Raw genomic sequence first — 72,089 nt, forward strand, 5'->3', positions numbered from 1 at the left:
ATTTTATTAATTGGGGATACATTCTGTATATGTTCCAGAAGATTCAATGCTGGTAAAAGACTGGCAAAAAGGAAACTACAGGATATGAGCCCTTTCTTTCCTAAGCCCAGGACACTCCAGCTCTTAGGTATGTAGCTCTGGTGTAAATAAGAACAAAAGGTTTACTGTTATGTATTTGTTGTGTTCACTGTTAGTAGGCCTGAGCTTGAAGCACGCTTCCGTTACTCTCCAGGATCCTGATGCCTGCATTCTGATTGGCCATTCTCTTAGATCCACCTGTATCAAAATTTTCTGAGTAGCAGCATTTATGTAGTATTAATTTAATTGTTTATCGTGTAAAAATTGTAACCTGGAATTGTTGTTTTAAAATGATTGTTAGCTGCCCTGAGTCCGCTTGTGGAGAGGGCGGGATAGAAATCTAAGGTAAATAAACAAATAAATTAGAACTGGCCACCAGACTGATCTTGTACCATGTTCCCAATGAAGACAGACTGATCTGGTGCTGTCATGTAGACCAGTTCTGGCGACAAAGGCTAGAATGTGAGCATCCCACAGGCATGGACTATGAGCCTCCAGTGGCTCCTCTTGTTCTGGTCTCCTGCCCTTCTGTTCCAGCAGAGCCTGCCCTCTCTGAGGAAAATGTGTTGCCAGCCAGCTGCAGTGACTTCTCTGGACACTGTTCCTCCCAATGGGGTGAATCCTGCAGCTGAGTGGGAGCCAACTGCAGAACTCAGACCCTACTAGTGGATGAGAGTTCAGCCCTGCTACTTAAAAGACTATGTCTGCCCTTAGGCAGCCTTGACTTAGGGGGGGAGGGGTGTTATGTATTTGCTGTGTTCACTGTTAGTAGGCCTGAGCTTGAAGCATTCCATTACTATCCAGGATAGGGCTGTCAATCCCTCGGTCCGGGTGGGGAATCTCCCACCTGGGAGGTTCTCAACCCACCGGCCCACATTGGGCCAGTGGGGGGAATCTCCCCCCCCGCGTCGCTGGCATGATGACATCACCCGGAAGTGATGTCACCAAAATGGCAGCACCCGTGCGGGGCCGCTCTAGGCGTTTCCAGGAAAACTCTATGGTTTTCCTGGACGCTCTGGCCATTTGGGAGATAAAACTCTATGGTACAACCGACCCTTTAGTGAACTTTGGCTTCTGGCCTCTCCTGGTTTGTGGGTGGCTGAGTCTCAAGGATAGTTGCCCATGGGAAGGTCCTCCTTTGTTCCTGCAAGGCCTGAATTTGATTCCCTCCTCTGGACCCTTCTCCTTCAATCTTCTGGGGCCCTCTGCTGCTGTGTTGGGAGGAAGGATTTTTTGTATACTCCCAGGAAATATCTAGGCATGGTAGCCCCCCCCCCACCCAAAAAAAGGTTGTTGAGTGGATGTGGAGGTTCCCAGTCTGCTAGAAACATCTTGGGAGGCCTCTGTGACTTTTTATTTGATCTTCAGTGCTGTCAAGACCTCTCAAGAACATTCTTTGGTTTGTGGCCAGTATACAGCTATCTGTGCCCTTTGGCGTTCTGTTCCTTCCTTAGGAGCAAAAGGGTTGGGAGATGCTGCAGACTGCCTATTATCACTGCTCTGACCAAGTAAACTGAACTTCACTCACCCATAGAAGATAAATTGCCTCAGCCTATTTGATCGATTGCTATATGACTATTTTTCCCTACTATAACGTAAAGTAAAGTACTATAAATTAGATCCCCCCAATTAATTATTTTGATTAATCTATCTAATCAATCAAATTAGTTTGCTTGGAATAATTTGTAGCTGATTAATTGGATTTATTTATATTTATATTGGTTGATTATGAATTGATGAATTTAGAGATTATTGGGGTTATTGGATTACTTAGTTTCCTTTTTGCTTGATTGTTAGTATTTATTAGTAGAGTTGGTGGCTGATAGGCAGTCGGTCAGCGTGGGCTGGATTTGCGATTTTAGTGTACTATTCAGCCTAGTATATATTAGTGGGTTGTGAGGGTTAGTTCTACCTACTGCTGCCATCATCAGATGCTCAGTGGACCCTATCTTGGGTCAATAACATCTGGCAGGGGAGGCCATGTCAGGGTCAGGGATACCAATAATAGAGGGGTGGCGAGAGAGAAGGAGACAAAGATATGGCAATTTTCTGTGTCTTTACTTCCTTCATCCCATCCTGAGAGATGCTGGTTGTGGGGCTAGGAAAATATACCCTTCTCTGAAGCTGGTGTTGTGTAATGCCAAGTCTATCAATAATAAAATTGCTGTTTTCTGGGATTACCTGGTGGAGCAAAATGTAGACCTGGCATGTGTGACTGAGACCTGAGTGAAGAAGGGTGAGGCCATCATCAGGGCCAGATCTACATATTTTTTTTTGGGGGGGGGGGGAGTAAAAAATGGCACCCCCTTATATTTTTCCTTTATACTGTATATAAATTTTTGACCAATGTTTGTAATATAGATATATAATAAACAACTCATTTAAACAATGTAATAAATTGTGTCGACTTCTATGAATAGTTAATAACACTTTTACATAATCTTATCCATCATTAGCTAAGCATTCCTCCTATAATTCCATTTTTTGTAGGGATTTAAGGGAGTTCATAGTGAGACATGAATGTTAGATATTAGGAAGACAGACTTTAAGGAACTCAGAGGCATGAGGAGAGTTATTCCCTGGCAAAAAAATACTGAAGGGTGAGGAGCAAGTGAAAGGTGGGCTGTCCTAAAATAAGAGCTATTGAAAGCTCAAGCTGTCAGTATTCCAGTAAGACAAATGTGGTAGGGAACTCACTATGATGGGGAAAATTTAAAACTCCAACAAAATTTAAACTCCAACAAAGGAAGCCCACTATCCAAATAAATAGATTCATATTATTTATTCTAGAAAAATAAAATTTATTGGTTGGCCAGGGCTGGCCGGTGCGGGTCAAGCTGGCAAAACCTCCCTCTTGCTTTTACAAAAGCAAAGTAGGTCTATCAGAAACTGGCACACTTGTCTTTTATTTAGAAGTCACCCAATGCTCTCCCTCTATTTCACTGGCGATGGAGCTCCCATTTCTAAAATGGGAAGAGTGACCTGTCCTAGGGATTGCAAATGAAACTGCTATATAATGTTATACACCACCCAATAAAGACATAAGATGAAAATGAACACAGGTCATTGGCCCCCTTGGAGACAGTCACACTGTCAGAGATATCATATTCATTCCAGAGGGCAGCCATGTCTCAGCAAAAACAGAAAGGAGTCTCATTGAATCTTAAAGAATGACAGATTTACAAGGCAATTCTGAACAGTAACAACATTATAAATCCACTTAAATTAATGGGTTTTAGAACACTATAACTTCGTTGAAGACTGCACAAGCCTTTGTAGACTACAGTTCACTTTGTCAGCTGCATGTTGTGTGTCCTCAGCTGGTGGATAATATGCATATATATCAAGTTCTGGACTTTTGATTGAAAGGAAAAACCCTTCAGAAGCTTACAATCAAGTATTTTGGTTTCATAACTTAGAGTGCCAACCTAAAAAAGGAGGGAAGATGATTTTGGCGAATGCAATGAGCTTCCTCCACTTTTGTGGGAAAAACATCAGCATCAGTAGAGCTACTCTTACAAAGCAATTTCATTGAATAAATGTTGTGTAGGGCTTAGAGCAGGCTTGTTGAACTCATGAGGGCTGGATCTGACATAAATGTCATTTTTTTTGGCCAGGTCATGTGTGCCATAAAATGTAACATAAAGCACTGGAGATATAAACTTTCTGTTCTCCAGGACAGAACTGAAACCTAGTTTTCCTGTCTCATTACTAATGCCTGCTGTTACTTCACGGGGAAAGCCCAAGCTGCCATGAAGGCCCTGGAAAGGACCCAGGCCGCGGACTATAAGACGCTTAAGGCAGCCATCTTGGATCACCTGGAGATCACACCCGAGGCCCACTGCCAGAAGCTCCGCTTGTTGCTGCCGACGGCAACAGTCTGGCCCTGCTCGGCAATTGAGACCCTCAAGGACTCCGCCACCCGTTGACTTAGCCCCACCACCGATGACGGGTGGCACATTGTGGAGCTGGTGGTGGTGGAGCAGCTGCTGCAGGTGTTGCCACCCCGCACCCGCCATTGGGTGGCTTGCTGTAAGCCAACCCGCCTGAGCGAGATCCAGGAGCTCTGGAAAAACATCCAGGCTGCCGATCACAGAGACCTACCCCCCCCCCCCAGATGGAGGGCAACAAGCCCGGGAAAGGCGTACCCCAACCCAGGAGATGGACCGCCACGGGAGGGACTCCAGAAAAGCCCCTGGGGTCACTCGACTGGGGTGGCCACCCACGACATCCGCCAGCTTTCTCCGTGCCCGGATAGTGGGGGCCCTGGGGAGTCTGGCAATACCAGGGCCGGAACCATGGCCAGGTGGCCGCAAAGGCAATAAGGAGGATGCCTGTCACCGGAGGGCTGACGCCCAGCGGGAGACATTGGGCTCTGCTTCACCTGCAGCCAGTGGGGGCATCTCAAACAAGAGTGTCCCCTGATGGAATGCGATGCTGGGTGGGAAGAGACCCTGCAAACCGCGGAGGTGGGGGCTCGGCCCCCGCCCTGGACTATTCCTGTGGCCCTTGGAGGATGGCAGCTGCAGGCCATGGTAGATAATGGCAGCTTGCTATCCATGATTTGGGCTCACCTGGTATCCACTCCACTGCCCGTCGTTTGCACCGCCTCCATCAAGTGCATCCATGGACATGTAGAAGGTGCCCTGTGGTGTCCATTTCCCTGAAGTACTTGGGCTGCTATTGGAGTGTGCCAGTAGCCAAGGTGGCCCGCCTACCCTATGCAATCCTGCTTGGGCGGGACGCCCCGTGCTTTGGGGATGTCGTGGAGACAGGGTCGGCCTGACAATGCCGACTATGATGCCATGGCTCTGGCCATGGAGGCAGATAAGACGGACCTAGGTGAGGGCCCATCTACTGCAGACCCTCCCGCGGCCAGTGAAAAGGAGGCGTGGCCAGTGGACCCACAATTTGTGGAGGCCCAAGCAGAAGACAAGGAGCTGGAGGTGCTACAATGGCATGAAGCAGTCCAGGACGGGATAATCATGGATGAGCAAAGGAGCCGGCGCCTGCCTCGAATCATCCAGGAGGAAGGGGTATGGTTCCGAGAGGTAAAGGGACGGTTAGGCCTCGGTAAACAGCTGTTAGTCCCCCACCGCTACAGGCAGGAAGTCCTTCACGATCACCAGTGGGCAGGCCACCAGGGGCTGAAGAACACTATGATCCGGGTCTTGGCCCACTTCTTTTGGCCTTTCGTGGCCTGGGAGGTCCAGGCCTACTGTCGTTCCTGCGACGTCTGCCAGTGCCTAACATCTTGAGCAGAACCACAGGCCCTGTTAGCCCCCTTACCTGTAGTAGGCACCCCTTTTGAGCAGGTGGCCATGGATTTTGTGGGGCCCCTGTCCTGCACATCCCGGGGGGCCCACTATATATTGGTCCTGATGGACTATGCCACCCGCTACCTGGAGGCCATCCCCTGCCTACCATGAACAGAGCTGGCGTGACCAGGGCCCTGATGCATTTCTTCTCCCACGTAGGGCTGCCCCAAGAGATATGCACAAACTGGGGCATGCCCTTCACAGCGGGCCTTATGAGGCAGATGTGTCAGATGCTGCACATCAAACAACTATTCACCTCCATCCACCACCCCCAAACTGATGGGTTGGTGGAGCAAAGGAACCAGACCTTGAAGGCCATGTTGAGGAAGATGGCATATGACCACCCCACAGCCTGGGATCCCTATTTGGACCCACCGGTCTTTGCCATCCGAGAGACCCCCCAAGCATCTCAGGTATTCCCTGTTAGAACTGCTGTATGGGAGGCAACCCCGAGGGATCCTAGGCCTGCTGGGGGAGCAATGGGTGCAAGGTAGGGAGGGACCAGAAGAGGTCCTGGAGGAGTATGTTAGGCAGCTACGAGAACGACTAAAGGGTGTATGGCGGGAGGTCCGGGGCAACCTTGCACAGGCCCAAGAAGTCTAGCAGAGGCGGTACGACAGGGCGGCTAAGGTCTGAGGTTTTCACGTGGGGGACAGCATCCTGGTGCATAGGGGGGTGATGGACCAGAATCAGGGAGACCCTTGGCGAGGACCCTTCCAAGTTACCTGAGTCCTGGGACCCCTTACGTATGATGTGCAATGTGGGCCCCGTCCCCACCCAAAAAGTCCATCCACGTGAACAACCTAAAGGCGTGGGTACAGCGAGAGCCAGCGGCCAGCAGGGGCTCCTGTCAGAAGACCCGAGTGACTTACGGGATGGGTTCCTACCCTGGACTGTTAAGATGGGTTCCTACCTTGGACCCGGCATTTGGCGCCTCGCTCACACCAGGACAACAGCAGGCTCTGCGAGCGGTCCTGGCCGAGTACCCTTCTGTGTTCTCCAACAGGCCAGGCTTGACCACCCTGATCAACCCCCCCAGGCCAGGTGGCTCGGGCCCGCTGGAGGCCAGTGCCTCAGAAATGCTGGGACGTCATCGCCCGGGAAGTGGAGGAGATGCGTCACCTCGACATCATCGAACCATCTCAGAGTGAGTGGCGCAGCCCGGTGGTCCTGGTGCCGAAACCCGATGGCAGCGTGTGTTTCTGTGTGGACTATCGGGAGGTGAACAAAATGGCCAAATTCAACGCCTACCCAATGCCCCAGGCGTACATCCTCATCGACCAACGGGGGGAAGCCCAGTACCTCTCCACCCTGGACCTCAGCAAGGGCTATTGGCAGGTACCCACAGGGAGAAGACAGTAAGGGAAGCTGAGAAGAAGAAAGTTGATTCCTTTGAAATATGGTGTTGGAGGTGGGTTTCGTGGATACCATGGGCTGCCAAAAAGACAAATAAGTGGGCTCTAGAACTCTCCATAGAAGCTAAAATGACCACACTGAAGCTATTGTAGTTTAATCTCATTATGAGAAGCCAAAACTCACTGGAAAAGACAGTAATACTAGGAAAAGGTGAAGACAGCAGGAAAAGGAACATGAGATTGATTGATTTAATAAAGGAAGCCTTTGGTTTCCAAGATCTGAGCAAAGTTGTTAAGGATAGGATGTTTCGGAGAAGGAATAAATTTCTTTTCATTGTCCTGTCTCAACATTCCAATGGCCCATCTAGGTGTGATCAATGCGCAGACATGTCAGAACATGGATCATCTTTATTGAACTCCAGAAATAATCAGCAGCTATTTATTCACTGTGGTCTGACACATCAGGTATGACCAGGGGTCATTTTGCAAAAAATAGATGGTGGAACTCATTAGCATATGCCACCCCCCTCAGCCAAAAGCAAGCCGATGCAAGAAAGGAGAGCTCTGGGCGAGCGAGGCCTGCTTGGGCTGGCTAGAGTTCACCTGGGGCTCTCCTGGGCTGCACCCCCCCTCCCAGCCAAAAGGCCTGTAAGCCACTTTTGCCCAAAATCACATAAGAAATGGAGAAAGGGTAGTGTGGGCCTCACCAGGGGTTAATGAGGGCTGCTGGGGGCGTGGCAAAACCCCTGGTGGCTGCCTGGCTGCCTGATCTTCTAATCTAGGGATTATTATGCAGCTGCACCTACTATTCAATGAACAAGATAGGTGGGGAGGAAGAGAGGGAACCCTCAGAAAGGTTCAGGAGCTGTGCTTCTGTGAGCTCCTGCTGAATCTGAGGCCTGGGTATGACAATTCACGTTGAATCTTACATAACTCGTGGCGGAAAAAAAAATGGATTCCTCCTTTCTCTCATTCTTGCTACCTACAATACTATACAGTTGGAGGAAGAGGAGCAATAAAACAATAAACAGATTATCCCAGGCTCATTGGGAGCTGGAAAAAGACTCCTATGCTAATCAATAAGAGGCTATTCACAGGACCACCTGACTTAGAGTACCCAGAAACTACACATCCTATGGTTCCTTAGCATTTGAAGGTACAGAACTATTTTCCTACTTCATATGCTAGCTATCTGTCCTGCAAAGGCAGCACAGAGGTCATTAATTCATAGAGTTATTGTAAGTTGAAAGCACTTAACACATGCATATGTGCATCTTGCCTTAACACCAAAATAGGGTATGTGCAGTACTGAATTCCCCCTTCTGTGTCTGCTTCCTGTAATCGATTCATTTATTTAGACATACCCTGCTTTTCTCCCCAATGAACACCTACACTAACTAACACTGTTCTTCCCTCTTCTGTTTTACCTTCACAATACAGAGAGTGACCAGTTCAAAGTCACCCAGCAAGCTGCCTTGGCAGAATGGGGATTCAGTCCTGGTTCTCCAGCATCCTGGTCCAACACTCTTACCACTACACTATGTGGGGACTGATTTCACAGCTAGTATATTATATTTGCAAGGCACAGCTGATGTCTTCCTACAAGATGGAGTGCAAAGAGAGCCATGTACATCAGAACACACTACACCTGTCGTTTAATTTTAATTAAGCACACACAACCCACTACTGTATTCGTTTTCTATGCTGCCTCTTCCCACATCACTCTTTCATCAAGGGCCTTTGTAGCAAGCTTTGCTGCAGGGAATGGACAGGATAAATCATGCCAAGCTTCGTGACCTAGCTTAAACCACCCACTTGCTACTTGTTTGCCAACAACAGTAATCATGTGCAGCATCATGTAACAAACCTGTTCTGCAGCTTTAGTCAAGTACCGACATCCCACTTCCCTCCACCAGACTATAAACACCTGAAATTGCACCTTGCATAATTACACAGCTTAATTTATAGGCATGCTCCTTTCCTAATTACTTCAGAAAAGAAGTTGAAATCAGGAGTGGTGCTTTTCAAAAAAAATAAAAGATTGCTTCTGATTACTTGGTGAGTATGCAGCTTGAAGGGGGACAGCAGAATCAAAACACTGATCACCTTTGAGTGGAGGCTTTGATCTATTGACCTCAGTTATTTGTTTTTTGAATGGTAATATAGCAATGGAGCACCAGCTATTTTTTCCCCTGTAAAGTTGTGAAGACTTATGGCCATAGAAAGATTCTCAAAAGAGGCCAAATATTTTGGCAACTGTCCTTTTTATGAGTACTTGGAGGACTGACAACCAAGATGAAATGTAGCAGTTAACAATAAATATATTTTTTATATTTGCTTCTGTGAGGTACAACCATGAGGCTGAATGAAATTGGATGGCAAATGGTTGCACAGACTATCAAGATATGTAACCTATTAATAAATGTTTAAGTTACTTCCTTTGTAACCCCTCCTCTTTCATTGAGTCTCAGTTAGAACATTTACGTCTTGTCTCTAGAGACCAGCTCAGAGCAGCTAACAATTAAAACAGCTTTTTAAAAGCCATTAAAGTACAGCCATTAAAAAACCAAAAGTCATTAAAAACAAACTGAAAATTTGGGATTGATTACTCTTAGGAATTTAGGACCAAATATTGAAAACTGCATGCCAAATGGCTGGAGCCAACTCTAAGGTTTGTCTCTGATTCTTAACCCATTTGTGATACTAAAACTACTAAATACTAAACTATTGCTTTGACCTGATCTCCCATCCTAGAAAATTTGCCACCTCCTAGATTTGCTGATATGCAGTGAATTTTGGGAAAGTGATCAGAATTCCAGCTGATTTTCTTTCCCTTCTCTGCACCAGGTTGGGCTATGGAGAAAAGAAGATGAACAAGCTTTCTCCTCCCCCTTTTGTAATAGGGAGTTCAGAAGCATTGCTTATGTCTTTACCCAGCTTAGAGGGAAGGGAAGAATACAAAGCAGTCTCTCCTGTCCTTTTTGCCAATTCACAGCACAGTTATTTTATGGGAGGGGGGGTAGTAGTAGTAGTAGACCTTTATTGGCATTGATATAAGAGTACAGTATACTTTAAAACTGACAGTAACACTATAAAATATAGTAAAACCTTAGAAAAACCAGCAGAAGTTAAATGACATAAACTCGCTGTGGGCTACGCATGAGTAAAAGCCTCTCTGATTTGGATCGCAACCTGTAAAAAGCAAGCCACGTGAGTGGTGACAAAGTTGTGTTTCCCGTGGAGTAAAAAGCGAACTTTAGCATTGACAGAGAGGCCTTGATGGTCAAAGAGCAGAGCAACTAAGTATCTTGCTCGTGGACTGCTATAGAAAGGGCAGTCCAAAAGAACATGAGAGACCGTTTCGATGACTCCTTGGCTACAAGGGCATCGTCTAAGATTGCGGGGGATTCTGTGGTATCTTCCGGAGAGGATGGCCGATGGTAGTGCATTAAATCTGGCCAGCATGAAAGCTCTTCTTTGGTGAGGATCAGTTAAAAAGAGGAAATAGGGAGCTAAAAACCCAGGAGTCAGGGATAAACCCAAATAGCTTGGGGAGCAGGTTTTCCGAGCTGCCTCAGACGTTGCAACTGGATATCTAGTAATCTGCATTTGATGAATTGGAATACCACAGGAGCAGAGGATAGATAAAATGCATCCAAGGAAATTCCTATGGATGTAATTTTCTTTTGGATCAGGGTCAACCATTTGGATGCATGATGGGGAGTGGGGGTATTGATGCATCTGAATTGATGCCTGGCTGATCCCATGATCAGCCGTGATATGGCTTCTGACCAATAGGCCACTGGAAATTTGTTCAGCAGCTGTTTGAGTTGCTTGATACAATTCAACATATCCCTGATGATTTCACAGTCTGATCACGTCAAACAAGGATGTTCCATTGCTGCCCTGACTTGGATAGCCCAGGCAAACCTGATTTCATCAGGTCTTGGAAGCTAAGCAGGGTCGATTCTGGTTAGTACTTGGGTAGGAGACTTCCTTGAATTGCGAAGTCAGGAGGACAGGCGCAGGCTTTGTTCAGCCCCCTTTCTGAATATCCTCCAGGCGCCCGGTAGGGATAAGTCACCAGAAGTTGCCATGACTTCCACACAAATAGAAAAAAGAGCAGCAAGGTAAAAAAAAAAAGGTATGTTGAATTGCGAAGCAGGTTTGCAGAGAAATTGTTAGCATCTATTGTCCCCAGTTTGAGTCTAATGCTCTAATCACTATATCAGGCATTGCCAATTTTTTGGGGCACTAGGCACCAGCCCCCAGATTTAGGCACTAAATTAATACTTCAGTTTTTGGGATTTTGTATTTTTATTATTGTCATCTCTCTCTCTCTCTCACTCAGATATAGACAAACTGGACTGTGTCCAGAGGAGGGCAACAAAGATGGTGTGTGTGGGGGGACTGGAGACCAAGTTCTATGAGGAAAGGTTGAAGGAGCTGGGTATGTTTAGCTTGGAAAGGGGATGATTGAGAGGTGATATGATCACCATTTTCAAGTACTTTGAAGGGCTGATATATAGAGGATGGTGCGGAGTTGTTTTCTGTTGCCCCAGAAGGTTGGACCAGAACCAATGGGTTGAAATTAAATCAAAAGAGTTTTTGACTAAACTTTAGGAAGATCTTCCTGACAGAGTGGTTCCTCAGTGGAACAGGCTTCCTTTGGAGGTGGTGGGCTCTCCTTCTTTGGAGGTTTTAAAGCAGAGGCTAGATGGCCATTTGAGAGCAATGCTGATTCTGTGAACTTAGGCAGACCATGAGAAGAAGGGCAGGGCGAGGTGCTTGTGAATTTCCTGCATTGTGCAGGGGGTTGGACTAGATGACTCCAAAAGTCTCTTCCAACTGTATGATTCTATGATTTTCAATTGTGGGCCAGTCTGCAGATATCTAAAACCATAGATTGAGTCCACACTGACAGAAAGGTGACTTCCTCCCAAACTGGGGGGATGCCCCAGGTTTGCAGAAAAATCTGGAAACTGTAAAAAATTACATGGGAAGATTTAAGTCACCTCCAAACAAGAGTGTTGTCTGTGCATGCATGGTCAATGCACCTACCTTTGCAGTTTTTGATTAAACTTGTGGGGCTGGGAACAGCAGTGACAGTGGAGTGGGGGGAGAGACAGCAGTATGCCTGGCAATGATGTTGGGGGAGGTGGGCCTGTGGCAAGGAAGCTGGCAGCCACAGCTTTTTTTTTTTAAAATTTTTATTGTTATATATTCCAACACCAATCCACCTCTGTGAGAGTCCCAGGCCATAGATACATTATAATATTCCATAAATTTATAACTATTAACATTTCATCCAAATACAACTCCATCACTCTATTTAAACATCTTATCCATTCATTTTCTTATTAACCAACCAATCGTCTTAAATTGTTTAAACTTTTCCAAATATCTCACCATCTTCCTAAACCACCCCTCCTCCTGTTCCCTAACCTTTAATCCGTTCATTCTTCGTATTTTCATCGTTAAATACTCCAAAATAATTATATAATTCATTTTATCCCCCCAGTGATTAATTGTCAATTCCTCAGCTTCTTTCCAATTCCTTGCTATCACTTGTCTTGCTGCTACTAACATCAAATTAATCCATTTACTATCCTCTTTTGATCTTAATCCCACACCATCCAAATTAATAATTGCCATTGCTTTAGATATACTTATTTTCCATCCCATAATCTTTGTCATCTCTATGCCAACCTGCAACCAGAATTTTTTCACTAAGGGACAATCCCACCACATGTGACTGAAAGTTCCAATTTCTCCACATTTCCTCCAACAATTTTTACTCCCTGATTTAGAGATATAATACATCTTAATGGGTGTATAATACCATTTCTGTATCATCTTCAATCCCTGCTCCTGCACTAACCTAGATGTTGTAACAAAGGGAGGTAATCTAAACATCCTCTCCCAATCTTCATTTAAAATTTTATTTCCAATATCTGTTTCCCAATGTTCCTTCAAAAATTCTCTCGGGGATTTCCCTGTACCTGTCAAGTCTGCTGTATTTTTGGGAATATATTTTCTAACTCTGGTTCAGAAGCAAGGGATTCTGGGTCCATACTGAACACCGAATGCTGCTAGCTAACTCTCCTTCCCCCCCCTCCTCCTAGCTATGCCTTTGTTGGGTAGTTTACTTTGAAATGCTGATATGGGAATGAGATGTTGGAGCCTTCTCAGACCAAAAGGGCTGTGGGAGTACAGAGCGCCGCGGCTTTGGTGTGAGAATGAGAGATTAACATCCTAGTGTGAAAACCTGTTGTTTAGTGTACCCCGCCCGTAGGAATCCTTTGATCTACACCTTAAAAATGCTTGGTTCATGTTTGGTACCTTAGTCCTTCAATTGTTATCATGGTCTACTTTTCGGCTTTCAATAAACTAGAAGCTTGTTTTCAACCAAGGACTCGTTATTGAATCCAGCTGACTTGACAGTACCTAATAAAATCTTATACAATTTTGAAACTATTTTTTGACTTATCTTCGCTATACTCTTTCACCAAGTTTTCAAAGGGAGTATTAATTCTTTTACCAATATTTTTAAGTTCTTCCTCCTTCAGCAATGAGGAGATTTGACTTTTTAACAACCAATTAATATTATTCAAAAATTATACTCCTCTTTCTTCACCCCATCAGTACCCCAAACCTCTTTCAATTCTCGAATCGTAATCCTCTTCAGTTTATCTCCTACTTCCTTTGACAGCGATCCCCTTAATGGAGCAAATTTATCATAATACCACATTTTAGTAATAGATGATATCTCCGGAGCGAGTTCTTTTTTCCACTTCCCCCATACCCTACTGGGCCCCATAAAGGTTGATAATTTATCACCTACCTTCTTCCTCCTTTTCGTTCTCTCAAATAAACTTTCCTTTCCTCCTACTACCTCTAAATTTTCCTTTTCTATCCCGTTCAGCTCTTCTCCTAATTCTCCCTCCAACCAAATCATTAAGTGCCTTAATTGATATGCATCATAATAGTAAATTATATTGGGAATCCCCCATCCCCCATCTTTAATACCATAATATCTATACCTATTAGCTGTCCTTGGTTTCTTTGATGCAAAAACAAATCTATCTATATCTCCTTGCCATCTCTTCAGTACGTATTCTGGTATATGCCAAGGCAATACATAAAATAAATAAGTCAACCTAGGAACTAGAAACATTTTAACCATAGCATTCCTTGTACTAATTGACTCTTTCCTCTTCCTCCAGTCTCTCATTTTAACTTGAATTCCACTCCAGATTCTTTTATAATTATACTCAAATATTTTTTTAATATTCCTAGGAATATTAACCCCTAAATATTTCACCATTTTATTTGCTATGGGAATACCCAAAATTTTTGAAGCTGCTAATTGTAACCCTGGTTTTACATTAACACACATCATCGAAGATTTTGAAAAATTCACTTTTAACCCTGACACTTCCTCAAATTCCTGTAGTATCTTTTTTAAAGGTGCCACTGCGGGCTCCACATCCTTAATTGTCACCATCATGTCATCTGCATACATTGTTAAGAGATTCCCATCTATTTTCCCTTTCCCTGGAACTTCAAAGCCTATAATTCTTTTGTCCTTTTTTAATTTATTCACTAACGGTTCCAATGCTAAAATAAATAACATAGGGGATAAAGGGCATCCCTGCTTCGTACCACTCATTACCTGAACATAACCCTCTACTGATCCACCAACTCCTATCAACGCCTTAGATTTAGAATATATTGCCTCAATCATATTTTGAAATTTCTCCCCAATCCTATACTTTTGAAATATGATCTTCATGTATGTCCAATCCACAGAATCAAAGGCCTTATAAATATCCAACGCCAAAAGCGTAAGCGGCAAATCCTTATTTTTAGCTAAATAAACCATACCCATCACCTTCCTAACTGCTTCTACTAAATACTTTTGAGGCATAAACCCAAATTGCTCTTTCCCTATCAATTGTGCTATACATTTTTTAAGTCTCATTGCCATAACCTTTGCAAATATTCGATAATCCATATTGGTAATTGAAATTGGCCTATAAGAATCCCTTAAAGTCTGATCTTTCCCAGGTTTCGGAATTAACACCAATCTCGACTCCGACCATGTAGACGGTGTAGGAGATCCATCCAAAATTCCTTGAAACAATTCAGTCACATGAGGCACCAATATATCCTTAAAATGCTTATAAAATACCTCATTAAAACCATCCAGTCCAGGTGCAGATTGCATATTCATAGAATCTATAGCCACCTTAACTTCTTCTTCCATTATATCCTTATCTAATTCTTTCCTACTATCTTCACTTAATTCTAAAAATTCCAACCCCTCACAGAATTTTTCTATATCTTCCTTTTTAATCCCTTTGTTTGCGTACAATTTATTATAAAATTCTATAAAATTCTCCAGTATCATTTTAGGTTCAGTTTCCAAAAACCCTATATCGTTCCTGATTGCCTTAATATTTTTCCTAACCTGAAAATTCTTAATTTTATTTGCTAAAATTCTTCCTCCTTTCCCTTCAAACTCATAATACTTCTGTCTGTTATACCATAATTTTAACGTAGTCCTATTAACATCCAATACATTCAACTCTTCCCTTTTCCTAACTACTTGTTCTTTATCCTCCTTCTTCTTAGATTTCCTAAATTTCTCCTCCAATACTCTAACTTCTTCTTCTACTTCTTTAATTTTCCTATCTTTACCTTTCTTCAATCTCACCAAATTCTGTATACACACACCTCTAATAGTGGCTTTCATTGCTTCCCATATTATTGTTAATGAAGTATCTGATTTCCTATTCTCCTCAAAATATCTTTCCATTGCATTTTTAATATTACACTTACTTTCTTCATCTGCCACTAACCATGGATTAAATTTCCAATTATAAGATCTATTACAATGACCTATTTGCAAAAAGGCTGAAACAGGGGCATGATCAGTAATCTTAATCATCCCAATCTCCATATCTTTAACCCAATTCCTCATTTCTTGAGAGACTAGGATTCCATCCAATCTTGAATAAGTTCCATGCACGGCAGAGTAAAAAGAATACACATCATCATTAGGAAACATTTCCATCCATAATTCTAGCAGACCAAATTTCCCGCACACTCTTTTAAATTTCTCTGCCTTTCTTTTTTTAACATTGCCTTTCCCCTGCAAATCAATATTAAAATCCCCCCCTATTATTTTAGTATAGGGTGAAAATTTTTCAAACTTCTGCAAAAATCTATACAATACATTCAACTGATGCACATTAGGGAGGTACAAAGAAGCTAAAGCCACCGGCTCACCCTCCAAATGACCCTGTACAAAAATAAACCTTCCATCCTTATCTCTCATTACCTTATCTGCAACAAAATCTATTTTAGAATTAAATACTATTCCCACCCCTCTGCTCTTCGAGGAGCCTGGAGCAATAAATTTCTTACCTTTCCCAAATCCAGGGAAATTCATCTCTCTTTCCCCCCCATTATATACCTCCTGCAAAAACAGCACATCTGCTTTTAATTCTTGAATATATCTCCCAACTCTTGCCCGTTTCACTGGATTTCCTAGCAGTGGCGTATGGAGGGGGGGGGGCGGGGGGAGCGGTCCGCCCCAGGTCTTGGGGTCCCCGCATTGGCAAGGGGGGCCCCCAAACAATGGCCGTGACGCCGTGTTTGCTGCGCTGCGCGGGGGGGGGGAGAAAAAGAATGGAGGCGCGGCGCCCGACAGCGACGGGGAGCGCGCGCGCACATCGGGGCTCCTCGTGCCCTTCCCTTCCCCCTCCCCTTCCCCCCCTCCGTCTCACGCAAAGGCGGCGGCGCGTCGCTTTTTCTCCTCCCTCGCATCGCCTCAGAAGGCGCGCGTGCGCAGGCAGGCACCAGCCTCCTTCTCGGGCATCGGGCGGGACGCCGTGTTTGCTGCGCTGCGAGGGGGGGGAGAGAAAGAATGGAGGCACGGCGCCCGACAGCGACGGGGAGCGCGCGCGCACATCGGGGCTCCTCGTGCCCTTCCCTTCTCCCTCCCCTTTCCCCCCCCTCTCCGTCTCACGCAAAGGCGGCGGCGTGTCGCTTTTTCTCCTCCCTCCCTCGCAGGCACCACCAGCCTCCTTCTCGGGCATCGGGCGGGACGCGCCTCCTCAGCGCCCGCGCGCGCCCCCGGGGCCCGAGGCGCCGTTGCCTTTCACTATTGGGGTCCAGGTCCAGATCCTCCACCTTTGTGCACTTGGTTCTTCTTGCTGAGGATGTGATCTGCACAGCTCTGTCCCCTGTGCAATGCCACTCTGGGCAGCTTTGGAGTTTCCCAAGGGCATCAGACCTGGAAACATGCAGCCTTTTATCTAGGCAGAGCTCTTTGCAGACCCTGATGGAAATTACTGCCAAAGTAGCCACTTGTTTTCACAGATATTTTCTGAGCAGTTGTTCAGGGCTATGTGAGCAGATATGAAGATCTGGATCCAGGATTTGGCTGACTGCCACGTCAGTAGTAAAAGTACATCAGATGGATTACATAATGTACGTGCCATCAAGTCACAACTTATTTATGGAGACCCCAGCAAGGGGCTTTCAAGAAAAGTGGGAAGCACAGGTAGTTTACCATTGCCTTCCTCTGCTGAGCTTTCCAAGGTGGTCTCCCATCCAAGTACTGGCCCTGCTTAGCTTCTGAGATCTGATGAAACCAGGCTATACCATGCCGCCTTCCTCCACCGTACAGATTGCAACAGCATAAATCATTTGGACATTATTCAGACCTGTCGCACATCTCCCTGCCCCGCCCCCCCCCCCCCCCCCCAAATCCCTTGACATCTTCTATCTTGGCAGAATTCTAAGTGAGGAATAATCTGAAATGGTGCAGCAGTAGCATGCAGAGTCCAACAGTCTCTGCCTTGGATGCAGTAATTACAGCTTAACTCTATAACAGGGATACTTGTGGTGGCTTGGAAGCCACATGTGATTTTTTGGCATGCCACATGATGCTCAGCAGAGCCACGTGAGTTTTTTTTCATGGGACCAGGAAAGGACGCAAAAGGCCGAGGCTACTAATAGGAATTGTGATGAGCATAACTATCTGCGATTGGGCGCTTCCTCCTCTGGATTTATTGTGTTTGTTCCTGGTGTGATCCAGCAGAGGAAGCCCTGCTGATCCCACCCTTTGCTAGCTGAGGGCATGTGCCCCTTTCCTTTTGCCACCACACTGGAAAATGTAGCAATGCTAGTTTTATGAAGGGGGGAAGTTGCTATACCAAGTCTGGCTTTCCTTCCCTGTTTGAATATTCATGACTTGAGCAATCTGTACTAGCCAGACTCTCTCCTCGCCCTTCCCTCTCACCCTCTTCCTGACGCGAGGTAGTTGTTCTGCACGATGCTATATTTAAACGTAGAACCATTTTAGCAATTTGACTTTAAAAAATTGTATATTAAACCAGAAAGCTCAAGGCAGGCAGAAGGCTGTGTCAGGTAGCACATGTGGGGGTGGGAGCAGCGAAAACAACACCCCCATCCCTCCCCCTCCAGACAGTGTCCTTGCAAAGTGGCAGGGGTGGGTGGAGTGGGGGGAGGGAGGGAGGAAAGATGGCATTAAAAAATCAGAGAATCTTGTACCCAAGAAAAAACAGAGGCATTAGGGCTTTCTTACAAGGACCCCCAGAGCCCCATGGTGTAGAGTGGTAAAGCTGCAGTACTGCAGTCAGAACCCTCTGCTCATGACTTGAGTTCAATCCCAGTGGAAGCTGGTTCAGGTAGCCGGCTCAGGTTGACTCAGTCTTCCATCCTTCTGAGGTTGGTAAAATGAGTACCCAGCTTGCTGGGGGGGGGGGGGGAAGTGTAGATGACTGGGAAGGCAATGGCAAACCACCCCGTAAAAAGTCTTCTGTGAAAACGTTGTGAAAGCAACGTCACCACAGAGTCGGAAACGACTGGTGCTTGCACAGGGGACTACCTTTACTTTTTTTTTTTCTTTACCAGGACCCCCAGACGACTTTGGAATGACAGGACTGCTTTCAAAGCAAAACAGGCCTAGCAAGCCCAAGCTTTCATTTCCAATGAGATGGGGATTTCTGGGTGTGTTCAAAGTTTCATCTCAGTGTGTTCTGGCTGATGATTCCATTGCCTCTTTGGAAAGAGAAGGAAGGCCACGGTTGCCAGTCTTCAGTGTAACCTGGAGATTTCCCTAGAATTACAACAGGCAACAGAGATTGGTTCCACTGGAGAAAATGGCTGGTTTGGAGGGTGGGCTGCATGCCATCATGGTGTTTCCCCACCTCAAACTTTGCTCTCCCCAAGCTCCACTTCTAAATCTCCATGAAGTTTTAAGACAGGAGGTGGCAACCCTAGGAAACCCTTCAGCAATCTAAAGCTTGCTGTCAGTCACCCCAGCGAGGTCCTTCCAGAGTACAGCATGCCCTGCTCATCTCCATTTTAAGAAAAAATGACAAATTGCAGGAAGTGTGAGGGAGTCTCCCTGACGTTTGTTTCTTCAGTGTCATACAAGAGACTGTGAATCCTCCATACTTTGGGACCTGCAATCTTTGGTGTACCTAACTGTGTTTAATGCAGGCTTAGTACATATATATGTATGTGCTGTCAATTGATTTATGGTGTCCCCAGAGGGGGGGATATCAAGGCAAATGAGAAGCAGAAGTGGATTTGCCATGGCTTTCCTCTGCTGCGCCTTTCCTAGTGGTCTCCCATCCAAGTATCAACGCTGCTTAGCTTCCAAGCAGCCCCGTAGCCAACCAGGGACCCACGGGGCCTGCCCCCCTGACAGGGTTTTTTTGGGGGGTGCTCACCCCCCATTCTTCCCCCTCCTGCATGATTTAAATCATGCAGGAGAGGCACCCAGGAGCAGCCACTGCCCCTCCCATGCCATTTATAGGGCCCACAAATCAGCTGATTGGTGGACTCACCAGCCTCCTGCATGATTTGAAAGGCCCCTCTTTAGATGGCCCCCTCCCTCCTGGCCCCTATCTACAGAGCTTCCAAGACTTGGCAAGATTGGGCTATGCCATGGACTTATGGTGACCCCAGCAAGAGGCTTTTGAAGCAAGTGAGAAGCAGAGGAGGTTTGCCATTGCCTTCCTCTGCAGCCTTCCTTGGTGGTCTCCCATCCAAATACCAGCCCTGCTTACCTTCTGTGATCCAACAAGATCAGGCTATATACCATACCATCTTTCCTCCTTTCATAGGGACACCTGATGGTTCACCTCAGTTCCTGTTTGCTGGTTGGAAACAGGAACCTGTATGTGCTTTTTTTAGAGTGCAGATTTGAACCTGAGTCTCTGAGATCTCGCTCTGACATCCTAACTGCTACACCACACTGGCTTTTTGCACAAGTGTTGCATGGGACTGGCCCAGGCAACTGCACAGACATTGTTGGTGCCTTCCCCGCTGGTAGGCATGCTGCTTCAGCCATCTTGGTAGGCAGAACCAGACACCCATCTCCCGCTGATGCTCTCTGACAAGCTGCTAAACACCCCACAGAGAAAGAAACACTTCTCATTTACAACTATGCAAATTTGTTTCTTTTCTGATATGCAAATGAGGGAAGTCACATCACTTCCTGTTTCCAGCAGGGCTCCCTCGCAAGTGGTGGCCATCTTGCGGAAGTGACATCACTGGAAGTGACATCATATCCTGTTTCTGGAGGCGTGCACACACACACATAGGGGGGCCCACATAAATCTTGGGCCCCGGGCCCCCAAAGCCCTAGCTACGCCACTGTTTCCTAGCCCTCTAACATTAAGAGTTGTACATATAACATTAACATTTTTTATCATATTATACCTAACCATAGCTCTTCCCCATATCTCTTCTGTTCTCTACCAGCCTGGAATTCTAAACCCCAACAACCCTTAACCAGCCCCACCTGATGTTGCTTATCTACCCTCCACCTACCCTCCATCACCAATTCTACCCATCCAAGAGAAATGCAATATGCCAATGCTCGTGGCATATCTCTTGTATAAAAAATTCTACCCAATATGCATTCACTCACCTTCTTACTCCATTCATAATCGACCCATTCACCCCTTAGATCCCAATCATCCATCCATACCCCAATCACACCATCCAAACATACCAACATCATCCCAATCAGCCACCATCTACACATCTTCTTCCCAATCATACCACTAAACACATCAGACATCCAGCTACCACTGACATCCATATTGGGGAGGGGGGAGAAAAAAGACATCTCTCCCACACTGTAAACTCAAAAAGAGCAACAGCAACAATAAAAAAAAAAACAACCCCCAAAAAACTGTTCATGTTGAGCTATTCCGGTCCTTCTATCTTCTTTCCTTCTTCCTTAATCCATCTTCCCTTAATCATTTCTTAGTCTTAGTCCTTTCCCTGAAGTCCCAAGTCTTTTTTCCCTCCTTCTTTTTTTCCCCCTTCTTCTGTTTCTGAGTGTTCCCCATTTCCTCTTCCAAACTATTTTCCCCTTCTGAGTCCCGGTCAGGGAAATGCTTGTAATCCTTAGGCAGCTGCAGTCCCACACGTTTAAATAGCTCCTCCATCTGCTTCTGATCTTCTGCAAACAACTCTACTCCTTCATGCACCATTTTCAGAGCAAAGGGTGCCATTCTCCAGCTGTATTTCATTCCTTTATCCTGCAGCACCTTGGTAAACACTCTTAACTTTTTCTTCCTGTTAATTGTTTCCTGTGATAAATCTTCAAAAACCAACACTTTTTTTATCATTATACAGTAACTTATCTTGCCTATCCAAGGCCTTCATGCCTTTAAGCACCTGCTCCTTTAATATATATTTTCCAAAGCACATTACCACATCTCTCGGCCACCTCCACTCAGCTGGCCTGGCAGCTGCAGAGGGTTACCTGGCCTTGGCAGTAGCACCAGTGATGTTGGGGAAGAGGTGCTGTGAGTCCTGTGCTGATGGAGAAAGTAGGTGTATTGTTTGGGGGGGGGGTTAGGTAGGGAGAACAATGTGGGTGAGGGTGTAGGTTGGGACAGTGGCAATGGTGGGGGTTGGTAGGGAATATCAAGGGTGGGGAAGTAGTAGGTAGAGCAGCAAGGGTGAGGGGGGTAGGTAGGCAAAGTAGTGAGGATGGGGGAAGTAGGCAGGTAGAGCAGTGAGGATTTAGGAAAGGTGAGTGGTGTGCCAAGAGTGGCATTGAGAGAAAAGGGTACAGAAAGGTGGTCAGAAGTGTCAGAATCCAGAGGACTAAGCACTGAACAGTAGGGAAATAGTTCTGTGAGTTTCTCACAGGTCCCTGCTTGTTAATATATTGAATTCTCAACATGGCCCCATCTATGGATTTGTTTTTGTTGTTCAGTCGTACAGTCAAGTCCATCTCTTTGCAACCCCATGGACCAGGTCACACCAGGCCCTCCTGTCTTCCACCATCTTCCGAAGTCTGCTCAAATTCGTGTCAGTTACATCACTAATGCTGTTCAGCCATCTCATCTTTTGCCGTCACCTTCTTCTTTTGCCTTCTATCTTTCCCAGCATCAGGATCTTGTCCAGTGAATGCTCCCTTCTCATTTGGTGGCCAAAGTATTTGAGCTTCAGCATCTGACCTTCCAAGGAACAGTCAAGGTTGATTTTACTTAAGACTGACTGATTTGATCTTCTGCAGCTCCACAGCTCAAAAGCATCTATTCTTCTGCGCTCAGCCTTCCTTATGGTCCAACTCTCACAGTTATACATTACTACTGGGAATACCATCGCTTTGACTATACGGACCTATGTTGGCAGGGTGATATCTCTACTTTTTATTATACTGCCCAGGTTTACCATTGCTGTCCTCCCAAGGAGCAAACGTCTTTTAATTTCATGGCTACAATTATCATCTACAGTGGTCTTGGATTCCAGGAATGTGAAGTCTGTCACTACTTCCATGTCTTCGCCTTCTATTTGCCAAGGAATGATGAGGCCAGATGCCATGATCTTAGTTTTTTTGATGTTGAGTTCCAAGCCTATTTTTGTGCTCTCCTCTTTCACCCTCAACAAGAGGTTCTTTAGGTCCTCTTCACTTTCTGCCATCACAGTGGTGTCGTCTGCGTATCTGAAATTGTTGATGTTTTCCCCAGCAATCTTAATTCTGGCTTCTGCTTCATAAAATATATGTAGTTTTCGAATAGAAATAAATCTTGCGGGTTACCCTGGTTATCACCATCACAACAAAACTTTTACCTCTATCTCTAACATACCTTTTCACCAATTTGTCATATTTCCATTATTATTTTGAAAAAGCTTCATTGACACTGCATGTCAGACATTGAATGTTGACATAAACTTGAATCATTCTGTTGCAAAATTAATTCGTTTATTCAAGAACTAGTGGTCTGGGGTACAAGCAGATTGAGTTTGATACATTCCAAGGTTACTCTTGGATTTTTGTAGAGGCAGATAGCATAACAAAGAATTCATTCTCACACTCTGAGAGACAGTTGTCTGTTCCCACATTCTGTTATCTCTTTCCCAGGAAGGCTCCCCGCTGGTTACCTTGAGGCTGGCTAGCTTCAAAGGCTTGGGGAGCCCATGGATGCCAAGTGAGAAATTCCTTCCATGGGATTTACAACCTTCCCTCCCCGTTTGAAATGCAGTTACAGACTCATGGTTAGTAATAGCAGACAAGATGGCGTTAGTCAGGTCAATAGGCTATCAGTGAGTTAAAGCAGGTACAATGTCTGACATACTGCCCCCCCTAAGCTCGTGCTCAGGGTTTGTCTGGGTGCAGTAGGTAAAATCTCTTGAGAAGCTGGGGGGCCCGTAGGTCGGAAGACTTGACCCATTCATCACAGCTGTTGGGGAAGTGTTTCCAGCAGACCAAGTAGTACAGTACCCCCCTCTGGATCCTAGAATCCAGAATCTCTTGCACCTCTATCTTTTCATTTTTTGGAGGGGGGTTGGGGCCCCACTTCATTCACCAGTGGTGGTGGTTGCACCTCCAGTCGGTAAAGTCTATCGTCTGGGCCTCCCACTGGATGTCTGGCTGGTGCCGGGCTAGCCACCCCACCCCTACGACTACATCAAACGAGGAGGAGGGTGCTATCACGAATACCTCCACCCCCCAGTGGTCCATGGTCCCAAACGGCACCTCTTGGGTTTCCTCCATGCACGGGTTTCCCCTCATCGTAGTCCCGTCCATCTGCTCAAATAGGATGGGGTGGGGGAGTGGGACCTTAGCAAACCCCAGGGCTTCTACCAAGCGGGGGGTAATTATCTCCCCCATGCAACCCGAGTCAATTAGGGCTCGGGTGTGCATAAACCTCTTCAGCTTGGGGTTCATTAGTGTCACAGACATAAAGAGCAGTTCCCCTGTTATTCTCACCCTCAGTGGTGCCGTCAGCTCCACGACCTGCCTCTCGGCACCTTTCAGTGCAGGTCGCTGTCGTTTCCCGGCGACTCTGGGTCCCACGATTCCTCTCCCGAGTCCTCGACGGTTATAATATCCTCGTCAATCGCCAGGGAAGTGGCGACGTTGCCCTGACTGGGTTCTTTTCCCTTGCTTCCGCCTTTCTTCAGGGCAACAGGTGTAGTTTTTGGTGTTTGCGGAGGCGCTTGCGGCTTCTCGGGGCAGTTGGCGGCCAGGTGCCCTGGGTTGCCGCAGCGGAAGCACCGTCTCCCAGTGGCCGGGGTTGAGCTGGGCCCCAGGTTTGCGGCCTTCTTCCCTTCTGGTTTGGCAGCGGCTTTTGGCGCTCTTCCCCCATTCCCCGCTTGCTGCTGCTGGAGGCGCAGCATGACGTGCTGCAGATTGGTCTCGACCTCTCCGGCTAGTTGGATCCACCCCACTAAGGTCTCGGGGCGCCCTTGTTGATAGCATCGGTCGAGAATACTCACATTGAGGCTGTTTTGGAAGGCCTCGTAATTCATGCGCTCGCTCCATCCTCGAACTTTGACGCAGTGGCTCTGGAAGTCGGCCGCGTACTCGCGGATCGTTCTCAACCCCTGCTCCATTCCCCATAGGGTGGCGAGCGCTTTTACTTCTTGCAGCGGGTCCCTGTACTGCCGCAGCATCGCATGGAGGAAGTTGGCCACCATGGCGAGTGCTGGCCCTCTGGTTGCGTAGATGCTTACGAACGACTTCCTTGCGGCGCCCTTCAGCTTGGACGCCAAGTAGTCGACCCGGCTTTCTTCGGTCGGGAAGGTCACTCCCTAATGGGTCATGAAGCTGTTGCACTGGATTGTGAAGTATTCCACCTCCTTTGGGTGCCCGTCAAATGTGATCTGCAGCTCTCGGCCCCTCGCGCCATCACATGGCCCTGGGGCGAAGGGTGCTGCTGGCCCGGCTGGCCAGCCAGGCGGTAATGCGGGTTGGGCACCGCAACGCGTGGCAGCCCCGGGACTGGGGCTCCTGGTTGCCCTGGTTGTTCGGGTTGAGGCTCCACCGGCGGCCCCGCCGGTGCACCCCCCCCCGGCGGCCCTGGCGGTTCCCCGCCTGCTGGTGGTTCCACCGGTTTGCCTCCCACCAGTGGTTCTGCCGGCTTGCCTCCGCCCGGCGGTCCCGCTGGCTCACCGCCCGCTGGTGGTTCAGGTGGGGCTGGCGCTCCCCAGATCTGCTCCCGAATCACATCCAGCTGTCTCTGCAGTTCTCGGGTGATCTGCATGTGGCTGGCGTGGACCTCGTTGTGGATCTCTTTCGCCCAGATGAACATCTTGTTCCGCAGCAGCTCGGTCCCTTTCGCGGCTTGACTGCTCTTCTCATCTCGGCCCCCTCTCTCACTCCTGGTCGCCGCGTCTTCCTCTTCCTCGGTGCCCACTCTGGCCAGTAACTTGTTGAAGTGGCCGGCCGCTTCGTCCATCTGGGCCGTCGAGGTGCGTGGTTTCCATTGCTTCGGGGTGTAGAGGAGCATGGAGAAGTGCACAGGTGACTTCGCTCTTCTCCATGTTACCGTTACTCCTCGGGGCACAGTCGGCTCTTATGCTGGACCATGCGCGCTCTCCGTTATCTGGTGCTTTGGCGGCCATCCAGCCGAAGTTACCAGTTTCGGATAAACTCCAAAAGGTTCAAACTCAAAATGTCAGACATTGAACATTGAAATAAACTTGAATCATTCTGTTGCAAAATTAATTCGTTTATTCAAGAACTAGTGGTCTGGGGTACAAGCAGATTGAGTTTGATACATTCCAAGGTTACTCTTGGATTTTTGTAGAGGCAGATAGCATAGCATATGTATTTTTAGGTTTTTATGTATTTTACTGTATAATTATTAACGTATTTAAATTGATCTCTGTTAGCTTTTTTTCTGTTGTAAGCCGCCCTGAGCCCACCTCGGTGGGGAGGGCGGGATATAAATCGAATAAAATAAATAAATAAATAAATAAATAAATAAATAAATAAATAAATAAACAAACAAACAAACAAACAAACAAACAAAGAATTAATTCTCACACCCTGAGAGACAGTTGTCTGTTCCCACATTCTGTTATCTCTTTCCCAGGAAGGCTCCCCGCTGGTTACCTTGAGGCTGGCTAGCTTCAAAGGCTTGGGGAGCCCATGGATGCCAAGTGAGAAATTCCTTCCATGGGATTTACAACCTTCCCTCCCCGTTTGAAATGCAGTTACAGACTCATGGTTAGTAATAGCAGACAAGATGGCGTTAGTCAGGTCAATAGGCTATAAGTGAGTTAAAGCAGGTACAATGTCTGACACTGCAGACCTAAGGGGCAAAATTGGCAGAGGGAGCTAATTGACCCCCATGCTGGCATAACTCTGATCAATGCCAGCATAAGTGGCATTTACACCGGCACAGGGCAGAAGCACTACCGTGCTGCACACTTCCATTGGGGCAGCTTCACCATAGCTGCATGCCAGCAGAGTGTCATGGGCGACGAGGATGGGCTGGCATTGGAGCCTACAGCCGGCCCCTTTAGTGCTCAGGAGGTTGACAGCTTGCCGCCAGCAGGGAAACAAGGGGATCTTCTATTTTGCACTTGATGTTCACCAACAGGGAATAACTGGTTGATGAGTTTCAAGTTTATTTCAATTTATATCCCGCCCTTCCCACCGAAGTGGCTCAGGGCGGTTCACAGCATATAAAATCTAACATAAATTTTGAATTTAAAACATCTTATATAGTTAAAACAGTAAAATAATAAAGCATATAACAGCGGTCTATCAAAACTACACTCAGTTTCCAATGCCAGTTAGTTATAAGCCAGCCGGAAGAGGGCTGTCTTACAAGCCCTGCAGAACTGGCCAAGGTCCCACAGGGCCCTCACCTCTTCCAGCAGCTGGTTCCACCAGAAAGGAACCGTTACAGAGAAGGCCCTGTCTCTGGTGGATTTCAGGAGGGCCTCCTTTGGCACAGGGATAACAAGCAGATTGTGAGATCTGAGGTGAAAGCAGTGGGCACCCTGGGTAGTAGTGACCATGTAATTTTGAAATTGTCTTGGAGATGGAAAAAGCTGTACATAGTCAGACATGTAGGAAAGCAAATGTTAACAAACAGACATTCAGGAAAGCAAATTTTAACAAACTCAAAGGTATGCTGGATATAGAGAAGGGAGTTAAAGAGTGGTGGGAGTTTGTTAAAACTAAAATATTGAAGGCACAATCACAAAGTATTTCTATGAGAAGGAACAATGGAAGGAGTCTAAAGAAGGCAAAGTGACTCCATAGACTAAACAGCTTTCGAAAGATTTGAGAAATATCAAAGACTCATTTAGGAAATTGAAGGAGGGCCTTATAACTAAGGAAGAATATAAACAAATAACCAGTACTTATTGAGAGAAAATTAGGAAGTTAAAGCTCAGTATGAGCTTAGGCTAGCAAGAGATGCTACAAAGAACAAAAAAGGTTTCTTTTCTTATGTTCAAAGTAAGAAAAAGAGCAAGGTCTCTAAGCTGTGTAAAGGCTTAAGCCCATGTTCATTCAGAGGTTTCATCTGTATATAAGTAATTTAGGAACTGACTTTTAGGTAGTTAGGTATCAGAGCAACTGGGCCTGTCATCAATCACATACAGCTGGGTATAGTCAAGCAATTCATCTGACAGTTTGACATCTAGAATGATAAAAAGCAGGTTGACAGTTCTTGTTCTAGGTGGACCATCTAGATACATTAACTGTCTTAATTGACAGGCGTATTAGGACCAAATACCGAGGTCACAATATAGGGAGCCAGAATTTAGCTCAAGAAAGTCTACAGTTTGCAAGCTTGAGGGCAGTAGGGTTAGTGAATCTTTGTTTGTCACTGACTTCCACAAGGCAGTGAGTTATTTTGCTGTGAAATGCTTACTGCGATCCTGGGGAAAGCCTTAAAGGCTACAACTGGCTGTGGGACTATGTGGTAAACAGTATAATATAGTGGGCTCAATGCATGGAGGAGACGAGGTTGCAGTGATCATAGCTCTTTATTGAGTTACAGCATGGTAACAAGTAAGCTATAAGACTGCTGAACAGGAACAATGGAGTCAACTTTATACAGTCCTGGGTTCCCACGCTAGAACGCCATTGGATCGTTTGAACCAGCAAGGGGCTTCTGACTGGACCAGGGCAGCAGGGATTTGGATCCTACTGCCCATTGTTTTTGAGCCCCCAAGCTCATTTCTCAAGGCTCCAATGAACCAGGCAGGAACACTGGTACAGGAATGTAAACATGAGTCCACATACACATCCCTGCCCACCAGTCTGCAAGCCTTAACATATGTAGTCTCTGAAGTAAGCAGGCTTGTGGTGCTCCCATGTTGACCACCTGGGGGCCAGATTAGGCAATGCTGTTGTTTTGGCCAGCGTCACGTGATCCTCAGTTGCTGTCAACTCGGCCGGTGGTGCAGAAGCTTAGTCCTTGGATCTGGCCAGCTCGGTCGGTTGCTGTGGTGGAGCTGTGGCAGACGACTTTGTACTCCGGAAGGGTGCAGAACTTCAGATGGTTGATGTGGCACCTGAGGGTGAAACCACCTTCCATATTCACCTCGTAAGAAACGGTTCCCCAAAACTTTCGCAATCCTGGCAGGGACCCAGGCTGAGCCACCTGCAAAATTCTTTGCGTAGACCCAGTCCCCTGGAGCAAATCCATGGGGTACTCTGAGCACTTTGAAGAACTACTGTAAGTCCAAGGCTCTGTCCAGGTGCAACTGGTCAAGGAAGGTGGACAGCCATCAGCCCATGAGGAGTTTGGCTGGACTGCAGCTCGTGGCAGTGCAGGGAATGGTGTGCTGGCCCAGGAGGAACTCTGTGAAGCAGGCCTCCCAGTCCCCATCAATGATGCAGCAGAGGAATTCCTTGGTAGTCTGCACCATCCGTTCTGCTTGGCCATTATTAGCTGGGTGGAATGGTATGGATCTGATGTGCTGAATCAGATTCCGCGCACAGAAGTCCTGGAACTCCCCCAACATAAAGGCAGTCCTGTTGTCTGACATGAGGGTGTCTGGCAGGCTGTGTGTTGCAAAAACCTGGTGGAGGTTGCCGATGGCGGCCTGGGAGGAGGTAGATGCCACAGGGGCCGCTTCCAACCACTTTGAGTGGGGAGTCCACTATTAGGAAGAAAATGTGTCCCTAGAAGGGCCCAGCAAAGTCCACATGTAGGCGGCACCAGGGGCTCTAAGTTGCCTCCCAGTGCTGGACTGAAGCGTGGGATGGTGCCTGTCTGGTCTCCTGGCAGGGCTGGCACCGGGCGACCCAGGACTCAATCGTGTCATCGATCCCAGGCCACCATACATAGCTGTGGGCGAGCGCTTTCATCCACACCATCCCCAGATGAGTCTCGTGGAGTGCAGTTAGTACCTACTGATGCAAGGGTGAGGGGTACAACCACTCTGCTTCCTCATAGGAGACACCCCTTGTGCATGGAAAGTTCATCCCAATGGGAAGAGTACACTCTAATCCAGGCCCACCCGACTGGTGGGCCACCCCCTCCACACCCAGTCCAAAACTCAGGAGAGGACACGGTCCTTGGCTGACAACCGGGCAATGTTCCTCACATGTACCAGGCAGTTGGGGAGAGTCTCAAATAGCAGGATTTGATGAGCTGGGATGGGATGTGGGTCATTCAACTGGAGCGGCAGACAGCTCAAGGCGTCAGCGTGACCCATCACCTTCCCTGACCGGTACTGTAAGGAGTACTAGTACCCAGCAAGGAAGATGGACCAATGCAGGGCCTGGGGTGAGAGCATTTGGGGCATCTGGTGGTCAGGGGTGAAGGGCCCGAGTAGCTGCTTGTGGTCTGTTAGGATAGTGAAGGTCTGGCCATAGAGGTAGTCATTGAATTTTTTAACCCCCACAACTATGCCCACTAAAATTCAGGGGTGGAGCTGGAAATTATGTCATTTCCTGTGGTGTCACTTCCAGATCAAGGGCCAAGTTATGTCACTTCCAGGGCACACTGAACCAAAACTCCACCTCTTCCTGTGATATCACTTCCAGGGCACTCCCCCAAACCTGCCTCTTCTTCTGAAGTAACTTTGTTTTCAGAAAAAAATCTCTCTAAAACTCATGTTGAGCCAAAATGGGGGTGGAAAGTGAGCAGTCTGCAACTTTTTCATACATTCCCAGGGTCCTCTCTTTCCACCCCCCCCCCCACCTGCATGTACCTATCTATGTGTTCTTCTCCAGCTTGCAAGCACTCTTAATGCCCATGTTCAATTGCCTGCACCACCTACACACCTTCCTTAGCAGCACTGGCCAGTGTATGCTGTTGCCATTGCCATCAGGAATGCCAGCATTGTGTACCACCCACACTAGGCCCTAGCAGCTGCTCTACCTCAAAATATGCTGACACATTTAGTAAACCCTTCCTTCAGCTGCTACTAACCCTGCCTCAAGCAACAAGTTTCAAGAAAATATTTTGACAGCTATTTTTCATACTTTTCCTTGGCTGAAACACTGGGAAATTGCTGTGAAAGGTAGCAAAGAATTGTACTGCAATTAATGAATTAATTTTAAGTTATATGAAGTTCATAAAGCTTTTCTGCAGTTATCCCAAAAAGGATATTTATGATGGACTTGCAGTTTTTTTACTGGCTGTGTTTCCCAAGCCTTTAAAAGCAACCTCTTGTGCAGATATTTAGCCAGTGAACTTCTTTCACCCTTTTTAATATCTACAGGAGGAGTTTAATTTTGGTGTCAGACAGCTGTTAAAAGCAGGACAGTAAAATGGTGCCAAATTCATAGTACCATCATTTCCAGTGCTGTTGAGATATACAGCAGTAATCTCTTTCTGCCCCACACCTCTCACTCTCACTCACTCACACAGAAAACTCATAGAAAGGCCAGCTAGCTACAACTGCGGGTGCCAGCTTTTCATTGGCAGAGCTCCTATGTCTGCAACAACACTATGATGAACAGAAAAGTTTCATCCAGTAAAAATGGAAGGAAGGAAAGTAAGGGAAAGGGAGGGAGAAAGGAAGGAAGGAAGGAAGGAAGGAAGGAAGGAAGGAAGGAAGGAAGGAAGGAAGGAAGGAAGGAAGGAAGAAAGAAAGAAAGAAAGAAAGAAAGAAAGAAAGAAAGAAAGAAAGAAAGAAAGAAAGAAAGAAAGAAAGAAAGAAAGAAAGAAAGAAAGAAAGAAAGAACTTAAGAGAAGCCATGTTGGATCAGGCCAGTGGACCATCATGTCCAAAATTCTCTCACACAGTGCCCCAAAAGCACCAGAATGTCCATCAGTGGGGTCAGGGCACTAGAATCCCTCCCACTGTTGCTTCCCCCCGTCCCAGCACCAAGAATACAGACAGAACATCACTTGCAGGGAAAGAAAGAAAGAAAGAAAGAAAGAAAGAAAGAAAGAAAGAAAGAAAGAAAGAAAGAAAGAAAGAAAGAAAGAAAGAAAGAAAGAAAGAAAGAAAGAACCTTACTTACCATCAGATGACCGCAGCCAGCAACAATTCTGCCTAACAAATCTCCTACTTTGAAGAACAATTCATGGATGTAAAGTGCTAGTGGACTCCAGCTTTTCTTTCAAACACTGGGAGGGTGGGAGAAGGAAGGAGAGGCAACCCAGCTCCTCTCTGCACAACACAGAGATGTTGGAAGATGGAAGGAAGGAAAATGGAGCTCAAACTTTGCATCCTATGTCAGTCTTCAAGCCTAGCTATTCTCTGCACAACACAGAGGCATTGGGGGATGGAAGGAAGGAAAACAGTGCTCAGGCTTTGCAGCCTGTGTCAGTCTTCAAGCCTAACTTTTAACTTCACAATGCAGAGACGGGGGAAGGAAGGAAGCAAAATGGAACTCAGACTTTTCAGCCTGTGTCAGTCTTCAAGCCTAACTTTTCTCTGCACAACACAGAGACATTGGGGAATAGAAGGAAGGAAAATGGAGCTCAGACTTTGAAGCCTGTGTCAGTCTTCAAGCCTAACTTTTGGTACCTCTTTTTCCAGGAAAAAAAGCCCTGAATTCATAGGCATTTCTAAAATTTCTTCATTGTGCCCCGTATCATTACACAACTTTAAAAAATGTTTCTCCCAGGTATCCTTTTATATATGAGTCTAATTTATACCTAACAGATCAAGGTTCACTAGCAGTTTTCAAAATGTTGTCATATCCTTTTGAGTTAATGCCAAAGCCAATTCATTTTACTGATGTATCAATCAAACAAGCCAAACCTCCACTCAGCCATCCTTTGTTTTGAGTATAAATAAATATACAGTTTGGTGTAGTGGTTAAGTGTGCGGACTCTTATCTGGGAGAACCGGGTTTGATTCCCCACTCCTCCACTTGCACCTGCTGGCATGGCCTTGGGTCAGCCATAGCTCTGGCAGAGGTTGTCCCTGAAAGGGCAGCTGCTGTGAGAGCTTTCTCCAGCCCCACCCACCTCACAGGGTGTCTGTTGTGGGGTGGGGGGGAAGGTAAAGGAGATTGTGAGCCGCTCGGAGTTTTCTAGGTACCATGACAACCTGGTGATTGGGATTTGTTGAACTCTGCACTATACCACCAGTTTAGACTGCACATCTGTACTACAAAAAATAGGAAATCCAATAATACCACTTCTATTTTCACACAATGCTCTGGATAATTTTCAGCAAAATATGTGTTTCCTTTCACAGCTTATATATAATTTATGTAGCTTTTATTTTAGTAAGAGCTTATATAACAATAAAAAGAAGATGGGGAGGACAATATTGTAAGCTGCCTTGGGTTCCCATTGGAGGAAAAGGTGGGATTGAAATGAATAAATAAACAAAGTTTAACCTGCACACCACCAAAACTTCTGCTCTGTTTACTTCACCTCACTTTTTATTTATTTAAAGTCTTGGGTAAAATCAGGCCTTGAATTCAGCAGGAGCTCACAGGAGCACAGCTCCTGAACCTTTCTGATGGCCTCCCTCTTCCTCCCCACCTACCTTGTCCATTGAATAGTAGGTGCAGCTGCATAACAATCCCTGCATTAGGAGAATGGCAGCCAGCCAGCCACCAGGAGCTTTGCCATACCCCCAGCAGCCCTCATTAATTCCTGAAACATCACCCTTTCCCCACTTCCTATGTGATGTTGGGAGGCAGATGGCTTACTGGCCTTTTGACTGGGGGGGGGGGTGGTAGCCAAGGACCTGCTTGGGCTGACTGGATTTCTAGCCAGCCCAAGCAGGCCTCACTTGCCCAGGACTCTCCTTTCTTGCATCGGGTTGCTTTTGGCTGGTGGGGGGTGACATATGCTAATGAGTTATTCTAATGAGCTCCACCATCTATTTTTCTACAAAACGACCCCTGGACAAAATCATAGCTCAAGTCCAAAAGAATTCTTCTCAAGGAACTTATTCTGCCTTGAGTTATTCATTTATTTATTTTGTTCAATTTTTATCCCACCCTCCCTACAAGTGGGCTCAGGGTGGGTTACAAGTCATAGAATAACAACATAAATTTAAATAACTAAAACCTAATTTCTGCAAAAACACAAAACAGGTACAGTCAGGATCAATTTGGCTCGGCAGTGATGTTCAGTTTGGTTGGTTCCATATGGCCAGCATTGTCAGCAGGGGAGGCCGAGATGGATTTGGATGTCCACTGCCTCATCTGAAAGCCAGGTGGAACAGCTCCATCTTGCAGGCCCTGCAGAATCGTAACACATCCTACAAGGCCCTAATCTCAAGAGGAAGCTTGTTCTACCAGGTTGGGGTCAGGAGAGAAGAAGCTCTGGTCAAGGCTAGCCAGACATCCTTGGGGCCAGGGATAACCAGAATAAGTTGATTGACTGAGTGCAACGCTCTGTGGGGGGCATATGGGGAGAAGTGATCTTGAAGATTTATTTATTTATATTTGTATCCCATCCTCCCTGCAAACAGGCTCAGTCCCTGGCCTCATAGGGCCTTAAAGATTAACATCAGCTGCAGATGGTAAAAGGCCAATCGAGCAATGGTGGCCACCTGGACCTCCATTGAAAGGGAGGCATCCAGGAGCGCTCCCAAGCTCTTTTACAGCTGAGTTATACTGCAAACTCTATCAGATGCTGCCTGCTGTCCCCAAGGACTCAAAGAGAGAAAACAGGACCTGTCATGCATTCAAAAGTTTAACTGACCCAGAGAAAGTTCTCTCTTCTTCACTTTCCATTACAGACAACCCTGCAAACACTCCAAGCGCGCAGTGAACGGGAGTGAGTGAGAAGAGCTCTTAGCCTGGCAGCCACGGGCTAAAGATTGATAATGGATCAAATTATCAGCATGCACATTCCTTGAACAGATACAAAAAGAGCCAACAGGGTTCAAAATGAAGGGAGAAATTCTGGACTGTCTTAACTTTCCATCCAAGTTGGCCTGAGTGTTGATCTGTGCTCAGAGTTGCTTCTCTTTAATAAACACATACTAGTAAATATTTCAATTTAAGGAAATGTAGAGTATTGGAGAATAAGGTCCAAGCTATATGTAGCATGAACACTACCACTGTGCCATAACTCCTTTATATAATGCTAGAAGATGTGGAAAGAAGATGTGTAACATAATGTCACTGCCCTCATCCTCCAGTAGGGATGTCAGGACACTGCCTGGCATCCTCGAGAGTCTTGGGGGCTGATCAAGGGGCAGATGTGGCATTGTGCTGGAAATCTGTGATGTCAGTATCACCCTAAAGTTTCCAGAGCATTGGCTGTCATGTCAGGGATTTTGCCTGGATGTGATGTTGACACATTACATTATTTTTCCTTCCGTGTCCATAGTTTCTTCCACCAGCCTGGAGGCAGTGGTGGATGGTAGGGCACAACAAGAGGGAGAATGTACACAAAAAGCGGGAAATGACATGCCTCCCCTCTACTTCATTGGCTACCACATCAGTCTGTTGTATTGAAACATAATGGGAAAGAAGAAGAAGAAGGGATTGGATTTATACCCCGCCCTTTACTTGGAGTCTCAGAGTGGCTTACAATCGCATTTCCCTCCCCACAATAGACACCCTGTGAGGTAGGTGGGGCTGAGAGAGCTCTGACAGAAACTGCTCTTGAGAAAACAGCTCTGAGAGAGCTTGTGACTGATTCAAGGTCACACCAGCAGGTGCATGTGGAGGAGTGGGGAATCAAACCTGTTTTTCCCAGATTAGAGTCTATGCTCTTAACCACTACATCAAGCTGGTTCTTTTGGTGAGTTGTTGGTTCAAATGATATGGGAGGTCAGCAGTGGTGGGGATGCCAGGTGTGCAATGGCAGAGGATTTGGCAGAGGTAGGAGGGAGGGAGAATCTCACCAAGTCTCCTGAGCCCACCTCTGCCAGTCCCCTGGAGTACTGGGCACACAATTCTGTCATCTAGCCCAAAATCTATTGCCTGGGCTTTCCTGTTTCCCCTGGTAAATCCCCTCACTGGCTATCATCACATCAGCAACTTCTAGGCAATGCTCTGGTATTTGGGCAAAAACTCTATAACAGCCCTTTTTACCACAGGGCTTTTGTCCAAATACCAGATTCTCACTGAGAAGTCACTGGTGTGATGATGTCACTTCCTGTTCAACACTGGCAATGTGGCCTAGACCTTCCTCTTCCTCTTGTAAGTTCCCCCCATCCCCCACTAGTTGTCAGGAGGCAGCTGACAATCCTAACCTGGCAGGACCCCCTTATGGTGGCAATCTGCTGGGCAAGCAACTGTGCCATCTCATGAAATATTGCTCATGAGCACGTGCACAGGTTACCTTCCTTTAGACTGAACAGAGCATGATCCCTGCACACACCTTTTGCTCATTTAGCATTGTCATGGTTAAAAAAAGGAGTGCAAAAGGCAATGCTCCAGTTTTATCCCAGGCAACCCTCCCACAATATCTAGGAGATTGTCCCAGAAGCTTTGATTCTTATAAACCCCAAACATATTTGCTGGAAAAAATCAGTCCTCTTCCGAATTCAAGTCTGGGTGCAGCCTCTGTGGCAGTTTAGTACAGGGAGAGATTTCAGGCATACTTCCCTCACAAAATGCATTAGCCATCTAATAGTAGCAGCAATGTCTAACTTTTGCTTGTTCCTGAATAGCCAGAAGGCAGCACAATTAAAAATCTTTTCACTTCTGTTCTCTATTAGTGAGGTTGGACATTAATTGGTGCTAGAACCCCTGGCGGCTCCAAGATCAAAGAGAAGCTTGGTTTACAGACATCTTCCCACTGCTGAATAACGGCATTGTTAAGTTCCTGATTTTACCAAAGTGATGCAAGTAAGGACCAGTCCCCAAAATAACATTTTTCTATTTCTCTGAGCAAGTCTGTGGCTTTTGCCAGTACCTGCAATTGAAACATAAAATGTCTTGCACTCTGACCAAACCCTCCGAAATGAGTGGAAACCATATAAAAAGGTTGTTTTTTTTTTTTAAAAAAATTCCAATTCTCTTGCCTGACAAACAATCTGATTAATATGGACAAACTATGAATAATGCAGACCTTTCCTGCACTGATGAAATATCAGCCCAAGAAATCTGGGAAAATGCAATGGCTGTTCAGCACCAGACTTCTGAGAATGTTTGTTTTCTCCATTTTTCTGTTGCAATTATTGGTATGTTACTTTTCTTTTTATTTAGCCTTACATGGCCTCCAATGACCTTTGCCCCTTAGAGATTTGGGTTGTCCTTTGGGTCAGATAGGTAAAGACAGATCATAGGCATAGTTCTGCCACAGTAATACCAGTGTGGTGTAGCAGTTAAAGTGTAGGATTTGAGTTCAAATCCCTATTCTGCTGTGAAACTTATTTACAACCATAAACAGAATAATACCCCTCTAAGATAATTGAAGTCAATGGATTTAGTGTAACTCTGTTCAGGATTGCACTGCAAATGAATTTGGCCCCTACTGCACACTTTAAACACATCCGAAGACTAACCTACCTCACAAAATTGTTATAAGGATACAATGGGGAGGAGAGAACAAACTATGCCACCTTGAACTCCTTGGAGAAAGAATGGGGAAAATGCATTAAATGAATAAAGCAGTTTTAAAGCCATTGATTTTTAATATCCTTTATAATAAAAGCCTAAATGTCCTCTGGTGAAGCCAAATCCAGGCCCCTCATTGACTAAGCCTGCACTCCATGAGCCACTGGCTCATTACGTGTCCATCAACCCCTCTGGCCTCACATTGGCTAACTGTCCTGTCCCCCGCCCTATGCCCTCCCCCACCCACTGCCGGCCGTGTCAGGCAAGAACACCATCAGATGGCCACTGACCTCTGAGGGAGACAGTTCTCTGCTGGAGGCTTACTGATTATGATTGCCTCTCCTCAGGGGGCCTGTCTATCTTCCTTCTTCTCCTTTTTCTTTCACTCCTTTCTCCCCCTCTTTTTTCTACCTCCCCCTTCTGTTCTTTCTCTCCATCTCTGTCTTTCAGTCTTTTTGTTTCAATTTGTCTGTCTGCCTGCCTCTCTTTAATCCACACGAACAGTAGCAGTTAACATCTCTTCAACTGACAAGGAATGTTTGCTCACAGGAGGGAGTGACCACTTCAGAGGGAGCGAAAGGGAGGCTTGCAGTGGCTTTCCTCACAGTGTCAGCTGCTTGATGTTACCAGCCATTTCCTCCCAGGGAACCACTGTTGCCAACCTCCAGGTGCTTCCCCCCCTCCCCGGTGAAGAAAGACTGTCCTTTGGGCTGCCAACTCCCCTTAGGGTTACCTCCCCTTGAGGTATATGTGTCAGGGCTAATTAATGCCTTCACTTGGGTGGGTGGGAAGACAGCAAGGCACTCCAGAAACCATTGCTTGATCATAGTTCAGTCAGTCTTTCACCTCCCACTAGCTGACTCCCCTGCCCCTGCCTACACAGGCCCAAGAATATTGAACAAACTGTCAAATGTAGTTTTACCGCAGAGAGAGACACACATATCCCACTCTTCTCTGTGTCCTCTCTGTCAACTGGCCTCAGAAAGGACTGCTGCTGTACTGCAGCCTCACAAAAGGTGTTGTGGCTGCTACTGGCAACAAATCTCTTCCACCTTATCAATGGCGTGCACAGACAGCCTGCCAATACAGGCAGCCTCTGAAGGCCGCCAAAATAAGCCAGGGAGCTTATTTCCTGTCTTTCCTGCCTCTTTCCCCACTCCCTGTCTCCCTCCTCCCCTCAGCCTCATCCCAGGATGGTTAGCTGAGAAAGAGATAGGGTTGCCAACTCCAGGTTGGGAAATTCCTGGAGATTTGAAGGGTGGAGCCTGGAGAGAATTGGGTCTGAGGAAGAGTGGGGCCTCAGACAAAGTTACCCTTCAAACCAGCCATTTCCTCCTGATGAAACATTGTTGCCAATCTCCAAGTGAGGGCAGGAGGTCACTCAGAATGGCAGAGATCAGCTCCTCTTGAGGTGGAGGGGGGAGTGAATGCCTTCACTTGGGTGGGTGGGAAGAAAGCAAGACTGGGGGGGGGCACTCGCCCAGAGGCCTTTAGTGATACCTTTCCAGGTTGGTGGGAAATCCTTGGAGATTTTGTGGTGGACTTTGAGGAAAGCATACAAGTTAGAGCTTCAGGGTGTGACCTGCCGGACTCAGGTTCTTGCTGTGGAAGCTGACTGGGTGATTTTGGACCAGTCACAGAATTTCAGCCTAACCTGCCTCACAGGGTTGTTGTTCAGATCAAAGGGGGGGAGAGGAGAATGATGTAAGCTGCCTTGGTTCTTCCCCACCCCCGACTATGGAGATAGAATGTCCTTTTCCTATATAAAAGTTGCAAGGAGGGTGAAGGTGATAGAAAGCTGAAGTTAGAGGGGCAGATAAAGGGAAAGAGATTGAGTTGCCAACTCCAGGTTAAGGAATTCCTGGAGATTTAAGGGGTGGGGCCTGGAGAGGATGAGGTTTGAGGAGGAATAGGACCTCAGACAGATACAATGTCATTTCTTCCTGGGGAGCTACTGTTGACAATCTCCAGGTGATGGCTGGAGACCACTCAGAATTATAACTGCTCTCCAGATAGCCTCTGAGGGAGAGGCCTTTCTCCTGGGGAACCACTGTTGCCATTCTCCAGGTGACAACTGGAGAGAACTCCAAATTACAGCTGCTCTCCAGATGGCAGAGATCCACTCTTCTTGAGGTGTGGGGGAGTGAATGCCCTCACTTGGGTGGGTGGGAAGACAGCAAGGGTGGATGGGGCAGTCACCCAGAGCCTCCTTCTGGAGTCCATTGTATTTTTCCTCACAATGGGCCTTACTCCTAGTTATACATAATCATATATTAACAAAGCACACACACACAAATTCACAACCCTCCCAAAACAAATACAAAACAAAGAAATTGAGAAAAAGGAAAGAAAGAATAAGATGAAATGTTTATGATTATTGCCATACATTTTGTTTTATTGTTTTAATAAGATGTTGCTACAGCTCCACTATGCCTGCTCAGTCTGTCAAATTATATTATTCCTTAGATTCTTAGCATCAAATGGAAGTTGAAGAGCTGTTGAATGTTCATTTGCAAAAGCTATAAATAGATACTAATTTATCATAATTTCTGCCAATCTGGGGCCTCAACCCTGCCCCCTGTATATATCTATTTCAGGAACCTTTCACACCAATTAATTAGGGACAAGAGACTTGGCTATATTCAAAATCAATGGGAGCACCTGTACCAAGTCACAACTCTAAATAACTCCAGGAAATTTTGGGCAATAGTCTCAGGGGCTTTTCAACCAAATGATCCCTCAGTGTTTGTCATCTCACCTCATATATGGTTTCAAAACTTTTTGGACCTATTTAACCACAACTCTACCTATGTTACTTCCCTAGAGCCCTCAGAAGCTGATTTACCTGATTGGCCTCTGGTCTCTCAGGAGCAGGGGGTTCCCAACCCCTGGGCTGGCGACCGGTACTGGGTCATGGCTCGTTTGCAATGGGCCGCTCAACCTCGCTGCCCCCCCTGTGCTGCCTTCTCCTGTTTCTTCCTGCTTCCTTCACACCTGTGCAGCCTCCCCGCCTCCTCCACCTCCCACCGATCAGCTGATCGGCTGGGAAAACCACTGTAGCAGCATTGAGCGAAACTGTCCTTGCCTCCTTCCCAAGTGGGAAAGAGGCAAGGGCAGCATCACTCAATGCTTCTGCCAGCCACTGGCTGCCCTTCCTTTCCCTTCCCATCCCTTCGCCTCCCACCCCACTGCACCTGGGCTTTGCCGGCTGCAGCGTGCCTGCCCCATCCTCCGTCACATCCTTCTCTTCCCTTCCCGTCACCTCCCCCCCCGGGACCTGCCAGCCATGACATGTCTGCCTTCTCCATGCCCACTGCCACCACCCACTCCTTCCTTCCTTTCCCTTTGTGTCCTGTCGCCTCCCCTCCGCCCTGCTGGCCGCGGTGTGTGGGGGGAAGAGGTGATGGAATGGGACAGAAAGGAAAGGGAAGGAGGGGGTGAGCACCACAGCCGGGGGGGGGGGGGGTTGAAGCACTGTGTGAGGCACCTGCCTGGGATGCCACATGCCCTTGGCCGCCACTAGCTGCAGTGGTTTTTCCCCACAGCTTAGCGGGGGCGGCATAGAAGGAGCTTCACCACCTCTTCCCCGGCCTTAAAATGGTGAAAATGGGGGGAGGAGGCGAGTCTGCATGGGGGGTGAAGGAGGAAAATGGGGGGAGGAGGAGAGATTCAGGTGGGCAGCCGTGTTGGTCTGAAGCAGTAGAACAAAGTAGGAGTTAAGTCGCATCTGTAAGAGGTGGTGAGGCTGCACGGGGGGGGGGAAGGAGGGAGGAGGAAAATGGGGGAGGAGGAGGAGGCAGCAAGGCTGTATGGGGGGGCTGAAGGAGGGAGGAGGAAAACAGGGGGTGGTCGAATTGGGTCCCCCCACCCTGCTGGCTCTGGGACTGTGGTCGGTGGACCAGCCCCAGGGGCCAAAAAGGTTGGAGACCACTGCTCTGGAGGAAATCAAAGAGCTCATTGCACAATTAAAAGCAGGGAATGCCCCTGATGCCATTCTTCCTGAAATATTAATCAGAGATCCGGATTGGTGCCCCCCTCCCCTCTGTCAGCTCTATTCACTTTTATTGACAGCACAGGCATGATACCTCAAGTGTGGCTGAACTCAATAGTGGTCCCAATTTATAAAAAAGGGGATCACTCTAATTCGAATAACTTCAGAACCATAAGCTTGCTTTCTGTTATAGGCAAGCTATATGCCAAATACCTTCTGGCCAAACTCACTTTGTGGATGTCACAACATAAAATCTTAGGGTTCTGCAAAGGAAAGTCCACCCTGGACCATTGTGCCATATTATCCCATCTAATAGCCAAATATTCCATAAGGGCTAAACAAGAATTATATGCTGCTTTATTAGATTTAAAAGGGGCTTTTGATACAGTAGATAGGAACCTTCTATGGTCCAAATTTGTTCACATTAGTATCGATAAAAGACTTCTTTTTATCATCAAAAAACTCTACACTTCTAATACTTGCCAGATCAAATGTTCCCTGGCTGGCCAGATAACCACTGAGATTCCCATTGATAAAGGTGTTAAGCAAGGTTGCATTTTAGCCCCCTTCTTGTTCAACCATTTTCTTAATGACCTAGCTGTGCATCTAACAGATTCAGACTGTCATAGCCCCAAACTCGGAGCAATCCACATCCCTTTATTACTTTATGCAGATGACACGGTGCTCTTATCCTGTTCCAGAGTAGGTCTAGGGCAGTTGTTGTCTTGATGCACAGCTTTCCTCGCGAACAATAAGCTCCAGCTGAACTATGAGAAATCTAAAATTGTAGTCTCCTCCAAGAGAAGAAGCTCCTTTAGCTGGTCCATTGGGGGCGGGGGGAGATAGAACAACCTAAGCATTTTAAATATTTAGGCATTAATCTCCAGAATAATGTGTCTTGGTCTGCACATTGTAACTATGTTATGAAAACTGCCCATGTTAGTGTGTCGGCCTTATTACAGTTTTTCTATGGCAGAGGAAATCAATTTGTGCCAGCGGCCACAAAGTCCAAAGTGATTCCACAATTACTTTATGGTATCCCAATCTGAATCCATGCTTTTGACCAATTCATTGAACAGAGCCAATCGAAATCCCTGCAGAAAGTCTTAGGATGGTTGAACTGCATTCCATACACAGTAATATGCTTGGAAACTTGCATGTCTCTATTGGCGACCAGAGCTTGGCTTGTTACTTTCAGCTTCTGGCTCCACCTACACTATATCTCTGAACCTGAGAGCTTTTCCCATCATATGCTCTCTGAATATCAATCAATCAATATTTATTTCAGTCAAAGACCAGAACAACAATAAAGGAAGACAACAAGACAATTCATAAAAGTACAGTCGATGAAATCAAGGCTCTTCCAAATATTTCCTCTTACAAATTATAATGTAACAAAATTTTGCTACTGCCTGAGTAATTGAGCTCTGTATATCTTCCAATTAAAATTTCTGAAGTACCTCCGTTCTAAAATTTATATAAAACTCCAAGGGTTTGAATTTAGATAAAAGTGGGGTAATAAGACACAATCTTTCCTCTTGATAAAGTTCACAGTGAAGGATATGCGAGACCGTTTCAACTACTTTCTCTGAACAAAGACAACATCGTTTCTGCATTGGTAGATGGGAGAACCTACCAGCTAATACTGCAGATGGAAAAACGTCAAGGTGAGCCCTTGAGAAAGCCCATGTCTCGTATATGTTATATTCAATAGATAAGGGAATTTTAATCTGGAATAATTTGTGAGGAGCAGTGCTTTATCATTTTGGAGCTCATTGTCACTCAGTCTCCAAAATACCAGAGCTTTTGCTTCATTCAGGTCCCTATGAAAAAGTTTTTCTGGATTCAGCCCAATTGATTTGATTTTTTCAATAATCTTAGCAGACCAGAAAGGATAGGAGTCTGTTGCAAGGAGTCTGGCATTAGAGGTGCATCTAGGGACATTAAACAATGATCTAAGAGATTTGAGAGTATGGTTTCTAGGGTTTTTACATTGCTGATTAGGCTAATTTGTGACCCATAAAGTAATTGGGGGAAAGACTTGGTTTGAAATAGCTTTAAAGCCACAGGAATAAAGCCTAGGCCATCTTTTCTAGGAATCTGAGGATAGCATTAGCACTCTTAAAATAAATTAAAATAAATTCATATATAAGCATCTCCAGAGCTATGAAAAAAGAAAAAAAAATATTTGGATACATTATTAGAAATATTTTAGATAAATTTTAATTGTTGATTTGTCTATGTTGTGAATGTTATAGTGGAACACACCCTGAGACTGTTTGCAGAGAAAGCAGGATACTAAACAAACTTTAAGCTGAATTTTTCAGTCATGATTTTGAGTTGCCACCATAGCGGGCTGGGGTGGCAATAGCAGGCACTAACATATTTTTGTTGGGAAAATACCCCACTTTTTGTGCCTCAGACCCCAAGTTAACATTCTCCACTACCAATTGGAGTGGTGGCAGGGGAAAAAATTAAAATAAATTAAAAATTTAAAAACTCACTGGTGTTGCCTGCTCAATGACACCACCAGAGAGTACCCAGAAGGGAGCTAGTAGCCCTAGGAATAACTGGAAACTCTGTGGTGACACTTTTGATGCTATCCCTCATACCATATCCATGACCTCTACCCTATCCATTTCCAGGCTTGGCCTGACAACCCAACTGAAACATCATCCTTTGGCCTCGAATAAAGTTAGCTGAGACCTCATTTTGTCTTTGTGTGAAGCCAAAACTTAACAACATCTGATAGGTTTTGCTTTTAAAACAGCTACTTCCAAATTATTCTGTTCCATCACCACTGACTGTAAGGCATATTTCATTCATAATGATACCTGTGAATGAACGAGATGTCTTCACTTAAACAGCCCCAAAAGCTGGCACATATGCACACAAAACAAAACAAAAACTATGCCAATTAAACCTGGAGGCTCTTCCTAAAACCTTGTTGGGAGAGTGAAACTTTTCTTTTAAAATTCAAGCCCCATGTAACAGCTTTGCTGGTCTCCAGAGGGTTGTCATGGTTATTCTGCAAATAGCTGATGTCATCCCTCTTTTATAACAGCAAGGCCTTTTCAGCTGGAGAGAGAGTTTAAAACGCTAAGACATCCAGCATCTCACTGGGAACTCTATTAAAGGAATGGCATATGCAAGGAGAGCAGTAGGGGGAGGAGGAAAGAATAAAATAGATGTGAATCAGATGGCTCTTAAGGTTGCACAAGAATCTATGGGAAATACATGTGGCAGACACTAAAGGCATTGTGAGTAAACAATGATAGTAGTGATAGCAGAAAAAGATAGAAATCAATAAGGAAGCTAATTGAAATGAATAAATAGGCAAAAAGAGAAAGGCGGAAAGGAGAAAAAAGTTGTTTGCGTTGGGACTTAGGAACTGAAAATCAAGATAAGCATACAGAACCTTAAGTAGCTTCCAGATATTGAATGTCATATTATATCTAATGCTCTAAACCGTGCGTGGCCAGACTTCAGTTTGGGAGCCACATGTGGCTCTTTCAAACATACTGTGTGGCTCTCCAAGCCCCCACCACCCCAATGGCCAGCTTGGAGAAGGCATTTGTCTCTTTAAATCACTTCTCCAAGGCAAGCCAGCCAGAGGCTTGGGGGATGCATTTAAAGTTAAAGTTGCTCTCTTTTTACCTCTGTCCCATCTATTTTCCTTCCTTCCTTCCTTCCTTCCTTCCTTCCTTCCTTCCTTCCTTCCTTCCTTCCTTCCTTCCTTCCTTCCTTCCTTCCTTCCTTCCTTCCTTCCTTCCTTCCTTCCTTCCTGTCTTGCAGCTCTCAAATATCTGACACTCATGTCTTGCGGCTCTAAAACATCTGATGTTTATTCTTTGTGGCTCTTGCATTAAGCAAGTTTGGCCACCCTGCTTAGAGCTGTTTGGTGATTAAACAAGGCAGGAATCCCAACATTTCACCATTATAAAACTCTTATTTGTGGTGCTGCTCTAAGCTCCCTTATTCATATTAATTAGTACCATACCAAACCTTTAATGGCATAACAGTTGCAAATAAAAATACACAGAATATAAAAATTTATATTGGAGATAAAATCAAAATGAAACCGAGCTTACAGATGCATTCATACAAGGTCAGATTTAAATTTAAGGATGTCAGCCCAAAATTTTGCCACAGCCTCGCTAACCTCCCCCTCAGAATCGTTCAATAAATAATAACAAGGAGACAGAATAGACAAATCTAAGGAGAAAGAAAGCTTGCAAAATAAATCTTTACAGAGATTATGATAAAAGGAACAATCAAGCAATATATGCTGAATTGAGTCGGGAATATTCGCTCCACAGGAACAGAGTCTGTTGCCTAAAGGGACTCGATGATATCTCCCTTGTAAAACTTTGGAGGGAAACGCATTTAGTCTAGCCAACATAAATGCCCTGCGATGACTTGCAATGGTTAAGTCTGATAGATAATGGGGCATTTTGCCACAGAAAGCATAAAGACCTAAGGAAGCTGGGGAGCAAATATAAGGGTCGGTTGGCTGTAGTTTCGTTTCCTCCAACTCCAACAGTCTCAGTTTAATGCATCTGAAGATAAATGACTCATCAAAAGTAAAAAAAAATCATCAACCTCTAACCCCAACTGGTTAAGTTTGGACATAAGAACTGTTGACCAGGATGAAATATATGGGTTCAAATATATGCAAACAATCAAGAAGGCTTTTAGGATCTGTTCTAAAGTGAATTTTGAGCTAGAATTTAAGCACTGCAATCCAGGCTTTTGTCTCCACCAAAGACTGACCCACTTCAGAACAGAGAGCAAAGTAGGACACACATTTTGGCATACCAAGAATTTGTCTAAAAAATGAGGCTTTAATGCCCTCCACTTTACTGATAAATGCTGAGATCCATATAGAAATACCATAGAGAATTTGGGCTAGCGTTTTAGCTTTGAACACCTTATTTGCTGCCGGAACTAATTGGTTGCCCCTTGCAAAAGAAACCTGTTTAATTTGAGCAACTGAACATATAGCCAAGTTGACGGTGTTGTTATGATGTGAAACCCAGCTTAACTTGTGATTAAAAGTGATCCCTAAGTATTTAAATTTTTTTGTTTGCTCAGTTGTTGAGTTGCCAATAAACCATCTCTGTGGGCACCAGCAATCTGAAAAGACAACTACTTTAGATTTGGCATAATTGATAGAGAGTGAAGTACAATTTCAGCAGTCATAGAAGGCATTCAAATATCTTTGCAGGCCCACACTTGTGCAAGAGAGGATGGTAATATCATTGGCATAAAGTAATAAGGGGACCGCTCAGCCTGCTAGTTTAGGCAGATGACCATTAAAAGGGTTCAAAAATTGTACCAGGTCAGTGAAAAATAAATTAAAAAGATGCGGGGCCAGCACACAACCTTGTTTAACCCCTTTAACACTGGGATTTTGCTAGTCAAGTCACCACTAAAAGAAAATTTCACTTGGCAAAAAGTATTAGAATGAAGTTTCCTCAAGAGAAACAGCAGACGACGGTCCATTCCCAGGTAACCTACCTTAATCCATAGTAGGGCTCTATCTATTGAATCAAATGTGCCCTTCAAGTCGATGAAGACAGTATATAATTTTTTTTTGTCCCGGTATGCATATATTTTTCAGCAAGGAAGGCCAGAGTGCAGCAATGGTTCATAGCAGATTTGCCTTTGAAGAAGTCAATTTGTTCAGGACCTATGATGATGCCTAGGTGCATCCAGTCAGTTAATCAGAATTCTAAATGTTTGGCATACAATTTGCCCACTATAGATAACTAATGGGGTGGAAATTTTCTGGTAACTCCAATCCCCCCTTTTTGTACATTGGGATAATTATAGAATGTGGGATGGAGCCATGTAGATCAATGAAAGAAAACAATTTTGCAAGGGGCAAGAGCCACCAATTGGCAAACTTTGTGAATACCTCAGTGGGAAGGCCATCAGGGCCTGGTGCTTTACCCGCTTTTAAATCCTTCAATAAATCACTGATTTCCTCTAGAGTTACTGGAGGCCAGACCAGCATATCAGTAACTGGAGGGGATACACATGGAGCAGCAAAAATGATGGAGAAGTAATCAACCCATGTTTGCGCAGAAATATTTGGGTCAGTAACATAATTGTTTTTTAGATTACCCGAAAAGATTCTCCAGAAAGCCTTATTATCATTAGATTTTATCGAGTGGTAAAGTTGGTCCCATTTATTCTGAAAGAAAACTTTTTGGATGTAATAAGCTCCAGGTAGGCTTCCTTACAAGCAATATAGGCCTTGATTTTTGTTGGGTCTTTGGAGTGACAGGCCTCTTTAAATAGTGCTCTCAGTTCTTGTTTCCAAGCTAAACAGTCTGTATTGAACCAGCTAGAGAAACTGGACCTAGACAAGATCACAGGTTTAGCTTTAGCACTGCAGTAATCAATTAATAATGAGAATCCTGAAAGGACTGTATCATCTGAATTGGAATTTATGATTGAATCCCTTAATCTGCACAGTGCTTCAGAGCCAAAGAGGGAAGAAAACTCCCTTTCTAGGGCTGGGGACCACTTGATTTTTTTAAGAACATTTTCAGAGGCCTTTACAGATTGGGAAGATGATACCATATTAACTTCCAGATCCAATCTTAAAGATAGAACTAGGGGCAGTGGTCACTTTCTGTGTGCAAATCAATGTAAAAATTATCAATAGATGACAGACGGTTGGGTGAACCCAAACAAAAATCCATCACATTGCAACCCCATGTGGATAAAAAAGTAAAATCAGTTGCAGCCGGAAATTTGGAGAGACCATTAAATATTATAGCATTGTGTGCTATGCAGAATTCAATTGATCTAAGACCCACCTTATTGGTTAAAGTATCTTTAGAACAACGGGGCAAACATAATTGTAGTGGAAGGGATTCGGCCGCTTCAAAGCCAAAATGAGAGATCCATTTCTATTATTACTGCCTATCCGAGCATTAAAATCACCAAAAATCATGAACTGAGCAGTATAGAATTTCCTAGACAAAGACATCGCATAATCAGAAAATTTCTCCCAGACAGCATCAAACTCCAGCTCTCCATTAGAAGGGGCTAAATAAACATTAATCATGATTAGGGTCAGTGCTGGAAAGGACAGCAGTAAAGCCTGGGCAAATGGTGGGCAAGAATCCAAGAGGACCACCTTAAATGGTAAGTTGGATTTCACCAAAGCAGCCAGGCCCGCTTTACTGAGACCATTAGAATGAGTTCTAGAAGCAGGGAGATTATAAAACTTTAAAATCCATCAGTCTAAAACTGTCTTTTTGAAGGAAGACACAATCAAAGGATTTCAAAAAGTCCAAAAAATCTGAGTCATTCACTTTACTCTTCCACCCAGCTATGTTCCAGGAGACAATGTGGATATTCCTTGTGGCTTCCCTAGCTGGTAGTCAATCGCTAATGGATATCCTTTCTAGCACCCTGGCATCATCAGTGAAAATACAGCCATTATGTTGGGGTGCCCTTGAGCCAGTTAGAGAGGGTTCCATAGTCAGATCAATTAAGTCAGCCGATGGGGGACAAGGGGACAGGGGGTTGCCTGCAGGATCCAGGTTGATTGAAGGAACTGATTTCCCTGGCTCTAAAGACCTTTGCAGCTGCTGCTTAGTACATTCAAGTCTTACGAGGATCGCCTGTTGATCTTTTGCTGGAAGACTCCCAAATGACTGCAGAAGGTCATCTATTGAAACATTAAGGGGACTATGCATCACATCCATAGAGGGCTGCACTGATGATTCATTATCCAACTCGGGGTTTGATTGGGACTGACCAGATATGGATACCTTAAAACACATCGAAGCCTTGTTTTGCCGCTGAAGATGATGCCTTCTTCAAAAGATGACGATTACTTCACATACTGTCCCTTGCAGACAGGTTAGGCAGCAGAGTATTAATCTGATAGTTAATAAAGGATCGCACAGGGAAAACCCCCTTCGACCATAAGTAATTCTTTCGCCTCAAAATTAGTGAAGAAATGTTGGGGGATTGAAAGGTAAGCAGAATCCTCTGCATTTGAGGCTGATCATTAAGAGATTCAATGGTAATCAAGTCAATTTTGTGATAGTTCAGATGAAGAAGTTCACAGAGATGAGATTTAACTTCAAGTTTACTTCTCCAGCATGGGGTCTTCCTGCCATAAGGACAAACTGTGATGCATACCTTATTGGGCTATAGAACCAATTGTTGCACATTCCTTTCATGACCCACGCTGACCTTAGACTCCATAAAGGAGCTCCGGGGATCCACATCCTGTGTTGCAGATGGACACCACTTTAAAGGGGCTAAAGCTCCAATAGAGGTATCATCCTGCTGGGCTAAGTGAACTTTATCCATTGACACTGATAGTCTCTTTATTTCCAAAGAAAGGTCAAGAATTTGATCTTCTAATCCCTTTAACTTTTTAAAGATACATTCCACCATGCTTGCAATCAGGGTAATTGGGGCAAGCTCGTCAGAAGACATGGATCTTTCTTCATTACCGCAGCATATTTGTAACTCATGCTGTCTCTGCTGCACCTTTAAAGCCCCCACCCCAGAGTGGAGTTGAGAGTCTACGACATCTTCGTGGTCAGACTCATTAGTCAGTTCCTCCTTTTCTGCTGGCTCTAACTCGTCTTCTAGAGGGGAGAAGCGATTTGATGTTTTAATAGCAAATGACGGCAGAGCAGATTTGGACTTGTTGTTTAAGGTAAAAAAGTCCTCTATCCTAAACTGTTTGCAAACTGGCAAAGAAGCAGATTCCTCCTCCACTTCTCTTGGCTGCTTACCCAATGCCATTAAGAGGGTTCTGTTGGATGGCAATTGGCACTCTTCTGGAAAAAAAAATATAAATGAAACAAATACCAGACAACTAATGTCTTAAAACTTACAGATAAAAGCCACAACGTCTGCTAAGAATATCATGAAATGTCTTTAAAAGCCAAATTTGTCAGAGCCAACGCTGTAGCCAACTGCACTCCACCATGTTACTTTGCAAGAGTTGACTTGATTTCAACCTTCAGTTAGATTCACAGTTCAAATTAAGAGACTCTAAAAAAAAACCCCTGTCTTTGAGGGACAACGTAAAACTTCATAAAACTTTATAAAACATCAGCTGTAGTTCGTTAGCTGCAGCAGCTTCTGTCAGGCGGTACAGACACAGCTTGAAGAAACCATGTTGGTCTGTTGCTGCGCCGAAACCGGAAGCTGACTTTGAAACATCCTGACAGGAGTGGACAGCCAACTCACTAACCTGAAGGGTGCAAAAAAAAAAAGGCTGTTAATGAGACTGCATGAAAAAGTGCAGCTTCAAAATTAAAATGACACACACTAAACCAAGTTGTATGCTTGCAGCCCCCTCAGTACCATGGGGGGATGGATTGTTTGTTGTCCACCTAGGGCCCATGTTCCCATGACCACCCCTCCAACATTTTCCTGATCCAAAGGTCACCAGTAGCCTCACTGAAGCCTTGCACTTTGTTAACAAAAGGCAAGGCTGCCAGTGGGTCACTGGTATTGTCTTGCAACCCTACCTCACATCTAAAATCAACACTCCCACCAGCCTAGGCTAAGCCTACACCCCTGTTAATCATCCACTCTGTGATTAAGGCAGATGGGGGAGGGCAAAGAAAAATATCACCAAGTCCCCGACAGGGCTGTTGAGTTGAGTCCTCCAGTCTCCACCACTGACAGCACTCTGCAGCAAGACCCCCAAGATGGGAAGCTGAAGCACCATGCTGCCTGGAGGGGCCTGAGCTACAGCAACTGCCTGACTGTGGCTGTTGCCACTGACCAGGCCCACTGACTAGGCCTGCCGATGATGCCACTGCCTTGCCGCTGGCCTACACCAGCTGCCAAGAGTTTCCGCTGCTGTATGCAATCCTCCACTGACTCATGACTGATAATGGCTGCCACTGCCACTCTTTGTTCTCAGCCCAGCAGAGACAGAACTGCTGACACACTTCTGCTTTGCTGAGAGCCAAAAGAAACTTTGTAGGTGGGGGCAGAGCTGGCCCTTATAAAGCCTCTTGCTTCACCACCATCCAAAGCTCTGTAAGCCTAGGAAGGCTCATCAGCCTTCCCATTCTTCCAGGGTAGCAAAGGTGGCCCCCGGCTTTAGCTGCTGGTGACTGCTAGGCTGGGTGGGGGCTGGATATATATATATTTGGCCACTGTGTGACACAGAATGTTGGACTGGATGGGCCATTGGCCTGATCTAACATGGCTTCTCTTATGTTCTTATAGGGGGCCACTGGGCCACTTTGAATGTACCTATGGGTTTTGAGATGAAATATTTACCAAGTAAGAAGATCTAACGTGATCTCTTTTGATTAGCTTGAACCAAGAGGAAAAGTTAGATTTAGAGATGGTAAAGCTATCCAATAATGCATCACATCTATACAACCGGTTTCATAAGTTAGAGCCATTATTCAAAGCCCTCAACAAGTCATCTGGAATAGAAGAGCAGGCAAGTATGTTATTGTAGCATACAGACCAGATTGTAGCATTATGTGGCATTACTGGGTAAGTTGATGGTAGCGCTCCAAAATTTAAGTAAGGTGAGGTGGCTATGGGCCCTAACTGATGGCAGACCAAGTTCCCCTCATAAGGACTGAAGGGGTCCCCTTGGGCAGAGCAAGACATCTAATGAATAAATTTTGGATTGATTCTAGGCTGGAGATTATATGTTCCTTCCAGCCCCATACCTCAACAGCATAAAGAAGATGGGGGACTGCCTTGTGTGTAAATATTTTTAGCGCTGGATATATAAGAAATCCACCCTTAATATGATAAAATATCAGGATTGCCCCTATTATTTCTCAATGTTTTTAAATTATTTCTCAATGTTTTTAAATAGTTTTTGTTTTACATAATCCAGCCTTTCAATAATAGCTTGCTGTTCCAATGTTGGCAGATTCCCAAAGGAATGCAGGAGATCAACATCTGTAGAATTTTCCAGAAAATTGTGCATCAAATTGGAAGAATACTGTTCCACATGAACCCTTTTAGAGTCTAAATCTTGAGTATCCAGTCTCGGGGTTACTGCCGGTTCCTTCTAGTTTTGCATGCCAGGTGTATTCTGTGTCTTGCATCTATTCCTCTTTGTTTGTATATTGGCATAGGTTCTCTTAGAGTAGCAGTCTCGAACAATAATATCTTAGACTCAAGCTTGTTTTTTTTGCCTGTAGAGCAGCATAAGAACCTTAGAAGAGGAAAATGAAAGTAGGATTTTCTTTGTTTGAGATTCTAAGAGATTAGGAGATTCTATTGCTATAAAATCAATTACAGCTGGATTGAGCCTCAATAGGTCACTGAGTCATCTCTTGGCCAGGTATTTATTTTCCCAGCTTGGAAGAAAGCTGGGAAATCTGTAATTGCCGATCATCATGCAGATTCTGTGTGGCTGGAGAATAAGATGCTGAAGGTTCTCACCTTTCTCACAATTTCGCGTTGTCTCTGAGGTATGGGGTTCAGACTGCCCAGGCAGTTTTGAGTGATTGGTGGTCTAATAGGCAGATGTTGATAGTTTTTATCTGTAGAGGACAACCCTGCCACCTCTGCTGTAAGAGATTTAAGTTGTATTTTGATCTCTTCAATACTTTTAAACATACAGTCAACAATCCCTGCAAATTAAGTCAAATTGATTGCAAGTCAGAAGTAATGAGCCATCCTTTTTAGTTAGTTTCTGGCTTTGCTGTTGCCTCACTGCTTGTCACACCTTAGTCTGCTGCAGGGTCGCTCTGAGAGAGTAAACTGAACTCCTTCTCCTCTGGCACGTCCATAAGAGGAAAGTAGCAATTAGTTGTTTCTATATAAAAGTTTGCATTTTAGCCAGCATGCTTTGTCTTTGGGACCACCCCCCCCCCCCACCACCAATTTTAGTTTGTTTGCACTTTGGCAAGATACCAAATTCATCAGAGTCTCTAGGACACTTGCCAGTAGCCATTAAGTATTTTTTGTGTTCCAAGGTCTTACGTTTGTAACTGCCTGCGTAGCTGAGTATGTCCAGGCAGATAACCTTCAAATGGTATGATAGAAAAGTTTTAAAAATATAATCAGTTGTAATACGACAGCTAGCACTTGGGTGTTCTTTGCTAGAGTTAGAGATAAAAAAACACAATTGGTGTAGCAAGAGCTGTTTTTATGTTACAAGAGCTATTCTTAGCTTGCAGAGCAAAAACCTTTAGGCTTATCAGTCTCCAAATAAGTCAAACATTGAGGAGAAGAGAAAAAAGAAAATAAATCCTCACACAGAACACAGGGCAAGCAGCCATCTCTATCTACTGACAAACTGGAAGTTAATATTATAGACTTTTTTCTGTTGCCCCAGAAGGTTGGACCACAAGCAATGGGTTGAAATTAAATCAGAAGAGTTTTCAGCTAAACATTAGGAAGAACTTCCTGACAGAATGGTTGCTTAATGGAACAGGCTTCCTCACAAGGCTCTCCTTATTAGAAAGTTTTTAAACAGAGGCTAGACAGCAATGTTGATTCTGTGAATTAGGCAAATCATGAGAAGGAGAGTGGGAAGGGCTACATCAATGCTTTGTTCTTGTGGTCCTTTCTTACACACCCAGGGAAATGCTTATTGCCACTTTGGGGTCAGTCAGCAATTTTTCTCCTGGCCAGTTTGGCAAGGGATCCTGGAGGTTTTTGCCATCTCCTGGGCATGCAGCAGGGGTCACTGAGGATGTATGTGTGTGTGGGAAGTGTTTGTGATTTTCCTGCATTGTACAGGGGGTTGGACTAGATGACCCTGAAGGAGTCATCAAGTCCAACCCCCTGTACAATGCAGGATTCCATGCATTATGCATAGAATCCTGCAGTGCATGATTCTATGAATTCTGTGGTATCTTGCATCTTCCCCTGAGCTCTTGTATGCAAACACATCTTCCCACTTAAAAACACACACATGAATCCCCCACCCCATTTGCTGCTTCCACAGTGAGAGTGCCTTTTCCTGTATCTGGGTGGATGCAGCTTTAATTGGATTTGCTCCAGTTCAGTTGAAGAGATTTCATGCAGTTAATATAACTGAGTGCCTTATTTTCTACATCATTACTTTGTGCTAATGTTTGGCTGGGTTGAATCTAAGCAGCCACAATAAAAAAAAAAGTATTACTAAGAAACCCAAACCAAACATTGACCTGCTTGCTCTGAGCTTCTGCTTTCAACTGGGTCACATCCAGGAAGCTGGCAAATATATCCTGACCGCAGTAATTCATTCTCCCACACTTGTGCCTTGAAATAGACTTCCATGTATTTGTTTGGTTGCCTGCAAGACTTCTCTCCCTGACCCTTGAATTCTTGCACTTCTTATTTGTATGAATTTATCACTCCCCAAAATAGATTTTGTAATTTTGGAGATCTCTGGAACACTCAAGTGTCTTTAGGAATGTGGCTGTGAGTCGTCCAAGGTGATACATCATAAAACTGAAGTCAGGCCCCAGAAGAAGCAGTTGGAAAAATCCAACAGTTTCAAACAGCTTGTTTTCTTTCGGTTCCCTGTATTATCAAGACCACCCCCTCCAAAGAAAAAAGTCTTTGTCTTTATTATTTTGAGTGTGCAAAGGGCTTTAAAATCTTGAACTTTTTAATTATCACAGTAAGAAAGGGAAGGCCATTATTCAAGAATCCTGGGTGGACTCTGTTTAACATTCTCTGCCCTTCTGAAGGTCTTTGTTAAGAATTCTGCATAAATTCATAGACTTAGCATAAAGCCAGGACCAGAAAATTTGGCTTGGATGAAAAGTCCTGGATTCAGATATCCACCTCTGTTTAGAATTAATTATTCAAGCCATCACATCTCAGCTTTTCTTTTTTCACTTGTCAAAACATAGCGCATCAACTTGGTTAATGTGGTTGTTATAAAGGCCAGCACAATTCTTAACTGCAGAGCATTTACAAACTCAACAGGACGTATAAACGATAAACCTCATGTGCAAAGAATCGTGGCGGGTCAATGAGCCTTCCTGCTTCCTGAAAATGAGAACTCCTTGCCTTAAATTCCTCCTTGCCTTCCACCAAAAGATTTTTTAAAATTGACAAAAACTTGAATGCTGGTATTTAGTCACTTTTCATGAACCTGAAGCTTGGCAGATAAAGCATCTGATGGATGGCACCAGGGCTGGCTCACCTACTAGGCAAACTAAGCAGTTGCCTAGGGCACCGGGAGGGGGGCACAGAATTGGGCTTCCCCCTCCTGGCACCCAAGGCAACTACCTAGTTTGCCTCTCTCTCTCTCCCCACCACCGCTGCCACTGCCAACTACCACCCTTCCGCTGCACTCCCCCCACCCCCAAGCTTGCTGCGATGATGCTGGGCCCTGCCGGCTTAGAGGCAGCCACACATTTTTTGAAACCAATGTGGGAGGAGGCTTCGCCCCCCTCACGTCTGGTTCTGGAAAGGGGAGGGAGAAGCCTCCTCCCACATTGGCTTCAAAAAACTCGTGACTGTCTTGAAGCTGGTAAGGTCCAGCCTCATCGTGGTGAACTTCGGGGGGGGGGGGATGTGCACACACGCAACAGAGTACAGCGTGGCAGAGGGAGGGTGGGAGGTGGTGGCGGCAGGGGGAGCGCCAGGCAGGGGGCCTGCCTGGGGCACCATGTGCTCTAGGGTGGGCACTGGATGGCACACTTTCTCATCATGTTGTAGAGGGAACATGGCAGACAGATAGACATCATAATCTCTCTCCTTTGTTCTATTGCCTTTCGAACTGCTGAGGAACAGGGCAAAGGATAATATTTTAGGCACCCCCCCCCCCCACACTTCCTAGAACAGTAAGACTTGCTGGAGTTTGCACTTTACCTGGAAATGTTAATTCTCTTTGGAGGTGAGATATCTCTGGAGACTGATGGTGCTTTTGGAATATTTGCCTGATCCACTGCCCCCCGCCCTTGTCAGACCACCATATATATTAGAGAGAGATTCAGCACCCTTAAGAACATAAGAACAGCCATGTTGGATCACGCCAGTGGCCTATCCAGTCCAACACTCTGTGTCACACAATGGCCCAAAAAACCCCCAAGTGCCATCAGGAGGTTCACCAGTGGGACCAGGACACTAGAAGCCCTCCCACTGTTGCCTCCCCCAAACACTAAGAATACAGAGCATCACTTGCCCCAGACAGGGAGTTGCATCTCTACCTTGTGGCTAATAACCATCCTTAGCCTCTGCTCCATATGTTTATCCAATCTCCTCTTGAAGCTATCTATGCTTGTAGTTGCCATCGCCTCCTGTGGCAGTGAATTACATGTGTTAATCACTCCAGCCAACTCACAGAGTGTCAGTCTGATTTTCTCTTTCTCCCTCTCATCCAGCTTCTAAAACTTCTCTTTTTATACATCTCCATCTATTCACTCCCTGTAGCCAGGCGTGTGTGTATGTGTGTGTGTGTGGGGGGGGGGGTGCTGTCTCCTCCAACTACTGATGGACTGCTTGACTTGATCTCTGCCTTTTTTGGGGGGGAATGTCGGGTTAAGAGTGTTATAGCGCTATAACAATGCATCAAAACAGTGTAAGAGCTGCAGCTGGCATAATTGTCAGAGGGGGGAAGCCACAGATTTCCAATGAGGTACTTGTTACAAAGTGTCAACAGCAGAGATCTCAGGCATCTCAATGGAACCCAGGCATCACAATGGTGGTGCTCTTAAGAACATAAGAGAAGCCATGTTAGATCAGGCCAATGGCCCATCCAGTCTAACACTCTGTGTCACACAGTGGCCAAAAAAATTATATATATATATATATACACACACATACACACACATATACACACTGTGGCTAATAGGCACTGATGGACCTCTGCTCCATATTTTTATCTAACCCCCTCTTGAAGCTGGCTATGCTTGTAGCTTCTACCACCTCCTGTGGCAGTGAATTCCACATGCCAATCACCCTTTGGGTGAAGAAGTACTTCCTTTTATCCGTTTTATCCTTTAATCTGTTTTAACCTGTCTGCTCAGCAATTTCATCGAATGCCCACGAGTTCTTGTACTGTCAGAAAGGGAGAAAAGTACTTCTTTCTCTACTTTCTCTATCCCATGCATTAACTTGTAAACTTCTATCATGTCACTCTGCAGTCGACGTTTCTCCAAGCTAAAGAGCCCCAAGTGTTTCAACCTTTCTTCATAGGGAAAGTGTTCCAGCCCTTTAATCATTCTAGTTGCCTTTTTCTGGACTTTCTCCAATGCTACAATATCCTTTTTGAGGTGCGGCGACCAGAACTGCACACAGTACTCCAAATGAGACCGCACCATCGATTTATACAGGGGCATTATGATACTGGCTGATTTGTTTTCAATTCCCTTCCTAATAATTCCCAGCATGGCGTTGGCCTTTTTTATTGCAAATGCACACTGTCTTGACATTTTCAGTGGGTTATCTACCACGACCCCAAGATCTCTCTCTTGGTCAGTCTCTGCCAGTTCACACCCCATCAACTTGTATTTGTAGCTGGGATTCTTGGCCCCAATGTGCATTACTTTGCACTTGGCCACATTGAACCGCATCTGCCACGTTGACGCCCACTCATCCAGCCTTTGGAGTTCCTCACAATCCTCTCTGGTTCTCACCACCCTGAACAATTTAGTGTCATCCGCAAACTTGGCCACTTCACTGCTCACTCCCAACTCTAAATCATTTATGAACAAGTTAAAGAGCATGGGACCCAGTACCGAGCCCAGCTGCACCCCATTGCTTACCATCCTCCACTGCGAAGACTGCCCATTTATACTCACTCTCTGCTTCCTATTACTCAGCCAGTTTTTGATCCACAAGAGGACCTGTCCTTTTACTCCATGACTCTCGAGCTTTCTAAGGAGCCTTTGATGAGGAACTTTATCAAAAACTTTCTGGAAGTCAAGGTAAACAACATCTGTCGGGTCTCCTTTGTCACATGTTTGTTCACCCCCTCAACGAAATGTAACAGGTTAGTGAGGCAAGATCTTCCCTTACAGAACCCATGCTGAATCTTCCTCAATAACCCGTGTTCATCTATGTGCCTAGTCATTCTGTCCTTGATAATGGTTTCTACCAACTTTCCCGGTATTGAAGTCAGACTGACTGGCCTGTAATTTCCCGGATCTCCTCTGGAACCCTTTTTAAAGATGGGGGTGACATTTGCTACCTTCCAGTCCTCAGGAACGGAGGCAGATTTCAATGAAAGATTACAGATTTTTGTTAGAAGATCCACAAGTTCAACTTTGAGTTCTTTCAGAACTCTCGGATGTATTCCATGCAGACCTGGTGACTTATTAGTTTTTAATTTGTCTATCAGTTGTAGGACCTCCTCTTTTGTCACCTCAATCTGTTGCACTGTCTTGATGCATCTTTACAGTGTTATGGCGCTATAGTGCTCTTAGCCTGACAAAAAAAAAGTGGAGATTGCACACTGGCCAGCAAAAAAAGGCATGAAAATGCTTGGTGCTCCCAGAAGTGAGATAAAGTGGAACAATGTAAAATGGCTCGCTTCAGACATGAAACCATACTGGAACTAAAATCCTGTGTTTGAAACTCCCATTCCTGTCTCAGATTACTCCAGGGCAGCACAATACTGATTCCCTTTTGGTTTCCTTTGGTGAGTGTGAAAAGCCACTCACTTTGATAAGATTGTTTCACATCTAAAGACCATTTATTAGGGTGAATTTACAAGTTACTGCTTCAATATGTCTCTGAAGAAGAACAGGTAAAACTCTGCATGATCAAATGGATGCAACATTTTGGTGAGGAAATACAATTTCAATGCTAGGAAAACCTATGGACAGAGGACAATAGTGATAGCCAAGCACTAAGAGAAAATGGTTATAAGATGTTCTAGAGATGGTACATTACCCTCGGCCTAATATATTGAAAAGGTGGACAAGGATTATAAAGGGTCTTGCTGGAAATGCAAAGAAGCAGAAAGCACCTTCTATCACATGTGGTGGACCTGCATCAGGGCAAAAAAATATTGGAAATACATAGATGAAGATATCCAAAACATTTTAAAAACCCAATTTCTGATAAAACCAGAGACTGTGCTATTGGCAGTCCTGCTGGATGATATAGATCGAATTTCACAAGACTTGGATATATGTTGACAGCTACCAGAGTAACATTTGCAATGAAGAGGAAGACTGTCCTACAATAGAGATCTGGAAAGAAAAACTAGCTGAATGTGCAATAATGGGAAAACCAAGGCTTTTTTTGTAGAAAAAGCCCAGCAGGAAATCATTTTCATATTAGGCTACACCCCTGACATCACAATGGTTTTGCACAGGGCTTTTTTGTAGACAAAGCCCATCAGGAACTTATTTGCATATTAGGCCACACCTCCTGACACCAAGCCAGCCGGAACTGCGTTCCTGTTCAAAAAAAGCCCCAGGCAAAGCTAACTAATTAAATAAACAGAAGACATTGAAAGAATTTCAGTAACAACTGCAAGCCTATTACTTATGGGAATTGTTAAGTATCTTAATTCCTGAAATTATTCGTGTATTGTATCAGAGATGATCATAGCATCATAGAATTATAGAGTTGGAAGGTAACTGCAGGTTCATCTAGTCCAACTCCTGAACAATGCAGGAGCTTCATAAATACCTCCCCCTAAGTTCACAGGATCAGCATTGCTGTCAGATGGCCATCTAGCCTCTATTAAAGAACTTCCAAGGAAGGAGTGCACACCTGAGGAAGCCTGTTCTACTGAGGAACTGCTTTGTCAGGAAGTTCCTCCTAATGTTGAGCCAGAAACTTTTCTGATTTAATTTCAACCCAATGTTCTGGTCCTACCTTCTGGGGTAACAGAAAACCCGATGAAGATATTAATCACAGTTTTAACTTTTATTGTTCAGTATTCCACCAGCATTTAAATATTCTGTAGGAATAAGACATAGAAATGGTTAGATGTTTAAGACAATACCTAGACCCGTAGAGGAGGGTTTCAACTTAACATTAAAACCTATCTAACTGTAAGAGATTAATTTTTAAAATTGTTAATAGGATACAGTAACTAAGAAAGTTCTTGATTATTCTTTTGAAAGAGAGAATTCACCTCAGCTACTGTAACAATGATGTTTTACTATCTGCTCTTACATCTGCTGGGTTTTCAGGTAGCCAGCTCGAGGTTGACTCAGCCTTCCATCCTTCTGTGGTCAGTAAAATGAGTACCCAGCTTGCTGGGGGGAAAGTGTAGATGACTGGGAAAGGCAATGGCAAACCACCCCGTAAAAAATCTGCCATGAAAACGTTGTGAAAGCAACGTCACCCCAGGGTCGGAAACGACTGGTGCTTGCACAGGGGACCTTTCCTTTCCTTACATCTGAAATTATTGAATGATTAAGATAATATCTAGGTTTTTCATGATGGTTTAAATTTAGTGCAGGAAGTCATCTAGCTGTAAAAGATGTAGCCTTTTTGTTGTTAACTGAATTTTGCAACCGAGAAAATTATTATCTATTCCCTTAATGAGAAAACTCACTTTAAAATACTGTAGTAATGATTTATTATCTGTTCTCATATGTGAATTGTATGTTTATTAAAACAGTTGACTTTACTTGCTTTTACTTGCATGTAACTATTCATAAAAGTTGAAAATTATTGATGAATTTATACTTCCCCCTTCCCCACCTTTTTTCCTTCTGTATTCCCCTTTTTTTTGAAAAAAAAATTACAAAAAAGGTTACCCTATTAGGCATTTCACTACAGCAGGCATGGAAGCTTGAAGAATTCAGTACTTAGTCAGTTGTTGAATCCATGGTTAGGGTTACAGTGGCAAGTACTTTGACAGAAGTAGAACTGACAGCAGTAGGGTTACCAGCCTCCAGGTGGGGCCTGGAGTTTTCCCAGAACTACAACTGATCACTAGATTAGCAATATTAGCTCCTGGAGAAGAAATGGCAGCTTTAGACAATGGACTCTATAATTACAATCTAATCATGGAAGCAAACCCATCTATTGAACTCTGCAAACAGCCTCAATCTGGTTTCTCTTAGTATTGCTTGCCAGTTGTTATAACTTCTATCTCCTCAACAGGAAGTGGTTACAGCAGTCTGATAACCCCAGTGGGGGGGGGGATTAAAATGTTCTTGGTCCATAGAATATCATTAATCAGCAGATTAAAATTAATCTGTAACAACCACAATTTTGGAATTGCTGGAAAATCCACTGCATGACCAATGTTAGTTAAATCCCTGGATTAATTAGATTACCAATTTACATGCATACTGTTCAAGACTCTTTGGGTTGCCTAACTCTTTCAAGTTTCTGTCTATCCTTTCCTGGAGGGGATAGAATGTGTGTCCCTCTGACCCAGAACTTGTTAGTTTGAAAATCCTTTAACCTTCTGCTAACTGTGTTGCAATTTCCTGGATACCATTCTGCAGACCCGGCCGTATTTGCAAATTATCGGCCGGTGTCGAACCTGCCCTTTTTGAGCAAGGTCATAGAGCAGGCGGTGGTGATTCAGCTACAGGGATTCCTGGAGGACACTTCCGCACTGGATTCATTCCAGTCTGGCTTTCAGCCAGGTCACGGGATGGAGACAGTTCTGGTTGCCCTCATGGATGACCTCATGCAACATCTGGATCGGGGCAGCTCAGCAGTGCTGTTATAAGAAGAAGAAGAAGAAGATATTGGATTTATATCCCGCCCTCCACTCCAAAGAGTCTCAGAGCGGCTCACAATCTCCTTTACCTTCCTCCCCCACAACAGACACCCTGTGAGGTGGGTGGGGCTGGAGAGCGCTCTCACAGCAGCTGCCCTTTCAAGGACAACCTCTGCCAGAGCTATGGCTGACCCAAGGCCATCTCAGCAGGTGAAAGTGGAGGAGTGGGGAATCAAACCCGGTTCTCCCAGATAAGAGTCTGCACACTTAACCACTACACCAAACTGGCTCTCCATTATTTGATCTGTCAGCCGCATTTGATATGGTTGACCATCAGCTACTGTCTAGCTGCCTTGCCGACACGGGGATTCAGGGGTCAGCCTTACAATGGATGGTCTCTTTTCTCCAAGGTCGGAGACAAAGGGTGGTCATAGGGGAAGAATCATCCTGAAGGCACCCATTTATATGTGGTGTGCTACAGGGTGCAGTTCTATCCTCGATGTTATTTAACATCTATATGCGCCCCCTTGACCAGATTGTCAGGAGATATGCAGATGACACCCAGCTCTATCTAATGATGGGTGGCCAGTCTGACTGTACCCTGGATAATCTAGACCTGGCTCTTCAAGCCGTAGCCTCTTGGCTCAGGCAGAGGCGGTTGAAGCTGAATCCAGCGAAGATGGAGGTTCTCTATCTGGGTTGGGCTGGCCCAGGAAGGGAGATTCCTTTACCAACTCTTGATGGGGTGCTGTTAATACCAACTCCTAAGGTCAAGAGTTTGGGAGTGCTTCTTGAGTCCTCTTTGACAATGGAGGCCCAAGTTGCAGCCACTGCCAAATCTGCCTTTTTGTGTTCCGAGTACGTTTCAAGGTGTTAGTATTGACCTTTAAAGCCCTATATGATTGGGGGCCTATCTATCTTCGGAACCACCTTTCTCCACATGTTCCCCAGAGAGCACTGCATTCAGGGACACAACGTCTACTGTCCATCCTCGAACCAAGGGAGGCCAGGCTGTGTTCTGCACGATCCAGGGCCTTCTCAGTGGCAGCACCTGAAATATGAAATGCACTCCCGGATATCACTAAATCAGTTAAATATATGTGCATCTTACTGCAACAGATGTCCAAACCTAAGGTAGCTGGAGAGCGGACATTAGGGTTAGCTGGGTGTAATTTAAGTTTCTCTGAATTGAGTAATTTTTTCTTAATACAACTGAAGATATATTATTCATCAGAATTAGACAGATCATCAGTAGTCAACCCTAATTTGTTAAGTTTGGACAGAAGGGCCACTGACAAAGCTGAAGTATAAGAGCCCCTCAACAAGTAGGCAATAAGACTATTAAGCTCGGACCTAAAATGAACCTTAAGCCAGAATCTGAACGTTGCCATCCAAGCCTTTGATTCAATCAACAACTAACCTCATTCAGAACAGAGAACAAAATAAGACACGCATTTTGGGATACCTAAGATCTGCCTTAAAAAGGAGGCTTGAACATTTTCTAATTTCTTGTTAAGCGCTAAAATCCAGATGGGGATGCCATAAAACAGGGTTTCCCAAACTCCCCCCCCCACCCCACCCTGTGGCCCAGTTATTTTTACACTTCTCCCTCATGGCCCACTAAAATTTGGGGGTGGAGCTGGGAGACAGGAGATGTACAAACAAGTCTGAAACTCTTTCAATATTTTGTTTAGGAACGGTAGGAGAATAGTGGGATTCTGCAATGCAATTGTAAAAATAAAACATTAAGAAAAAGCACAAGGACCACACAGCAGAAAACTAAAAATATAAAATGCTCTCAGCCTGGGAAAACATGAAATGGCAGGGCGTTTAAAGCTTCTCTCCTCCCAGGTCTAATCAGATTAGCAATGGCAAGGAAGGAAAAGGGTGAAAGGAAGCAAAGAGTGAAAGAAAGGACACTCTCACTGGGAAATCTGGCCATGGGGCCCTCAATGCCGGTCCGCGGGGCCTGCAGTCCCCTGGCCACTCCTCCCCCCACCTCCTTCCACATCGTGCCTCCTCCCCCGCCTGGTCATGTGCCTCCACACCTCCTTCTCACTCCCTTCTTCACCTCTTCATTTCTATCTGCACGTTTTTCATTTCTATCTGTTTGTTCATATTTGTATAAGGTGAAAAAACAAAAATCTTCACAGTCATGATTCTTTTGCATAAAATTGCTGACCATAGGAGCTTCAATCTCATGGTTTCTAAGTCTGCTCCGGTGTTCCAGGATACGTACTCTAAAGGCTCGAGTAGTGCTGCCAACATACCGAAGGCCACACCCACAGATGATCAAATACACAACACAGCGGGTAGCACATGTAGAGTAATGATTTAGAACAAATGGTCTAGTCTTTTCAGCAAAATAATACTCTTTGACATTCATGACAAATGACAAATTGCACACCTTTTACAAGCAAAGGGCCCTTTAAGAGTATGCTTGACCGATTGGTATTCTCTAGATTTTACCAATTTATCCCTAATGGAATAAGTGCGATGCAATCCTATTTGTGGTGGCATTTCACAACCTCTGATATCACTTACAATGTGCCAATGCTTCCTTACCACATTACGAATTCTGCTAGACAATCTGCTAAATTCTAGTCCTCATTGTAATCTAGTACTTCTCATCCTGGGATTCTGTTTTAGTAACTGTGTTCTATCTAGATTAGCAGCCCTTTTTCTGGCCATCCTAACATCTTTCTCAGGATAGCCTCTACCAACAAAATGAGATGCCAACTTATCACTATCCTCAAGATAATCAGACATTAGAGTACTATTTCTTCTCAACCTTACAAACTGGCCATATGGTATATTCTTTTTCAAGGCACGTGGATGGAATGATGAATACTGTAAAAAAGCATTCCTATCTGTTGGCTTTCTGTAGGTTTTAGTTGCCAATTTATTCTCAGTAGTTTTGTACACAACTGTATCTAAAAAAGGTACATCATTAGTGCTTTCCTGGTAAGTAAATTCCACCTTGTCATGCATTGTGTTCATCCAGTTCATGAACTCTGCCATATGTTTTGTGTGGCTTATCACAAAGAAACAATCATCTATAAATCTGGTGTAAAAAGTTATCTCTTTCAAAAGAGGATTGCAATTTTTATTGAAAAAATTTTCCATCTCAAGTTTGCTCATAAAGAGATTTGCTATGCTAGGGGCACAACTTGACCCCATAGCTACCCCAGACACTTGCAAATAAAAATAATTTCTGTATTGGAAATAATTCTTATCCAGGATTATATCTAGCAGTTCCATAAGGAAATATGTAGGGGGCTCTTTAATTTCCCTCAACTCCAAAGTTTGTTCAACCACCAACCTTGCGTCTCAACCAAACGCATGGCAGAACAGTTCCATCTTACAGGCCCTATGGAAAGGCAACAAATCCGGTAGATCCTCTATCTCCATAGGGAGCTAATTCCATGAGGTTGGGGCCTGGGCCAAAAAGGCCCTGGCCCTGGTCGCAGCAAGATGGATGTCCTTTGGGTCAGGGATAGCCAAAAGATGTTGGTTGGCGGATCGCAGCAACCTTCGGGGCTCATATGTGGAGAGGCGGTCCCATAGGTATGTTGGTCCCAGGCCATGTAAGGCTTTAAATGTCTTCTAGAACCTTGAAGTGGATCCAGTACTCAACTGGTAACCAGTGCAATTTGCACAGCATAGGTCGACTGCTTGCCCATGAAGGCAATCCAGTTAGGAGCCGTGCTGCTGCATTTTGCACCAGTTGGAGTTTCCGCACCAGTCTCAAGGACAAGCCTGCATAGAGCGAGTTACAGTAGTCCAACCTGGAAGTGACCATTGCAAGGATCACTGTAGCTAGGTCCTGGGATGTCAGATAGGGCACCAATTTGTTGGCCTGCCAAAGATGGTAGAAGGCAGATTGCACAACTGCTGTGACCTGGGCCTCCATGGAAAGGGAGGCATCCAGTATCACCCCCAAGCTCTTCACCTTCTGAGCTGGCACCAAAGGGGCACCATCTAGGGTGGGAAGTCAGATGCCTGATCCTAATCCCCCCCTGACCCAGGTACTGGGACCTCCATCTTAGTTGGATTAAGCTTCAGCTGGCTTAATTGCAGCCATCCCACCACGGCTTCTAATGCCCTGGTCAGATGGTCTGGGTGGCATCCAAATGGCTGTCCATCAACAAATAGAGCTGGGTGTCATATAATTAAAGGTAACCCCCAGATATTTATACTTTTGTGTTTGTACAATAGATTGGTTGCCAATAAACCATTTCTGTGAGTGGCAACTTTTTGAGAAGACAATTACTTTTTTTGAGCCAATATGAAACATTGTCACCCTAATTGTCCAATTTTGGGGCTTTCCTGGTTTGATTCATTTTTTTAAAAAGAAAGATCTATGTGGAAGTGCCTTGGTATGACAAGGTGCACATTTTAAAAGGATTTGCTCACATTGGCATTATTTTCCTTTCAACAGTCCCTGCAGCCATGATCCCCATTACCATCAGAGCACTTTTTCAGACTAAGTTGTATATGGGAGTGAGACAATAATTCAAAAGCCTAGTATGATGCCACTAGCTGCAGATAAGAACGCTAAAGCTTTGCAAAGAGTGGCACATAAGCTAGGTAACATTAACTTGCATGTATGTACAGAAACAAAACCCTCAGGATGCGACAGACCTAGTGTAATCCATGGCGACACTAGGACTCTCCCAAATTGTTACAACACCCACCCACCAGGCGGGGCACATGTTAGACTTGATCTTGGCGGTGGGAATTTTAGTGGACGATATTACTGCTGAAGCAGTGCCATGGTTGGACCACTTCGCCCTCAAGGCTCGTGTGGATGTTCCACCCCAAGGCCGTTTAAGCAGCAAGTGTATTTTAGCTCGCCCACGGAGCCAAATGGACCCCGAACGGTTCCAGATGGTTTTACGGGATTCTTGGCCCTCTGGCGATTTCCTGGATGACCTGGTAGAGTCTTGGAATGACGGACTCTCCAGGGCCATCGACGAGATCTCACCTAGGCGTCCTCTGCGCCCTCGTCTAAAGCTAGCACCTTGGTATAACCAGGAGTTGTGGCAATTAAAGTGAGGACTCAGACGACTAGAGAGGCAATGAAGGCGTACTCGAGACGAAGTGACGAGAACATCTTATAGGGAATTTATGAAATCCTATGAGATGGCAGTCAAGGCCACAAAGAAAACATACTTTGCGGCTAAGATTGCGTCTGCAATTTCGCGCATGGCACAACTGTTCAACACAATTCGGACTCTTATAACACTGCCACAGGGCAGCCCAAATTCTAATCAATTGGAGATTGGCTGTGAAGCTTTTGCAAATTTCTTTGCAGATAAGGTCACGTTGCTCTGCCACGACTTTCCCGCCATATTGGAGACAGTATGTGAAACTGAGACTCCGTGCCTGTCTTTGGACTGTGTTCTGGATGGTTTCAATGCTCTCAGTCTGGAGGAAGTTGACAGGATCCTCCTGTCTGCACGCCCTACAACTTGTAATTTGGACCCTTGCCCCTCCTGGCTCATTAAAACCTGCAAGAGGGAGCTTAGGTATCCTGTACGGGATATCATAAATAGATCCCTGATGGAAGGGCATTTTCCAGCACCTCTTAAAGAGGTGGTGGTCCGCCCCCTCTTGAAAAAAACAACGTTAGATCCGGCCGAATTGGGACATTATCGGTCTCGAATTTACCCTTTTTGGGTAAACTTATTGAGAGGGCAGTGGCGCTGCAATTACAGAGTTTCCTGGAGGATGCTTCCGTTCTCAATCCCCATCAGTCAGGCTTTCATCTGGGTCATGGGATGGAGACAGTGCTGGTTGCTTTGGTGGATGACCTTCAGCGGCATCTGGATCGAGGCGGCTCGGCGGTACTGATGTTGTTAGACCTATCGGCAGCGTTCGATACGGTCGACCATCAGTTGCTGACCTGCCATCTCGCTCACGCGGGGATTCAGGGGTTGGCCTTACAATGGCTTTCCTCTTTCCTTGATGGTTGGGGACAAAGGGTGGCGATTGGGAGTGAATTGTCCTGGAGGCACCCGCTTGATTGCGGGGTCCCTCAAGGAGCAGTCCTCTCCCCGATGTTGTTCAACATCTACATGCACCCTCTTGCCCAGATTGCCCGGAGGTATGGGCTGGGTTGCCACCAGTACACTGATGACACCCAGCTCTATCTACTCATGGATGTGGCCTGGCTGTGTCCCAGAAAATCTGGACCTGGCGTTACAAGCTGTGGCTAGATGGCTCAGGCTGAGTGGATTGAAATTAAATCCAGCGAAGACAGAGGTCCTTTGCTTGGGTTGGCATGGTCCAGGAGGGGAAATTCCCTTACCAGCCTTTGATGGTGTGCCCCTGACAGCAGCACACAGGGTCAGGAGCTTGGGGGTACTATTGGAGCCTGCCCTAACCATGGAGGCCCAAATAGCAGCCACTGCCAAGTCTGCATTTTTTCATCTTAGGCGGGAAGGCAGTTGGCCCCTTTCCTGGAAAACTACGATCTGGCAACAGTGATCCATGCAACGGTCACCTCAAGGTTGGATTACTGCAATGCCCTCTACATGGGGCTGCCCCTGTGCCGAACCCGGAAGTTGCAGCTAGTGCAGAACACTGCTGCCTGGTTGCTATTAGGGCTCCCCAGATGGGAGCACATTCAGCCAGGGCTTTGGGGACTGCACTGGCTGCCAACAATATACCGAGTTCGGTACAAGGTGTTGGTTATTACCTTTAAAGCCCTATATGGCCTAGGACCTGCTTACCTTAGGGACCATCTATCCCCATATGTTCCCCAGAGAGTACTGAGATTGGGTTCTCAGAATTTCCTTACAATCCCCGGGCCAAAGGAGGCCTGTTTGAAGTCAACTAGGGACAGGGCTTTTTCGATCACAGCCTCCTGTTGGTGGAACCAGCTGCTGGAAGAGGTGAGGGCCCTGCAGAACCTTGGGCAGTTCCGCAGGGCCTGTAATTCAGTCCTCTTCCAGTTGGCATACAACTGACCAGCATCTGAATCTGTTCAACAAATTTATAGATAGAAAAAAGTTATCTGCTTGATTAGATAATATTGATGGCTTTCCTCACTTACTGATTTTTATGTTTTTGCTGGCCAAAATATAATTGTTAATGTATAAATGAACCATTGTGGTATTTCTATCTTATCATACCTTTTATGTTTGTTTTCTATGTTTGTTTATATATAAAAATATAACATTTGGAAGAACTTCCTGACAGAGTTGTTCCTCTGTGGAACAGGCTTTCTTGCAAAGTGGTGGGCTCTCTTTCCTTGGAGGTTTTTAAACAGAGGCTAGATGGTCATCTGAGAGCAATGCTGATCCTGTGAACTTAAAGGGAGGTATTTGTGAATTTCCTGTATTATGCAGGGGGTTGGACTAGATGACTTTGGGATCCCTTCCAACTCTATGATTCCACTGAGACACAAACCCTCAAAAGATGGGAGCATCCGAAGCAAGATCCCCATTGATGATAGTAGTGGTTGAGTGGTTCATAAGATAATAGGTATGTTGGTACCAAGTCTTATAGGGCTTTGAGGGTCAGGAAAGGGAAGGAAAAATCCCCTGTGCAAGCACCAGTCATTTCTGACTCTGGGGTAATGTTGCTTTCACAACGTTTTCATGACAGACTTTCTATGGGGTGGTTTGCCATTGCCTTCCCCAGTCTTTTACACTTTCCCCCCAGCAAGCAGTGGCCCTGTGGTGCAGAGTGGTAAAGCAGCAGTACTACAGTACTGTGATCTGAACTCTTTGCTCACGACCTGAGTTCTATTCTGGCGGAAGCTGGATTCAGGTAGCCGGGCCAAGGTTGACTCAGCCTTCCATCCTTCTGAGGTTGGTAAAATGAGTACCCAACTTGCTGAGGGTCAGGAGCAACACTTTGAATCATGCCTGGAAGCAAATTGGGAGCCAGTGTAGATGGGCCAAGACTGGAGTAATATGGCTGCGAAGACCCACTCGAGTCAACACACTGGCTGCAGCATTAGACCTGTAACTATTGAGGGCCTCTAGACCTCCTGAGTTCCACTGGAGACCCTCCAACTCATGGCCCACAACCTTGTGGAGCAAGATGGGCAGATGAGAGGCAGTGGGTCATTGTGCTCTCACAGCTGACTGGCTGCAAAAGCAGGAAGCCCCCACCTGCTGGCCTCACCTCTCTCTCCTCTCCTGGTTAGCTGAGCAGGATGGGAGAGTGAGAGGCAGTGGGTCTACTTGCTTTTTATATCCAGCTGGTTGTGAGAAGCAGGAAGACCTGGCCTGGTGGCCCCAACTTTTTAGGTTGGGGGGCTTTAATTTTTTTTGAGTTACCCTTGAGTTTCTTAAAAGTCCCCAGACCTTAAAAACCCTGGCTATACCCCTGTGCAGTATTCTGTACAAACTGAAGTTTTCAAACACTTTTAAAGGGCAGCCCCACATAAAGTGCATTGCAGTAATCTAATCTAGATGTAACCAGGGTATGCACCACAGTGGCCAGTTCATGTCTGCCCAGGAAAGGCTGCAACTGGCTAACCTGTTGAAGCTGGTAAAAAGCACTGCTGGCCACAGTTTATATAAATGTTCTTATTTTAAATATTTTTTAAAAAAAACACAAACAAGCTAGAGGACTTCAGATATAAATATAATCTTTCATAATATTGCATACCTGTACTATAGGGCTGGAAGAAATTTTAATGGACAACTTCTGGAAAAGAAAGAATTTAAGAAGCCAGTCTTTCTTTGGAGCCTCTGTTGCTATTTTATGCTCACTAAAAAGACTGTAGGAGACACAGTGTAGAGTAAGCCCAAGGCCTAAATGAGTGTTGTTTTATAGATCTTTGGGAAATCTCCTGGAACAGGCTTTGGCTTCCAGAAAGCAGTTGACAACAGTAGAAGATAGAAGCAACCTGTGTTTTGTTAAATTAAATTAAGCTGCCTCATTATCCACAAGCCGTACATTGGAATGCAATAACGAGCTGTTAAAATGGGAAAATTATGGTTTAAGTTTCTGAACAGAGAAAATTAACTTGGCAAAATGCCCTTTCTTTGTTTGAGGTCAATTCAAGTTTAAAGTTTCAAAATGTTGCTTTATAAGCTCATAATATTTTAATATTAGCTAAGAAGTTTGTTGCTTAAAGTTTAGATTCTGAGAAAGTTCATAAAATAATAGTTTTAAGCATCATGGATTAAAAGAAATTGTAATTGAATTAAGAGTTTCTGAATGAGGCAGACAACAGGAAAGGCTTTGCTAGTTAATATGATTTATTAGCACTGAAATGTATGTTTTATCACAAGGCTTTTAAATGTTTAATACTGTGTTATATTGAATTGTTAAAGGATTATTAGCTAAAGAAATGCATAAATAAGCAGCTCGATCATTTAGACTCTATGATGGTAGCAAGGAATCAATCACCATTATTTTTAACAAGCAAAGGTGAACCTTGTCATTGGAAAGTATTTTCAGTCAATTAGACTGAGACTTTTGCCAAATAGAGATACTTCTAATAGAGCAGATGTTTTAAAATTTATTACTCCTATCCAGAACCTTTGACATAGGTGAAAATTAAACCAAATTTTGAAGGCTAGTTAAGATAGTAATTAAAATAATAAGGAAAAGCAGAAATGATTTCTATACATAGAAGGCCCTCATGTGGTTAAGAAGAAAAGTGTTTTATTCACAGTTCTGGTATAAGATATAAATTTAAATATTTCAAAAATCAAATAAAAGCTTCCTGATCAATTAGAGAATAAACAAGAACAGGTATTCAAGAGAAAAAAATAATTTGTTTTCAGATTATGTTATTTTGGAGCTGGAAAATCCATATAAAAGTGCAATTTTTCTAAGAAATGGCTGATGTGGTATTATTAATTCTTTTCATATATTTCGTAAGAATACTTAATAAACAAGTGTTATATATATATGTATGTAGAAGCAAGATTATTCAGTATAAAGTTAAGTTTTGCTTGTGATATGTGTTTAAGGTTGTAAGTTAATGAGAGATGGAATGTTTAGGAAAAGAGCCAATTAAAGGTAACAGGGAGGTCAGATGTTACATTTCATTTTTAATGAGAAAGTCTTGACAACACACCTATTGATGAGAAGGTCAGTAAAGTTGAAAATAAGTCAGGAACATCTTGTTTGTCAAATGTAAGATGAATGAATATTAGAGACAAAGAACTTGCAAGAGTGCATGCTTGATGATGTAAGATTAATGATGTAAACGGAAGAAGCAATGAAAAGTATAAAAGTTTGAACACAAATGGAGCTCAGTGAACAACTGAGCTGAACCTTTGGCTGTATGTTGTTCCTTATTCAAATAAAACTTTTGTTAGCTCTTTTTGCTGTCTGGGTTTTGTTTCAGTGTGTGACTGTAATTGGCTAGCCACACAAGTCAAAACAAGTTGCAACCCAATGAACATTCTTTATAATGTGCTGCAGTTCTGCTTTCTAGGCACTGGGAGCAGTCCCAATGGGGGGTGCCAGCCCAGCTACCATCACTGTCCTCAGACAAAAGCCTAGCGGGACATCTCTGCTTTACAGGCTTTGTGGGATTGTAAAAGATCCTGCAGGGCCCTGGTATCTTCCAGCAGAGAATTCCACAAGG

The sequence above is a fragment of the Heteronotia binoei genome, chromosome 13 (assembly GCF_032191835.1).
Source record: "Heteronotia binoei isolate CCM8104 ecotype False Entrance Well chromosome 13, APGP_CSIRO_Hbin_v1, whole genome shotgun sequence".
Classification (NCBI taxonomy): domain Eukaryota; kingdom Metazoa; phylum Chordata; class Lepidosauria; order Squamata; family Gekkonidae; genus Heteronotia; species Heteronotia binoei.